The sequence below is a fragment of the Eleutherodactylus coqui genome, chromosome 10 (assembly GCF_035609145.1).
Source record: "Eleutherodactylus coqui strain aEleCoq1 chromosome 10, aEleCoq1.hap1, whole genome shotgun sequence".
Lineage (NCBI taxonomy): Eukaryota > Metazoa > Chordata > Amphibia > Anura > Eleutherodactylidae > Eleutherodactylus > Eleutherodactylus coqui.
Window position 1 is genome coordinate 49737537 of NC_089846.1, and position 72089 is coordinate 49809625.

A 72089-nucleotide genomic window follows, 5' to 3' on the forward strand; every position below is an offset into this window, starting at 1 on the left:
AAGCAAATTGGCTTGTGACTTAAATAGAATTATAAATAAGGAGCATTGTCATCCTCAATATCACTGTGATTATATGTGAGAGTTGGTTGCCTTTTTAAACTAGATCATTTTTATTGGTCATATTTTTTCATGCAATTACCCCTTAATTTCTACATGCATAAGCATAATATAAATAAAACATATAATTACCCCACCCAAACAATGCAATTAAACAGAACTATATTTAAACAAATCATTATCTTCCCCATCCCTAACAAAAACTATTTAAACAAATATCGCTTCTCTACTTTCTCCCCATTCTCCCTCACCCTCTCTAAATCAACTTTTCTGCAATACCTCAATGCCAATAGGACTCAATATGAACTATGCATTATATATATATATATATATATATATATATATATATATATATATATATATATATATATATATATATATATATATATATATATCAAACCATATTGCCCAAATTAGCTCAAACTTAATCTAATAGGCTCTGTTTGATTTATTCCCCTTTCTAAGGATATAACCTCTCTTATCTTTGTGACAAAGTCTCCTACTGTTGGTGGAGCAAGCTGCATCCAATGGCAGTAATCATCTACCACTCCTGATACACTGCTCTCTATATTCCCCCAAAAATATGCCCATTAAGCCCATCATACCTAATATACAAATACGAAGATTAGGACTAATATCAACACAATATATATATTTTTTTAATTACCTCTAGTACCCCATTACAAGGTGTATGCAAATTTAACGCAACCCCAGACGATATGAACAACTTAAATGGTGTAAATAAACTTTATGCACTAAATAAAATTGTGATACTTGTTGACTTTCAGATAGAGATATCATTTAAATCATACACAACACTGTGCCCCATTTATCTCGGCTAATATAGTCTCTAAGCCTTTTTCCTATTTTCCCTTTCCCTTAATTAGAAATTGTTGCAAATAGTAAGAAAAGATCTGTATATAAATAAGATAGCTACCTTCGTAGCTCCAAAGCAGCCAAGAAAATTAACCAAAGGGTGTGGAACCATAAACAGATACCGACCAGGCCTGAGAAGTAAACACATGTCGTAGTGGAAGGAACTGGAAAATATAACTATGGGGAGCATCATAAAGTTTTCTAGATTGCTCAAAACGTAAAAAAAAGACACCCATAATCTACCTGTTCCAAAAAGATTACCCCTCTTTTCCCCCGTCGTGAAAATCCCTTCAACCAACAAAACTTTGGCAATTTAGGGTTCCTCCAGAGGGGAACGGGGTATATAGTAAATCCATCTAGTTGCAAAATCTGCTTAAATTTATTCCATAATACTTATCGTATATAGGCCCATTTTTCCTCTTTTCATCCCTCTCTCACATATCGTTACAGGGGAACTACAACCTGTCGTTTTAAAAACTAATCTGCCATTAAACCCCACCCAATTTCTTTCTTCTCACCCATTCAATTGAGACACCAAAAAAAATATCAAAGCAGTTGACAACCCTCCAGACCATTTATCCCTTTGAAGGGTCTTCAATTTAATTCTAACAAATTTCTTATAATCAATTCCTAAATATCATATGAAGTCTAAAAAAATTGTGATGAAACTGGAATTTTGAAGAATATTGAAGTTGTGGCATCAAAACCATTTCAATAAGATTTCCCCAGCCAATTAGACCAGGCTCACACGACCATATGCCAAAACGCTACCAGCGTGTGGAGCTGCGTATCACCGTGATTGTGATCGCGTATGCCTGTGTATGACAGCATATCTCATACACTGGCTTCCTGTTTTTTTTTTTTTTTACTTCCCTTGTATTGTTTACTAGCTATATATGTATAGAATGTCACACATATGAAATGCAATTGTGTATGTATGGCTTTTTCATATGCACCCATAGAGAACAATAGAACTCTATCGCACTTGAAACAAGGTAAAATCGAATATACTGCGTTGTTTTTACGTGTGTATTATATGCAATAGATATATGCAAGTGCAAATGGATCAATGAAAATCAATGTACTAGGTGTGCATATATTGCATGTGTAATATACAATAAAATTATGCTCATGTGAGGCCATCCTCATTGACAAAAGGAGACAATTCCAGACCTTGACCTTATCTTTAAACTTTCAGACTAAAGGAAAAATTTTACAGAAATATAGTCTAGAGGATTAGAAGATACCATAACTCCCAAATATTTGAATTCCTTCCCTTTTTATAATTTCATATGTTCCAATGAATAGTCTACCATCAAGGAATAGTAAGACCCGTCATTTTACAAAATATATCAAAAATGGACATGATAGGACTCATTGATCTACTCACATCCCCTGTATACAACAGACCATCTGCATATAGTGAAATACGTTCCTGAATTTCTCCATAACGCAATCAAACTATATCAGGTTATTGTCTTATCAAACCAGTCTGGGGCTCGATTGCCAAGGCAACGAGAAGAGGGGACACCCCTGCCTTGTTCCACTCTCTAACAGCATCCGTTTTGGAATACAACCTTTCACCCTCACTCTTGCCCCCAGCATTGAATAGAGCATTTTAACCCATGCCAGAAGAGGGATCTTCCTGCATTAAAATGACATTCTAATGAGGGCCAGCCCGAAATTGTATAGTGTGAGCCCCTTCCTAAGAGCGTTGTTGGTTTAACCACTTAGTGACGGCGCTATCGTAAAACTACGTCCTGCTGTTGCAGGACGTGTATGGAGGGAGGTAGCGCCGCTATCTCCCTCCATACAGCGCGGGCGTCAGCTGTTTATTACAGCTGACACCTGCGGGCAATAGCCGCGCTCGGCCGATTGCGGCTATTAACCCTTTAAATGCCGCTGTCAATTCTGACAACGATATTTAAATCCTCCGAACGCTGTTTGGGGGTCCCGCACGGTCCCCCCGCGGTGAAATTGGGGGAGCCGTGCAGGTGTCATGGCAGCCGGGGGCCTAATGAAAGGCCCCAGGGCTGCCTTAGCAGACTGCCTATCAAGCCATCCACACAGGGTGGCTTGATAGACTGCCTGTCAAAAAGCAGTATGACGTAATGCTATAGCAGGAGCGATCAAAGCATCACATGTTAAAGTCCCCCAGGGGGACTTCAAAGTAAAGTAAGAAAAAAGATCAATAAACTTTTTTAAATTGTAAAAAAAAAAGTTATAAAAGTTTAAATCACCCCCCTTTTGCCATATCAATTATTAAAAAATCTAAATCATAAAATAAAAATATGTAGTTGGTATCGCCGCATCCATAAAAGTCCGATCTATCAAAGTAGTGCATTATTTTTCCTGCACGGTGAACGTCGTCCGAAAAAAAAAATAAAGAACGCCAGAAATACACTTTTTTAGTTACCCTGTCTTCCAGAAAAAATGCAATAAAAAGCGATCAAAAAGTTGTATGTATTCCAAATTGATACTATCGGAAACTACAGGACATCCCACAAAAATTGAGCCCTTGCTCAACTACGTCGACAGAAAAATAAAAAAGTTATTGTGCGCACAAAATGACCGCAGAAAATAATTGAAAAAAAATAAATATCTTTAAAAAGAAAAGTACTACAGCAAAAAAAAAACAATATAAGTTTGGTATCGTAGTAATCATACTGACGCATAGAATAAAACTATCAGGTCGTTTTTGTTGCAGTTTGTGCGCCATAGAAATAGGACGCACCGAAAGATGGTGGAATGTCGTTTTTTTTCCCATTTCTCTCCTCTAAGAATTTTAAAAAAGTTTTTCAGTAAATTATATGGTACAATAAATAGTGCCATTGAAAAATACAACTCGTCACGCAAAAAACAAGCCCTCATACAGCGACGTCGATGGATAAATAAAGGAGCTACGATTTTTTAAAAGGGAGTAGGAAAAAACAAAAATGGAAAAAAGCAAAAAAGCTCCGTCACTAAGGGGTTACAATTGTAGAACTGTAGTGTTGAAATTAATTGGGCACCACCAGGCCTGCATATTTTGATGAAGATGCATAATTCAGGCAGCAGCACAGGTTTTTGTTTTTTTTTGTTCCAGATAAAATCTAGAATCTGTTTCTGAAATGTAACCAATAATGTTGGAGGGATAGAAGCTATTAAAGTGCAGAAATAGTAAAGAATCTTTGGTGAGATTACCATTTTGTATAAAGCTATGCATCCCACCCAAGAAAGTTCAGTTTTAGACAATCGATGAAGTTAATCTTGAAAAGATGAGAGAAGATGGATATAAATATCCTCTGCTAATTTACATAAAGGAAAACATAGCTTGATTCCAAGATAACGGATAGCCTTTCTATACCACTGAAATGGGAATTCTCATTCAATGGACGCCTTTAGTGTAGGAGGGATGCGAATTTCCCAATTTGGGATTTAGTAATATTAAGTATGTAACAAGAGACCTGGCTAAAATAAGAAAAAATGTCATATTGTAGAGAAAGATGGTAAAGGATCTGCCAGTGTCAAAATCACGTTGTGTGCAAAAGTTTGATCTTGAGTTGTCTGTGACCTGCTGAAATTCTTTTGGCGTTGATATTGGTTCTAATCATTTCTGCAAAAGGCTCCATTTCTACAGAGAAGCCAAACTTAAATAAGGTGGCAAAAGCAAAGTCGTAGTGCAATCTATCAAATGCCTTTTCTGCATCCAAAGCAAGGCACAAAGAAGGTACTTGACAGATCCCTGCCCCAGCAATAAAGTCTATTACTCTCCTAGTTCCATCTGACACTTGTCTACCCCTTGTGAATCCCTCCTGATCATTGTGGATAATCGTATTAAGAACTTTAAGTAAAATGTGTGCTAAGGATTTGGAAAAAAAAATGGTGTCACAGTTGAGTAAAGATATTGGCCTAAAATGCGCAGGTGAATCAGGAGGCTGGAATAGAAGGAACTGAATTGATCTGCAATAGCTTGGAGTATTTTAGCATTAAAACCATCTGGTATCAACAGATAAGGACCCTTGCTTTAGTTTGCTTCAGCTTGGTTTTGCTGGCCATTAATCTGGTGGGTTTGTTGTGGGAGATATAGTTGGACACGCTGAAGTAATTCAACTGCTTATCATAATCCTCCATTAATTCAGATCGCAAATTATACCTTAACTCAATGAGGTCAGTGTGTAAATTGTCCGTTGGGGAGCGCTGAAGCTTTTCTTCTAAGGCTGTGATTTGAGTTAAAATATCATTAACACAAGATTGCATAAGTTTTTTTTATGTTGAGAGTTTAATTTAGTCATAATGCCTCTTATGAAAGCTTTGTGCGCATTCCAGATAGAGAAGAGATCCGTGTCAGGTGTGTCATTGTGTTGAAAATACTCAGTTAATGAGTCAGTGATTCTTCCTCTGTAAAAAAGGGCAGCTTCATGAGAAATATTTTAATGAGCCAAAATGTTATATTGGGGACAGAGTTGTCTATTGTTACATGTAAGAAAAATGGAGAATGATCCAACCATGTAGCTGTTCCTACGTCAGAAGTTATAACTGAAGAAATGGACTTTTGGTCAACCAAGAACAAATCTGAGAGAAAGATTTATGGGGCAAAATGTAAATTCCCTAGAAGTTGACTTAAGATATCTAAGCATGTCATAGAGATCCTCTTTGTGGATCAAAGGAGTAAGCATAGGAGAGCTTCGCCCTGTTGCTTTGCCCTGCATAGTCATACTATCTATCTGGAATTATGTTAAAGTCACAACAGATTATAAATTTTCTTTTTTAAAAATTTTGAGAATTCTTTTGAGAGCTTTGTTTAAAAAAACTAATTTGAGCAAAGTGGGTGAGTAAGTATTCACCAAAGTTATGGGAGAATTATTAAGTAATCCCAATAGGACGAGGAACCTCCCACCTTGGTCTACTATGGAGTCGTTGAGGCTTAAATCAATATTGCTAAATAGAAAAGAACAAAGTTTTAACAAGTAAACAATTAACTCTAAACACAGGAATAGAGGAATTCCTATGAGGACTGTAAAGCCTGCAATGTATGGGGGGAGCAAAGTTTACCTGAAAGGGAAAAAGCCCTTAACAAACTGAGACATAGAAAGTAAGTACCTCAGAGGGAGGGTGTTTTCACTGACCAATCCTGTCAAGGCTTGGTGGGCGTTCCTGATGATGCAAATTGCTTGGTTCCATTATCAGCTTTAGAAGGGACATGGGTAAAACTGTCCTTGCATATTAGTTATTTGGTAGGAAAACCCCATTTATAAAGGTTCATGGATTCCCACAAGACAGAGGTGATGAAGGCAAAAGATCTTCTTGCTAGGATTGTCACTTTTGAGAGGTCTGCAAAGAGACGGTTTTTCTCATAGGGTTCTGGTAGGTTAACCACTTTGTGTGAATCAAACATGGAAAATATGTATTCTAACTATGATTTCTTATGAAGTATTTTCTGGGAGAGACCTGGGCGTTAGCAGTCTGTGCGCCCTGTCGATGGTTAATTCCTGAGTGAAAACAGAGGGCAGAAGTAGCTTCTTAAGTTGCGATAAGCATGATTCAAGGTTTGGGTACACGTCTAAATTTCACATCCTCCAGATCTGCCATCTTACTTTTAAGGAAGTCTGCATCCTTCGCTAATGAATAATGGGCGTCCTTTGTAGAACTGAATCATTTCACTGATTTTTTTCTCCGGGTAATTAACCTTTTTTAGCTTGATCATCAATAGTAGTGCTAAAACTGGAAGTGAGAGGAGCTAATGCCCCATTTACACGGGATAACTGTCGGCCAAACGATCTGTATGAGCAGATGATGTCACCGCTAGTTGTTAGCCCTTGTGCAGAGTGTTTAGGCACCGCTGAGTATCGCTTACGTCCCGCTCGGCACTTCACATTTTATGTGTAGCGTTGAGCGGGAGCAATTACATGCAGCAAGAAGTCAGCAGTCCAGCAATGATTTTTATGGTGGTCTAAAGTGAGCGATAAACGTTGAGTAAACGAATAGTAAATGATGGCTTTGCATTTAGACATAATAATTATTATGCATTTTTGTTCGTTTGACCGAATTTTGTGCCATAATTGTCCCGTGTAAATGACTCTTAATTCGCTTTGAATAGAGCCCCTCAGTACCCCAATTATCTCTTTAATTAGTGTTTTTGATTCTGTTTGATTAGAAGAAGGGATGGTGAACAAGGGATCCAAGCTTTCTAGTTGTAGCTGTTGTGAAGGACAATATTCTAGTCTGGGATATGAATCTGCCGCACATACATGGATTGGATGTAGAACTACCATTTTAAATATAGGAGCAGCGCCAGAGGCGTAACGTGAAGCTTCTGGGCCCCAATGCAAAACCTGTAACAGGGCCCCCAAATATAATGCTTTATTCATAGTACTGGGCTCCCTATATGGGGAAGAGAGGCCTTATGGGCCCCCTAAGGCTCCTGGGCCCGGGTGCAACTGCATTCCCTGCATCCTCTATAGTTACGCCAATGAGCAGCTCCCGTGATGGAGCCAGCAAGCTCCAAGTTACTAACCAGTTGTGAAGAAGAACAGGTCTCTTGCAATGCGGGAGGCTCTGGAGAGGCTGCTGAGGAGTTTGCAGGAGAGGGACCCGCATTGCCTTTGCTACTAAAGGAGTTTCGGGAAAGCCATGCGTAGAGAAGCAGTCTGTGGGGCTCTTGGGTTCTCTTTCGAAACATGCCAGACGGTCATACTAATAATCCAGCAATCACAGAAGGCGGGAGTCAAGCTAAGTTTCCTGCAGGAAGTATCCATCTTGGTCCGCCGTCAGGCCATGCCCCCCACTGCCTGATCCATTTGCCACCCCACTGATAAGAGTAATGGTATCATCTAGTTGTAAATATAGTCACGAATTTCCAAAAAGGAATTGCAGAGCAAAAATACAATGTAAAGTTCTAAGAAAAGTTCCAGTTCCCCAGCATTGTTATTTCATGGAAAAAAGTTTTTACTAAAAGAGACATGTAAGACAGATGACGGGTCCTGTTTAATGGTGGCTTATTGAGGATATGTAACAATGGAGCATTGTGAATGGCTTTTCTTGTCTCAAACTGTGCCAATTATTCCTGATTGCATAAATCCTCTAGGGTGTCGAAAAAGTATCCAGTGTATTGCTGAGCATTACAGCTCCTCCATTCCAGGTGTTGGAGAGGTCTTGGGTCACAAGCCCTGGCTGATAATGTCTCCCAACATATCTTTAGCATAGAGAGAAGGTAAAGGTGCCTCCTATGTCTTCCATTTCAACATATTCCAACTAATATGAGATATCAATGTTTCAGACAGTGGAATTGCTGTCCTTTTTTATGCAGTCATCACTAAGCCTCATTTCATTTCCTCCCACTTGTGGTTTGCATATCCAGCCCTGAAATGGATGTTAAATGTGAGGTTTGTTCCATAAAATTAATGTCCTCGGTGGTGACCCTCAGAGGGAGTTATATGTGATTGAATGCAGATGCTGCAGTGTACACAGTCAATAGGTTAATTATCTGTAAAGGAAATAATTATGCATCAATTAAAGAGTAATTCTCCTATAATGGGATCATGTCCTGTGTATAAAAAGTACTTTAGAGCCTGTCAGGCAGCCTACAAGTACGATCGGCTGCTTGTGTGAAGAGTCATATTTAGGGGACTTCATCCTCATCATTACGAATAGTTCATGTCATTTCCAGCACGTTTGCAAATGTCTGAATTCAACTCCAATGGCCAATTATATCCTGCTGCTAGGATGCACATATGGACAGTAGTCCTTAAGGCAATAATCCACAATTAAAAACAATGAAGGTAACGATTATGTAGTCGTGGTGTATGAGGTACAAATATATTTGAGGACTACTTTTGAGAACAGCATTTCTGAACTAACTGTAAATAGAAAGAGCTAGAATAACTTTTAAAAGAAGCAAATGCATGCTAGAACTAAGGCATGGTGGCCAGGCAGAGGCTTGAAGTTTTCTGTAATAAGCTGAAAGTACAGAGTTACTTCATATATAGACCAAATAATATGGAGCCAATTGTAGCATAGCCACCGTTCTAGTTGCAAAGTAAGGAGAGGCTCAAATGAATGGGTCGGATTCAATGAAGACAATGTCCATCTAATTCAGCCATGTTGATCCAGAGGAAGGCAAGGAAAACCCAATGAGGGAGAGCATGCGGATTTCCGGAGCAGAAGACCTGATCGTGGAAGATCCCAGAATTCAAGCGTTTTTTTCATGCAGATGTATGCTATGCACAGCATGTCGTATGCGTGGAAGAAAGCTCTCTCTCTCCTCTCCAGCCAACATTCTGACTTTCCTATTAAAGTTGCGAGCATTTCCGTCGCAGTGTTAATTGCGTATCAGTAGAGATGAGCGAGCATACTCGCTAAAGGCAATTACTTGAGCGAGCATTGTCCTTAGCGAGTATCTGCCCGCTTGGAAGAAAAGATTCGGGTGCCGTCGGGGAGCGGGGAGCGGCGGGGGAGAGCAGAGAGGGGGGGGGGGCGGGACGGAGGGGGGGGACAGAGGGGAGATTTCCCTCTCCTTCCTTCCCCCCCCCCCCGCTCCACCCTGCTCACTCCCGCAACTCACCGCTCACCCGCGCCGGCACCCGAATCTTTTCTCTCGAGCGGGCAGGTACTCGCTAAGGACAAGGCTCGCTCGAGTAATTGCCCTTAGCGAGTATGCTCGCTCATCTCTATGTACGAGCAACAGAACACTCACATCTATTGACTTTAATGAGGGCCGTCTGCACAGAATCCGCTCAAAAATAGAGCATGCTGTGATTTTTATTCCACTCACGTTAAACTGCAATTCTTATCTGCATGTCTAAGCAAAGTTGTGAAAGTTTGCCTTTCAATGGCCGCATATTACTGTGTATCGTCTGCGTGGGTGCTGATTGCGAAATACGCAAATCAGACCCGCCCGTGTGAGCCTGTCCTAAAGGGATAATCCCATCTAACACTGTTATGGTATACCACTATGATTCCATGAATGAAGGGATCAAGGTCCCTTCAGCTTTTCTTCGGTGCATCTGCTGTCTAAAGGTCTGCATTGCTGAGCAGGGAAACATTCAGCTAGTACTTAAAGGGGTTGGCCAGTTGTAAAGTATTGCTGGCCTATCTTTAAGGCAGTTTTACACTAAACGATTAGCGTTTCGTGTAAACGGGCCAGTAATCAAATGACAAATTGTTTGCTTTTCATTCAGCGTTAATTTTAATGCAGGCATAAAAATCATCATTGGCTTGTTCACTAATTGTTCAGTCTAAATACTGATTGGTCGGTCGTTCTCATTCATTTATACAGTGATCGTGAATGAATGAACAATTTCTCCTTTAACAAGCCAATAATGTATCTGCCTGTATAAACTGGCTACACAAAGAATGAGCAAACTCGGATATCGTTCGCTCATTCAAATGATATATCGTTTGGTGTAAACGAACCCTTAGGGTAAGCCCTCATTAGTAGATTAGAGAGGGTCTGCACCAAGACTGGCACTGATCCGCTGTTCGCCTGATCATTTTGCTTATGTACTGAACTAATTTTTGCAAGAAGCAGGTAGCTCCGTTCTATTAAAATGAATGGGAACTTTACTTGTAATACCAAACTGGGCCACTGCAGTGGGAACGGAGCTGTCTTCTTCCTGCAGAAATCATCAGTATGCAAGCACAATGATCCCTGCATCAGAGGAGGTCATGATGCAGACCCTCTCTGATCTACTAATGATGGTCTACCCTAATGATAGGCCATCAATAATTTACAACTTGACAATTGCTTTAACTAATGCAGTGACTTCTTCATTGTAGGAATCAAGAACATCCTTGCAGTCAGACCCCACAATCAGTGAGTAGTGCCAAGTTCCATTGATGTGCCATCACCTGCTGTGTTAGAAACCTCTACAGATATGTCCCCTCCCCTTCTAATAGTATATTGTATGTACTAACTCAGTAAATAATAATAATGCAAGCGTCATGTCATTCTCACTTTACAATGCCGTATAAGTATTTGAAGCTATAGGATTTCTTCCAAAGTCAAAGTACCAGATTTCCCCTTAGTCAGAGAAATGTGACACTTCAACTCTAACAGAAGGCCGAAAGCTAAGTTAAACATGATATGTCAACAAGCTCATTATTTATACAGTATATTAACCTTTAGAGAACCAGCAGCATACCGATACATGCAGAGGTGTAGATCAAAGCGTCTGGACCTCGAATCAGAAGTTGCACCAGCATCCCCAACTGTCAAGTGCCATATAGTGTTATTGACTTCTTATCGATGCTGTTGCACCCCCTCAAGCATCAGGCTCCAATGTACTGTAACTGCAAACTATGCGCCCCCTACAGCGACACCATTACACAAAGGATCTTTGTAGATGCCAGTTTCAAATACACTTTTTAAAATTAGAATAGATTCTTTAATGTATAGAATAAATTTGACATTAGAGCAGAGAAGGCAAGGGGGGAGGGGGGTGGGGTCACAATAACTTATGTATGATTCTTCATAATCAGAATACAAGCTGGTATAAATAGGAGCCTGCATGCTGCTGCTGATGTCATAAGACAACAAAAAAAGACCTGCTAATGCCCTATTGTGTCATGAGATGACTTATAATTAGAGATGAGCGAGTATACTCGCTAAAGGCAATTGCTCGAACGAGCATTTCCTTTAGCGAGTACCTGCCCGCTTGAGACTGAAGGTTCGGGCGCCAGCAGCGGGCAGGGAGCTGCGGGGGAGAGCGGGGAGGAACGGAGGGGAGATCTCTCTCTCCCTCTCCCCCCCCCCGCTCCCTCCTGCTGACAGCCGCTACTCACCGCTCCCCCGCGCCAGCACCCAAACCTTCAGTCTCGAGCGGGCAGGTAGTCGCTGAAGGCAATGCTCGCTCGAGCAATTGCCTTTAGCGAGTATACTCACTCATCTCTACTTATAATGCATTCATAGAGATAAAAACGCGTATAAACCAACAGAGAGCATATTTAAAGGGTCACTAACTTTCTCAGACAACTTACGCTTATCTACTAGCTTGTGTCAGTCTCATAGTTTCTGTAAGATACTTGCATTAAAAATTTTGTTGGTTTACCACTGTAAATCATGTTTGAAGTGGCTGCCACTAGGGGGTCTCCCTTCCTGTTCCATTATAATCCACTCTCTGTCATTATGGACAGAGTTTTGGTAATAACAAGGACACAGGGACATTTCCTTAACACTGGGAGGAGGAGTTATCTTCACAGGGGTGTTCCCATACAGTCAGTGGCTGCAGGCTTTCAGATCTGCAGATATAGTAATTAGGATTTCCATGATCTCTGCCTCTACTGGGTGTGTGTTTACTCACCATTTGGCCAGAATGCCTCAATCAGACTGGTAGAGCAGAGAAGTGAGCCTTCAGATACTGCCCGCTGCTGATTGGACCACAGATTGTGAAATGTAGCATGGGAAATCAGGACAAGGAAGTGCAGGACAGTGAACTACTGGCAGAATGCTAGGTTTGCTACCCACCCACTACCTGAAAGTGGATTGCAAACAACAGAACAACAGAAAGATGGGGAAGACCACTGGAAGACGAGAACTTACAGACATGAATCAGGATGTAAACAGCAGCACATGAGTGGCTAAGGAGAACTTGTCAAAAACTCAGGTCCGATTTAATGCACATTCATAATCTGCAGTTTCATCTACTCCGCCATTATAATGAAGTGTACTAACAACAAACAGTTATTTACATACCATCAAAAGTATTTAATAGAAGGTGATTGTCCACTCCTGGCAAGCTCCTCTCTCGAAACATTATGAATGAAGGCAAATGTGAAATATCTTAGTGCAAATGTAAGTGTTGAGGCTTATGCTGAATCAACAGGGAAGCAATCAGAATATACTGATTGGCCGTTCCCTAATACACAGCATATGACAAGTCTCCCCAAATCTCTAAGAAAAGGAACAACAAAAAAGAAAATCACTCATAAACGGTTTTGAAAACAGGATCCCTGAGCACGGAAACCGGCGTAATCAAAAACACGTCTTGAGTAGGAAAACAAAGCCCTCTACATAAAGAAAACATTCAGAGCCATTTCATTCATTGTAATTGTTTAATATAGAATTCTTCGCTTTCTCTCAGTGGAACCTGGGATAAGCGCCAGAATGAGTGTTTATATGGTTTTTATTCTGAAAGCTGATGCCTTGTATCCAATGCTTAAGGGTGTTCACTCCTCGCTTCTCACATTGAGAACAAATTATTTTCTTCTTCTTTTATGTACATGCAGGAATTATTGTTTGTAGTGTGTCATACATACTTTGCTATTTATATGTATTAAAAACTGTAAGAAAAGGTTTGCCCTACACAGACATTGGCGCAAGCTTATATGTCCAGCTCTAGTTCATAGGCTCGTAGGACACATCATAATGGGATTAGTCCCTTGAGGTCTAACCCAAATCGTTACATTGTGTCTTTAAAATGTAGCCAATTCATAACCGGATCCATTTTCTCTGAAGTTTTGGCTTAAAAAGTTAAAACTGTAAAATTCTCTAAAAGGGCTTAAAAGGTTTTCAACTACTTTATTTTGCGATGAACATCTATAACTCTGGAGGACCCATCACTACCGCACATTATATGGACAGCCCATTCATTTTGATGGGAATTGCGCAATATATCATTTCTCCTGTGCTCTCAATGTAAGGAAACTAAACACTATTCCTACAGTAACACAAATTACAGCCGATGGCTGGAGGTCCTAGCAGCTGGACACTCTGTGATCAGCTAATTACTGGGGGACCCATTTAAAGCTACAAGATAAATTCCTATTTAAACGGGGTTGACCAGTTGTAAACTATCGATGGCCTATCTTTAGGATAGGTCATCACTAGTAGATCAGCGGTTAGTCAAAGTCAGCAAGCTTGTGCACACTGAACTGATTTCTGCAGGAACCAGACAGCTCCGTTTTTACTATAGTGGCCAGGCTTGGTATTGCTAGCTAAGCTCTCGTTGAAATGAATGGAAACTTAAGGCTGATTGACACGCAACGATCATTACTCAAAATACATCCAAACGACGGCTTTTGAGCGTTAGCCATTGCATGTAAATGTGTGCTCATCGTGCACTTTCTGTGCACTGTTCGTCCATCAGTGAGTTCAGCTCAGCATAAAAGCCATTGTCCCTGATTAGAGGGTCGGCATGCTGTGCTCTCCGCGGGCAGCGCTGATAGCATTGTACGCAGCCTGCTGCCCGTGTCAGAACAAAAGTGATTTATTTAGAGAACAGAACACCTGCCGGTCTCTAAATTCATTCAAATAAAGCTAGTTAACTACTAATGGCCTAATTAGCCCATTAGTGCCTAATGCAAAATGATCGCTCAGAACTATCAGTTTCTGACAAATTTTGAGCGATCATCTTTGCGTGTAAATGGAACTTTAACCTGAAATACCAAATATGGCCACTGCAGTAAGAGCAAAGATGTCTGCTTCTTGCAGAAATAAGCTCATTGCATGAGTGCACTGGCCAGGCAAACAGCTAATCGGTGGGAGTTCCGAGTGATGGACCCTCGCCAATCTACAAGGATAGGCTATCAATAGTTTACAACTGGACAACCCTTTTAACCCTTTCCAATCCACTGTCTGATGTCTGAAGACATTCTGATTAAAGGTTGTATAGCTCTGATGTCGGAAGACGTTCGGCAGGGTATTCTTACTGTAGATTACTCTGTTGTTGGGGGCCTCTCGAGTATATCACGTACCGCAGTACTGGCTCTAGCCAGCAGATGGTGCCATTGTATAATGGCAGAAAGAGAAAGCCCCCTAGGAAACCCTGAATTCAAAATTGGATTGCAAAGGGTTAAAGGGGTTTTACCACTAATGACATTTATCCACAGAATAGGGAATGCATGTCTGATTGCCAAGACCTCTAGCAATCCTGACATCTGTATATCCGACATGCCAAAATGTGAATAGAGTGCTGGTACGTATGTGTGATCACTGTTCCATTCACTTCTATATGACAGATGGCATCACTATATCTAGTAATCTCCCTCTGTCTAATAAAAATTCATCACAATTACCAGGAAAGTTTAAAAAATAGGGTGTAAGACATGACCTTCAGACATAGATGATTACTTGAAGTATATTTTGCCAAACTTCTCTGTTTATTTATAAAACCAGCATCTATATGCGTCTCAGGGCCCTCAGACCTCTACCTCAGTAGTTGCTGGGGACACATGTCTGGATTTGGATGGGTGTCTTATAGAGAAGGTTCGGCATGGCCTTCTCTAAAAGACACCTGTCTAAATGTCTACCCAGTTGGGTATGACATTATTTGGGGTTGGCTTCACCGGCCATATATAGGAAATCTCTCCCCTTCATTCAAAGACTTTAATCCAAAATTCTCCAAAAAAAATAAGACGCAATCTTCAATTTTTTTTTTCTTTTTCCCTGGGGTTGCTCCACCATTCTTTTTCTATTCTGTTCACCAAGTAAAAGTGAATGGAATGGACCTCATGCTTGTGCACCACTAATCCATTCACATGAAGAATTTGGGGTTCCCCTATCGTATAAATGTCATTTGTGCAAAAAAAAAAACAAACGCCTTGTGTGACGCAGAGTGTTAAGGCAACAGAATGCAGTCCTAAGCTCTCACTCATGACCTGAAGGTTGCGGGTTCAATCCCCGCTTGGTTAAGATATCCGGCTCAAAGTTGACTCAGTGTTCGATCCTTCCGAGGTCGGTAAAATGAGTACCCAGCTTGCTGGAGGGTAATAAGCAAATTACCTGAAAGCGCAGTGGAATCAGTTGGCGCTATACAAATAAGTCCTATTTCAAGTAGAAGCTAGAAATAATAGAAGTGGTTCAATAGAATCAAGTTTTGCAGCAAATGGAGAAGATGTTATACTATTTGCTTATCCCAGATGAAACACATTTTCTATCCATAGGGGTCCATGATCTTCTCTGGGTTATTCTGTATAAATGAGCCTATCTAAAAAAAAAATCCCCATTGATTCTGTAAAATACAAAGCATTTGGATTTGCTGTGGCTCTTTAACCTGGCGAATCACATCCACCATCTGTAATGTAATGTTATGCATAGACAGTTTTTCCTCCTTCCTTCTGATGATAATAAAACAGTGACAGGAAAGCCCTTAAGGTAAAACATTTCTTCTGCCACTTTCCTTCTCTTTCTTTATAAATGATATTTGATGCCACACTGTCCACATGCCGTCTCCTTGCATCATGGCGCTCAGAATATATTATTTTGTTCATCAAGGACAAAGTGTTATCCAAGGTCACAATGAGTTGACTCAAAGATTTTAACGGATGCCTCCAGCTCATCTTTCAGCAGCATGACGTTTAAACAAAGATTTATAATGGTCTATTGAGTATTCATCATCTATAGAATACTAACGGAATTGAGTAAATTGTGTAAGAAAAGGCTGATGTTCTTTTTATTTATTAAACTTGATACAGAACGTAATATAAAATATCTCTATTAATCTACAGAATTGTTTCCACATTGCAAGAACCGCACATTATTATTTTTAGGAAGTCTCATTTCTTTCCATATGTACATCTGTATAGAAACCAAGGTACACAGAAAACCACAATTAAGAATTCAAATGACCACTACTAAGGCAGCCATACACATTGAATATATTTTGGTAGCTAGTACCCTGAAGGTCTGCACAGAGTTATATCAGAGATGTTGATATATAAATGTTTAAATTCTGATTATATAATGTTTATGATTGTATATTGTTTTTTTCAGGTCATGGATGATTCTCTAAACATTATGCAGCAGCTAGAGGGTTAACAGCTCTACAGTTAATTTGCAATGGGACAGTTTCCATCCTCAACACATCAAAAAGTCCATTGTCTACAGCCAGGCCATCAGATACAACCAAATCTGCTCCAACCCAACAGACAGAGAGGAACGTCTATACCATCTTAAAAGGACATTTTTGTATTAGGGCTACCATCCCACCTCAATTGATGACCAAATCACTAGAGCCACCAGGATACCCAGAAATCAACTACTCCAATACACAGAGAAGGAAGGAAACGATCATGTACCTCTAGTAGTGACCTACAATCCACAGCTGGAGGTACTAAGGAAGACTGCAAAGAAACTCCATCATGCTCTACACAAGGATGACCGTCTGAACACTATAATACCGGACCTCCACTTCTGTGTTACAGGCAACTTTGAAATTTAAGGAACTTTATAGTCAGGAGTGCATTGCCCTCTGACTCACAAAAAGGAACTTATCCCTGTAATGTAAAGAGCTGTAAGACCTGCTCACATGTACGGACCACGGACAGGATGCAAATCCCCAACACACTGCAGGACTATAAGATCCCTGGGACATTCACATGTTCCACTTCTAATGTTGTGAACCTGATCCTGTGCAGTAAATGTTCTGTTGGGGGGCTTTATTTTGGAGAAACAGGACAAGAACTTAAAGCAAGGATGAGGTCTCAAGAGAGAAAGATAGAATTACCTGTGGCCAAGCAATTTTCTAGTCACAGACTCAACATAGAACACATGAAAGTCACCATATTAAAAGGCAATTTCAAGTCACAAAGCCATAGAAGAATTTGGGAGTACAAACTTATAACAACTGTTGACACTTTCAACAGAGTGTTAAATTATTCAAGAGGATTCCTGTGTGACTGGAATTATGAGAAATCTATATCACAGATAGCACTGCTGGCCTGGTGACCCCCTAACACTAATTCAGACCATAAAACCTTCACATCTTTATCAGTGGACTATTTAACTTTGTATTTATTTCTCTTCTCATCCTGTTGTAGTATTCTTTTAAGTGAAAATTAATCACATCTATGTCTGTGCAGTGTCATATGTATGTGTGTATATATTTGCATGCCTCTTTGGATCTATTTCAATATGCCTGAGGAAGAATCCTGAGAGGTTCAAAAGCTTACTGTAACATTATGTATTTTTGTTATCCATTAAAATGTATTATATCTATAAGATTACTTGGTTTCTCTTGCTGGGAACAATCATATTTTGCCAGTAAAATGTCACAACATACATGTTATGCATATCCATAGGGCTTCATTCACCCCCCAGAGGCCAAAAGAGTGTCCTTTTGACCTCACTTGGACCAATATGATTTATGCCAGCACACAGCAACAAAAAAACAAGAATGAAAAAGAATAATAGAATACAGCACAAGAACCAAGCTCATAACATAAATACAGCACCATTTTTGAGCTCATAACAGAAATATTCCGTGCTTTGGCCAAATTACTAATATCTTAAATTTATTAGTTATTCCATCTACTGATGCGAGTTGGTATTTTTGGTTATTGTTTTAGCGATTGTTGTTGCTGGCCATTTCCTCGCACGTCTGGTTTATCTGTTTTAGCATTTTAGTACAGCTCTGTTGTTATCTTGTGTTTGTGTTGTTGTTTATGCACGTTCTCTCTCCCTGTGTGAACACAACCTTTCTTTGTCCTGGACGTGGTGTTGGCATGGTGCGTCTTGCGCTCAAGGTGAATATAACGGTATGTCAAGCCCATGGCTGGGTTGCGTCCGTGTAGGTTGTTATCCCCATGGCCTGCACGGATGTACATAATGACCAGCCTTTTATTTGCATTCACTCTGCACATAGGGCATCTTATACTCAGGGCAAACGTGACACAGAAGGCTGGTCATTACATGCACAACACCACAAACAGCAGATAACAACAGAACTGTACTGAAATGCTACAAGGGTCCTCGTTGTCTTGTGAGTCCCTACTCTAAGAAAACAACTTAACCCCAGGAATCTTCTCTACAAGTCGGGCGATTGTCACAATAGGGAATGCCCTATGCTGCACTTAGAGGCCTGGTGTCCACTTTACAAGGTTTCCATTTGTTTCCACTTTATTTGGAGTATAGAATCATAGAATAGTAGAGTTGGAAGGAACCTCCAGGGTCAGCAGGTCCAACCTCCTGCTCAGTGCAGGATTCACTAAATCATCCCAGACAGATGTCTGTCCAGCCTTTGTTTGAAGACTTCCGTTGAAGGAGAACTCCCCACCTCCCATGGTAACCTGTTCCACTCATTGATCACCCTCACTGTCAGAAAGTTTTTTCTAATATCTAATATGTGTCTCCTCTAGGGATGAGCGAGTATACTCGCTAAGGCACTACTCGCTTGAGTAATGTGCCTTAGCCGAGTATCTCCCTGCTCGTCCCCAAAGATTCGGGGGCCGCCGCAGCTGACAGGTGAGTTGCGGCGGGGAGCAGGGCAGAGCGGGCGGGAGAGAGGGAGAGAGAGATCTCCCCTCCATTCCTCCCTGCTCTCCCCCGCAGCTCCCCGCCCCGTGGCGGCACCCGAATCTTTCGGGACGAGCGGGGAGATACTCGGCTAAGGCACATTACTCGAGCGAGTAGTGCCTTAGCGAGTATACTCGCTCATCCCTAGTCTCCTCCCTTTCAGTTTCATCCTAATGTATGCAATAACGTAGTTGACGATGCTATTTTATACTCCAAATAAAGCAGAAACAAACTGCTGCAAGGGTCAGGAAAGTTAATGACTCTCCTTCGGGAAAGCACTTAGAAGGTATAAGGAGATGTATAATGCCATGCATGCTTCTTTGGAAATTTATGCAAATGAAGGATGAAACAACATCTCTACAGCTCCACCTATCGGAAGGCAGCATTTCTGCAAGTCAATGTCCGATGCTTTAACCAGCCTTATAACAATAACTCGGAATATAAGCCATAGCCACAGGGGAAAATATATGGCTAACTGCAACTCTTGATCATACACAAGGTGCTACCATAAAACCACCAAACCACCCTGTTTTAGAACCATCTAATGTTGAAGTTGGGTACTGGATGCAAGAGCATGCTTCCCCTGTTAATATGCTATGATACTAGATAGATTTTAATCGCTATACTACAAACCACAACCTGCTTGCCGTATTAAATTATCAGCTACGGTTGACTTAAAACTGCCAAATTTGCTGACCTACGAAGTTTTTTTTTTCTGTACACAACAATATGTAGCTTTGTAAGATTTAGAAAGTTTTCTTTTACAGTAATTATTCTATTTCCAATCAATTAAATTTTTATGAAGAAGAAATGTGACGCTCTATCACAAGGGTGGGGCAACTCAAGGACTGGGGAAGCCTTGTTGGGCTGTAGGGCCGTTTTATCCATGTACTTATGAAATGAGCTGTACTAATATTAGTAGCAGTTATAGAAGGCCTATGAACATTTACAGTGGCACTAGAAAGAAAATCAAGAAATTCCTAAATGACCGTAAATGGGCCTTATCCGGATACCCCTACTGTACATAAGACGAGAATGTCTACAGTGAAATAACACTAATGGCCTTTAAAGCAATAACATACATATTAGATAACTCGGTAATGCCAATAGTATCAAATTACCGCTGAGCTAGAATAAACAATTTCTACATTTGATTTTGTTGTTATAGCTGAGTAAACCCAGTTGGATGCCAGTTACTCACATACACCACTCAAACACTCCAAAATCTGTCACTCAATTTGCTTACCTTCTATATTAAGTAAGCTGGCATTTTAAGGAATTAGGCATTGACCGATGACTCTCTGAAGGCAATTAGCTCACACTTGGCCCTTCATATCTACTAAAGACCGTAGGTACTGAGAAACAGGGCTTTGTGTTTCTGAACCAAAATAAATATGTTTCTGTGAAATGGTTCTGTCTTCAATTACATAGATTTAATTTAATGTTATAAGACCTTATTGATGCTGGAAGTAAACCAGCAAGTCCAAGTTCAATGACTAAAAATGCAATGTAATGAGCCACAGAATAATCCAGTCTCCAATTCGTTTATATCAAGAGTGTAATTAGCGTCTTGAAATGCATAAGGGAACATGTAAAGCAGCCATTCTGCGTGGCAACACCCTACAACAAAGACATTGGGCCTAGATTAATGAGAGCAATATAACGTCATTTCCATATGTCACAATTTCACAAGAAATGAAAATAGTGTCACTTGACTTTTCTGTCTCTGAGAAAATAAAATTATGGACAATCAGTTCTGTTCGCTGTTTGTCCTATAGAAGAATTTCTCAGAAATGTTACTTATGAAGATCACCATTATAATGAGTAGGCTAAGTTAGGCAATATTGTATTTTCATGTGTTCTCTTTATTTGCGGTCAAGAACTATAATATAAAACAGTGTCTCGCCTGGTTTTAGTACTTCAGTTTGCAAATGGGGAAGGCACTGTGGTATGTACACTGACAGACCACTTCTTTAGAGATACCCAGCTAATAGTTGGTTGACCCTTTTTTGGCCTTCGGAAATGCAGCAATTTGTTGTGGTGCCCATCCACATATATGAAAGAATTAAGGGTCTGCCAAGAAGACATTTCCCATGACATTACTCCATCAGCATGAAATGTTGACACCAGACAGGAAGGGTTCAGAGATTTAGGCTTTTGACCCTCACATTTGCATGATACAACAGAAATCTAGATTCATCTGACCAGAAAATGTTTTTTTCCACTGCTCAGTGATCCAATTTTTGTGCTCTTTTACTCATTAGAGTCTTGCCTTCTTGTTTCTCTTGGACGGTAAAGGGCTCAAACTGGTCTTCTTCTGTTGTAGCTCATCTGTGTTAAAGAATGATGAGTTTTGCATTCAAACACATTGTGATTGTTCCCAGCAAGAGAAACCACATAATCTTGGACATATGATACCTTTTAATGGCTAACAAAAATACATCATGTAATAGTGAGCTTGCGAACCTCTTGGACTCTTCGTCAGGCTAAAATTTTAGCCTGACGAAGAGCCCAAGAGGTTCGCGAGCTTGCTATACATCATGTATTTTTGTTAGCCATTAAAAGCTATCATATCTACATGATTACGTGGTTTCTCTTGCTGGGAACAATCATGTTTTGCTCTACTGGCTAACATGGTACCAAACCTTTGCTTTCAGACGCATTTGGAGCTCCAGCATTGTACTCTGCTGCAATTTGCTTGCCTGTACTGCCTGTTCATCGGAATTTTTTTTTACATCCTCCTCTGGTCATCTTATCAACAAATTATTTATGTCTGCAGGATCTCCTTTTGCTAAATGTTTTTCCTCAGTCATACTATTTTTAGTATACCGTATATACCGGCGTATAAGACGACTTTTGAACCCCGAAAAATCTGCTCTGCAGTCGGGGGTCGTCTTATGCGCCGGTAATACAAAAAAAAAAAAAGTGTAAAAAAAAAAAATTTATTACTCACCTCCCACGGCGTTCTGTCGCGCTCCGGCAGGCTGTCGCTCGCTCCTCGTCCCCGCCGCAGCATAGCTTTCTGAATGCGGGGCTTGAAATCCCCGCTTCCAGAAAGCTAATACACACGCCGGCAGCCATGACAGCATTGAATGGCTGTGATTGGCTAAAGCACACGTGGCTTCAGCCAATCACACTATTCAATGACATCATTGAATGGCTGTGATTGGCTGAAGGCGCACGTGTTAGCAATCACACCCATTCAATGATGTCATTGAATAGTGTGATTGGCTGAAGCCACGTGTGCTTTAGCCAATCACAGCCATTCAATGATGTCATGGCTGCCGGCGTGTGTATTAGCTTTCTGGAAGCAGGGATTTCAAGCCCCACATTCAGAAAGCTATGCTGCGCCAGGGACGAGGAGCGAGCGACAGCCTGCCGGAGCGAGCGACATCCTGCCGGAGCGCGACAGAACGCCGTGGGAGGTGAGTAATACATTTTTTTTTTTTTTCTCCACTGAATACCGGCGTATAAGGTGACAGTTGGGGGGTCGTCTTATACGCCCCGTCGCCTTATACGCCGGTATATACGGTACTCGTGACATCATTGATCAAGAGAACCCAACAAGACTGTCCGTTTTTGAAATCCTGGTCCCGACTATGCAAGCTCTGATGGCCATGACTTGTTGAAAGTCACTCAGATCACTCAATTTTCTAATTCTATTGTGGATTCACACTAAAACTGGTCCAAGGAAACTTGCTCACTTCATTTTATAATGCACTCCGAGGTCACGTGTCTAATACTCACAGAGGGGAGCTCTAATCACTAATAAAATGGCTATTCAGCGTATCCTATTAAATGTTTACAATTTTACATCTAAGGGGAATAAGTCTGTTTCAGCCTTTGGTTATAAGAAAAAATATTATTTGTATTGTTGTCCTGCTCCAAACCCTTTCCTATATACATTTCGGGAATTGCAATGGATCCATACTTGGCAATTACAGAGTGGTGGTATTATATCTTCATCACAGGTTTTAAATGATTTATTAGCTTCTACAGCTGTTTGCCATTGAGTGCTGCTGCTTTGCATACTGGTAACTAGCATAACCTCTTGCTGTGCTATAGTAACCCCAAGTTACGATTAGAGATGAGCGAACGTACTCGTCCGAGCTTGATGCTCGTTCGAGTATTAGAGTGTTCGAGATGCTCGTTACTCGTGACGAGTACCACGCGATGTTCGAGTTACTTTCACTTTCATCTCTGAGACGTTAGCGCGCTTTTCTGGCCAATAGAAAGACAGGGAAGGCATTACAACTTCCTCCTGTGATGTTCCAGCCCTATACCACCCCCCTGCAGTGAGTGGCTGGCGAGATCAGGTGTCACCCGAGTATATAAATCGGCCCCTCCAGCGGCTTGCCACAGATGCATTCTGACATAGCTCAGGGAAAGTGCTGCTGATGCTGGAGCTGCTATAGGGAGAGTGTTAGGAGTGATTTTAAGCTTCAAGAACCCCAACGGTCCTTCTTAGGGCCACATCTGACCGTGTGCAATACTGTTGAGGCTGCTTTTTGCAGTGTTGCACATTTTTTATTTTTTTTTGTATATCGGCCGTGCAGAGCATTGCGTCCTCAGTCTGAAGTAATTTTACATAGTATAGGGCCAGTAGTGCTGAGGCAGGGACAGTGAAAAAGGTGAAAGACATATACTGTCTATATAGGCAGTGGGCTTTTCCAAAAAAATTTGGGACAAAAAAATCTATTTGGGCTGCCTGTGACCGTCCTGAGTGTACTGCGTCTCTGCTGGGGGTAGTAGTCCTAATTAATACGCAGCCAGCTAAGTGTTACAGCAGGCTTGCGCAAAATTCTTTCCTGGCTCTGCGTTGCCCGTTACATCACCGCTGTCATCCTGTCCAGAGGGAAACAGTCTGCAGTAATTTTACATAGTATAGGGCCAGTAGTGCTGAGGCAGGGGCAGTGAAAAACGTGAAAGACATATACTGTCTGTATAGGCAGTGGGCTTTTCCAAAAAAATTTGGGACAAAAAAATCTATTGGGGCTGCCTGTGACCGTCCTGAGTGTACTGCGTCTCTGCTGGGGGTAGTTGTCCTAATTAATACGTAGCCAGCTAAGTGTTACAGCAGGCTTGCGCAAAATTCTTTCCTGGCTCTGCTGTGCGTTCCGTAAGCGAAGTCAGCCTCCAACCACAGGCCAATAAGCGGCACATTTAATTACAGCGTTCTGTTTCTGTACTACTGGTAATACACCATGCTGAGGGGTAGGGGTAAGCCTAGAGGACGTGGACGCGGGCGAGCACGCGGAGGCCCAAGTCAGGGTGTGGGCACAAGCCGAGCTCCTGATCCAGGTGTATCGCAGCTGACTGCTGCGGGATTAGGAGAAAGGCACGTTTCTGGCGTCCCCACATTCATCTCACAATTAATGGGTCCACGTGGTAGACCTTTATTAGAAAATGAGCAGCGTGAGCAGGTCCTGTCATGGATGGCAGAAAGTGCATCAAGCAATCTATCGACCACCCAGAGTTCTGCGCCGTCCACTGCTACAACTTTGAATCCTCTGGCTGCTGCTCCTCCTTCCTCCCAGCCTCCTCACTCCATTACAATGACACATTCTGAGGAGCAGGCAGACTCCCAGGAACTGTTCTCGGGCCCCTGCCCAGAATGGGCAGCAATAGTTCCTCTCCCACCGGAGGAGTTTGTCGTGACCGATGCCCAACCTTTGGAAAGTTCCCGAGGTCCGGGGGATGAGGCTGGGGACTTCCGGCAACTGTTGCAAGAGCTTTCAGTGGGTGAGGAGGACGATGACGATGAGACACAGTTGTCTATCACTCAGATAGTAGTAATGGGAGTAAGTCCGAGGGAGGAGTGCACAGAGGATTTGGAGGAAGAGCAGCAGGACGATGAGGGGACTGACCCCACCTGGTTTGCTAAGCCTACTGAGGACAGGTATTCAGAGGGGGAGGCAAGTGCAGATGCAGGGCAGGTTGGAAGAGGCAGTGCGGTGGCCAGGGGTAGAGGCAGGGCCAGACCGAATAATCCACCAACTGTTTCCCAAAGCGCCCCATCACGCCATGCCACCCTGCAGAGGCCGAGGTGCTCAAAGGTCTGGCAGTTTTTCACTGAGAGTGCAGACGACCGACGAACAGTGGTGTGCAACCTTTGTCGCGCCAAGATCAGCCGGGGAGCCGCCACCACCAACCTCACCACCACCAGCATGCGCAGACATATGATGGCCAAGCACCCCACAAGGTAGGACGAAGGCCGTTCACCGCCTCCGGTTTGCACCGCTGCCTCTCCCCCTGTGCCCCAACCTGCCACTGAGATCCAACCCCCCTCTGAGGACACAGGCACTACCGTCTCCTGGCCTGCACCCACACCCTCACCTCCGCTGTCCTCGGCCCCATCCACCAATGTCTCTCAGCGCACCGTCCAGCCGTCGCTAGCGCAAGTGTTGGAGCGCAAGCGCAAGTACGCCGCCACGCACCCGCACGCTCAAGCGTTAAACGTGCACATAGCCAAATTGATCAGCCTGGAGATGCTGCCGTATGGGCTTGCGGAAACGGAGGCTTTCAAAAGCATGATGGCGGCGGCGGCCCCGCGCTACTCGGTTCCCAGTCGCCACTACTTTTCCCGATGTGCCGTCTCAGCCCTGCACGACTACGTCTCCCGCAACATTGTACGCGCCCTCACCAACGCGGTTACTGCCAAGGTCCACTTAACAACGGACACGTGGACAAGCACAGGCGGGCAGGGCCACTATATCTCCCTGACGGCACATTGGGTGAATTTAGTGGAGGCTGGGACAGAGTCAGAGCCTGGGACCGCTCACGTCCTACCCACCCCCAGAATTGCGGGTCCCAGCTCGGTGGTGGTATCTGCGGTGGTGTATGCTTCCTCCACTAAACCACCCTCCTCCTCCTACGCAACCTCTGTCTCGCAATCAAGATGTGTCAGCAGCAGCACGTCGCCAGCAGTCGGTGTCGTGCGGCGTGGCAGCACAGCGGTGGGCAAGCGTCAGCAGGCCGTGCTGAAACTACTCAGCTTAGGAGAGAAGAGGCACGCGGCCCACGAACTGCTGCAGGGTCTGACAGAGCAGACCGACCGCTGGCTTGCGCCGCTGAGCCTCCAACCGGGCATGGTCGTGTGTGACAACGGCCGTAACCTGGTGGCGGCTCTGCAGCTCGGCAGCCTCACGCATGTGCCATGCCTGGCCCACGTCTTTAATTTGGTGGTTCAGCGCTTTCTGAAAAGCTACCCACGCTTGTCAGACCTGCTCGGAAAGGTGCGCCGGCTCTGCGCACATTTCCGCAAGTCCCACACGGACGCTGCCACCCTGCGCACCCTGCAACATCGGTTTAATCTGCCAGTGCACCGACTGCTGTGCGACGTGCCCACACGGTGGAACTCTACGCTCCACATGTTGGCCAGGCTCTATGAGCAGCGTAGAGCTATAGTGGAATACCAACTCCAACATGGGCGGCGCAGTGGGAGTCAGCCTCCCCAATTCTTTACAGAAGAGTGGGCCTGGTTGGCAGACATCTGCCAGATACTTGGAAACTTTGAGGAGTCTACCCAGATGGTGAGCGGCGATCCTGCAATCATTAGCGTCACCATTCCTCTGCTATGCCTCTTGAGAAGTTCCCTGCAAAGCATAAAGGCAGACGCTTTGCGCTCGAAAACGGAGGCGGGGGAAGACAGTATGTCGCTGGATAGTCAGAGCACCCTCCTGTCTATATCTCAGCGCGTTGAGGAGGAGGAGGAGGGGGAGGTGGAGTAGCATGAGGAGGAGGGGGAAGAGACAGCTTGGCCCACTGCTGAGGGTACCCATGCTGCTTGCCTGTCATCCTTTCAGCGTGTATGGCCTGAGGAGGAGGAGGATCCTGAAAGTGATCTTTCTAGTGAGGACAGCCATGTGTTGTGTACAGGTACCCTGGCACACATGGCTGACTTCATGTTAGGATGCCTTTCTCGTGACCCTCACGTTACACGCATTCTGGCCACTACAGATTACTGGGTGTACACACTGCTCGACCCACGGTATAAGGAGAACCTTTCCACTCTCATACCCGAATAGGAAAGGGGTTCGAGAGTGATGCTATACCACAGGACCCTGGCGGACAAGCTGATGGTAAAATTCCCATCTGACAGCGCTAGAGGCAACAGGCACAGTTCCGAGGGCCAGGTAGCAGGGGAGGCGCGGAGATCAGGCAGCATGTACAGCACAGGCAGGGGAACACTCTCTAAGGTCTTTGACAGCTTTCTGGCTCCCCAGCAAGACTGTATCACCGCTCCCCAGTCAAGGCTGAGTCGGCGAGAGCACTGTAAAAGCTTGGTGAGGGTGTATGTAGCCGATCGCACGACCGTCCTCCGTGACGCCTCTGCCCCCTACAACTACTGGGTGCCGAAGCTGGACACGTGGCCTGAACTCGCGCTGTATGCCCTGGAGGTGCTTGCTTGTCCTGCGGCTAGCGTCTTGTCAGAGAGGGTGTTTAGTGCAGCTGGGGGAATCATCACGGATAAGCGTACCCGCCTGTCAACCGACAGTGCCGACAGGCTTACACTCATAAAGATGAACAAAGCCTGGATTTCCTCAGACTTTTCTTCTCCACCAGCGGACAGCAGCGATACCTAAACAATACGTAGGCTGCACCCGCGGATGGAAGCATCGTTCTCTATCACCATCAAAAACGGGGACCTTTTAGCTTCATCAATCTGTCTATTATATTCATCCTCCTCCTCCTGCTCCTCCTCTTGAAACCTTACGTAATCACGCCGAACGGGCAATTTTTCTTAGGCCCACAAGGCTCAGTCATATAATTTTTGTAAACAATTTTTATACGTTTCAATGCTCATTAAAGCGTTGAAACTTGCACCTGAACCAATTTTTATTTTAACTGGGTTGCCTCCAGGCCTAGTTACAAATTAAGCCACATTAACAAAAGCGATTAATGGGTTTCACCTGCCCTCTTGGTTGAGCATGGGCAATTTTTCTGAGGTACATTAGTACTGTTGGTACACCAATTTTTTTGGGCCCTCGCCTACAGGGTAATCAACCGACAGCGCCGACAGGCTTACACTCATAAAGATGAACAAAGCCTGGATTTCCCCAGACTTTTCTTCTCCACCAGCGGACAGCAGCGATACCTACACAATACGTAGGCTGCACCCGCGGATGGAAGCATCGTTCTCTATCACCATCAAAAACGGGGACCTTTTAGCTTCATCAATCTGTCTATTATATTCATCATCCTCCTCCTCCTGAAACCTCACGTAATCACGCAGAACGGGCAATTTTTCTTAGGCCCACAAGGCTCAGTCATATAATTTTTGTAAACAATTTTTATACGTTTCAATGCTCATTAAAGCGTTGAAACATGCACCTGAACCAATTTTTATTTTAACTGGGCTGCCTCCAGGCCTAGTTACAAATTAAGCCACATTAACAAAAGCGATTAATGGGTTTCACCTGCCCTCTTGGTTGAGCATGGGCAATTTTTCTGAGGTACATTAGTACTGTTGGTACACCAATTTTGTGGGGCCCTCGCCTACAGTGTAATCCAATTAATTTTTTGCCCACCTGCATTAAAGCTGACGTTACCTCAGCTGTGCTGGGCACTGCAATGGGATATATTTATGTACCGCCGGTGGGTTCCAGGGAGCCACCCATGCTGTCGGTCCACACGGAGTTGTAACTCCATGTGTCCACTTCTAAAGAACCCCAGTCTGACTGGGGCATGCAGTGTGGGTCGAAGCCCACTTGCATTAAACATGACATTACCTCAGCTGTGCTGGGCACTGCAATGGGATATATTAATGTACCGCCGGTGGCTTCCTGGCACCCACCCATGCTGTTGGTCCACACGGAGTTGTAACTGCATGTGCCCACTTCTAAAGAACCCCAGTCTGACTGGGGCATGCAGTGTGGGCCGAAGCCCACCTGCATTTAACATGACATTACCTCAGCTGTGATGGGCACTGCAATGGGATATATTTATGTACCGCCGGTGGGTTCCAGGGAGCCACCCATGCTGTGGGTCCACAGGGACTTCACAATAGGGAGTTGTACCTGCCTGTGTCTATGAATTAAAAACCCCGGTCAGGTTGGGGCATGCAGTGTGGGCAGAAGCCCACCTGCATTTAATCTGTCGTTAGCTCTGCTTTCCAGGGCACTGCAATGGGATACATTTATGTACAGCCGGTGGGTTCCAGGGAGCCACCGATGCTGTGGGTGCACACGGAATTCCCATTGCGGAGTTGTACCTGCCTGTGACTATTTATAAAAAAACGCAGTCTGACTGGGGCATGCAGACACCTTGACAGAATAAATAGTGTGTGGCACATGGGTACCCCATTGCTATGCCCACGTGTGCAGCTCCAGATGGAGGTGGCACAGGATTGGATTTCTCATTGCTTCTGTACAGCATTGTGGGCTATCGCCCCGCCCCTTTTAAAGAGGGTCGCTGCCTAGCCGTGCCATCCCTCTGCAGTGTGTGCCTGCGGTTCCTCCTCATGGTAGACGCACTTATAAATAGACATGAGGGTGGTGTGGCATGAGGGCAGCTGAAGGCTGCGCAGGGACAATTTGGTGTGCGCTGTGGACACTGGGTCGTGCAGGGGGGGGGGCAGCATGTAACCCAGGAGAAGTGGCAGCGGAGTGTCATGCAGGCAGTGATTGTGCTTTGTTGGAGGTAGTGTTGTGCTTAGCTAAGGTATGCCTTGCTAATGAGGGCTTTTCAGAAGTAAAAATTGTTGGGAGGGGGGGGCCCACTCTTGCCGCTATTGTGGCTTAATAGTGGGACCTGGGAACTTGAGATGCAGCCCAACATGTAGCCCCTCGCCTGCCCTATCCGTTTCTGTGTCGTTCCCATCACTTTCTTGAATTGCCCAGATTTTCACAAATGGAAACCTTAGCGAACATCGGCGATATACAAAAATGCTCGGGTCGCCCATTGACTTCAATGGGGTTCGTCATTCGAAACGAACCCTCGAGCATCGTGAAAATTTCGTCCCGAGTAACGAGCACCCGAGCATTTTGGTGCTCGCTCATCTCTAGTTGCGATACATTTAATTTTCCCAACAAACTTGTACATGCAGTCGGGTCCAGAAGTATTTGGAAAGTGACACAGTTTTCATAATTTTGCCTGTTTATCACGATAAAGGATTTGAAACAAAGCCATCAATATGTAATTTAAGTGTAGAATTTCAGTTTCAATTCAAAGGGTTTATCAAACATATTACTTTAACCATTTAGGAATCAAAGCCCTTTTTTAATAGTTCATCTACTTTCACAGCAAACCAAGGCCTTTACTGTAGCTACATTCAGTTTTCTGCTTTTGGTGGGTCTTTCTCCTTTCAGTTTCGTCTTCAGTAAGTGAAAATCATACTCAGTCAGGTTGAGGTCATATGACTACCTCTGGCATTGAAAAATATTCCATTTATTTGCCTTAAGAAGCTCTTGAGTTGCTTTTGTGGAAAGTTTCGAGGGATTATCCAGCTATACTGTGAAGTGCTGTCCTGTCATTTTTGCAGTATTTGACAGAATATGAGCAAAAAGTGTCACTCTATACACTTCAGAATTCATCATTCCTACATCAATCCTTAGTCACATGATCAATAAACACAGTGAGCCAGTTCTGTTGGCACCAAACGTGGTCATACCGTAACACTGTCTCCACCATGTGTAACAGATGATAGCTGCAGATGTCATCCAATAGATGATACCCCCGTTCCGGGCCATGGGGGTCCAGTGTCCCCCCGTAGAAGGGGGGGTACTGTAAGGATTGGTGGTTCACGGGTACCTCGTGACCTCACCGCCGGTCCTGTCACACGGGCTGCTGCTGTGCAGCGCAGGGGAGCCCCAGTCCTTGTCACCTCCTCTGGCCGCCGAGCTCCTCCTCGCCACCGGGTTGCTAGGGACGCGGTGGGTGTTGCCCCGCGTCGCGTCCTCGGTATCATAGCAACCAGGCATGTGTCTCCCCAGCCACGTTCGCCCAGTGGAGGAGGGGGGAGTTCAACTACCTGACTACCTCTTCGAGTTTTCGGCTGTCTTTTCTGAACAGCTGTCAGAAGCCTTGCCTCCCCATAGAGAATAGGATTGTTAGATAGAGTTGATTCTGGGGGCCAAACTTCCTAAACGCCGCATCTATAATTTTACGGTTCCGGAGAGGGAGTCTATGAAGGATTATATCCAGGATAGTTTGGCCCGGGGGCACATCCGGCCCTCCGAGTCTCCAGTAGGGCCTGGATTCTTCTTTGTGGAGAAGAAGGACGGGGGACTCAGACCTAAGGGGAGCTTACAACCTCATTCGTATTCGGGAGGGGGATGAGTGGAAGACGGCATTCAATACACCCCTTGGTCACTTCGAGTACCTGGTCATGCGTTTTTGGGTTGTGTAACGCCCCTGCTATTTTTTAAGGTTTCATGAACTTTTTCAGGATATCATGGGGGTGTGCGTCGTAGTGTATCTAGACTATATTCTGATTTTTTCCCCCGACTAGGAGACACACCAGGTACATGTTCAAACGGTCCTAACTCGACTCAGGGCTAACCAGCTGTTTGCTAAGATTGAAAAATGTGTTTTTGGGGTGCAGAAGATAACCTTTTTAGGGTATGTCATTACTCCATGGGATATCCAGATGGATCAGGGAAAGGTGAAAGCCATCACAGAGTAGGCCCGACCAGTCACTCTAAAGGCCCTCCAGCGCTTCTTGGGGTTCGCTAATTATTATCGTAAGTTCAGTAAGAATTTCTCTGTGGTGGCTAAGCCTTTAACGGATCTCACCAGCAAAGGGGCGGATGTGAGTACCTGGTCTCCAGATGCACTGACAGCCTTTGCTACCCTAAAGGCTGCCTTTTCCTCCCTGCCCGTTCTTGTTCAACCAGACCTGTCTTGCCCGTTTGTGGTGAAGGTGGATGCCTCCGAGATTGGAGTAGGGGCGGTACTTTCTCAGGGGCCGTCTACACTCACAAATCTTAGACCGTATGCTTACTTTTCTAGAAAATTTTCCTCTACAGAACGAAATTACGATATAGGTAATCGTGAGTTACTTGCTATAAAATGGGCGTTTGAGGAGTGGAGGCATTTTTTGGAGGGGGCACGCCATCAGATCATGGTACTCACAGACCATAAGAACCTTATATATTTAGATTCTGCTAAGAGGTTGAATGCTCGACAAGCTCATTGGGCTCTTTTCTTTTCTCGTTTTAACTTTCTGGTTACCTACCGACCCAGTTCAAAAAATGTTAAGGCGGATGCCTTATCTAGGAGTTTTGGTACTCCGGAACCTCCTGAGTCGGAGCCTGAGACTATCCTTTCCCCTGGGATGGTTCTCACAGCTGTCTCCTTTCACCTCTCACCGCTAATTCAGGCTGTGCAGCAATCAGCCCCTGAAGCCCTTCCGGAAGGCAAACTGTTCCCTTACCATTAAGGTTGAAGGTGTTAGAGGAGACGCATGCCTCAGTCCTTGCTGGTCACCTCAGTATCCAGGGAACTAAGGAATTACTTTCCAGAACTTATTGGTGGCCTCATATGATTAGGGATGTTCGGGCATTTGTCACCGCTTGTCCGGTGTGCGTCAGGGGGAAGAGTGTCAGGAGACATCCTGAGGGGCCTCTTCCACCCTTGCCCATTCCGTCCAGGCCCTGGGCATATCTGTCCATGGACTTCATCACAGATTTGCCGCTGTCACAGGGAAATACGGTCATTTGGGTCATTGTAGATCGGTTCTCCAAGATGGTACATTTCGTTCCTATGAGCAAGTTACCCAATGCTAAACTGTTATCTGACATGTATATTAAGGAGGTAGTGCGGTTGCATGGGGTTCCTGATGACGTGGTCTCAAATAGAGGTGTACAGTTTGTCACTCGCTCCTGGCGAGCTTTCTGCAGGAAACTGAATATTGGTTTGTCCTTTTCGTCGGCTTTGCATCCCAAGTCGAAAGGGCAAACTGAGAGGATGAATCAAGAATTAATTCAATACCTGAGACTGTTCGCTACAGACAATCAACATCTGTGGGTTAACTTTCTACCTCTCGCCGAGTTTGCCATTAACAACCATGTTAATTCGTCTTCTCAAGTGTCGCGTTTTTTTTGTAATTATGGTTTCCATCCTCGATTTTCTTTTTCTGCGCCCTCCGTTTCTGACACACCATCTGAGGACTCTGCCATTAATGAACTGTGCACAGTTTGGGCCCAGGTTCATAAGAACCTTCAGGGTTCCCAGGATAAACTTCTTGATCAGGCTAATAAAAGACACACCATCTCTGCACCATTCATGGTTGGGGAGCAGGTGTTACTGGCCTCAAAAAATTTGAGACTTAAGGTTCCATCCCTAAAGCTGGCTCCCCGCTTTGTTGGTCCGTTCACCATTTCCCAGGTGGTGAATCCTGTTGCGTACAGACTATCTCTTCCGCAGTCGTGGAAGATTCATGACGTCCTCCACAAGGGACTGCTGGAGAAATATGTAACCCCAGTTCTGCCCGCTCAGAGCCCGCCCTCTGCTACTCTTGTACAGGGGGAACTGGAGTACGAGGTAGAGCGTTTGATTGATGCTCGGCGTGTGAGAGTTATTTTACAATATCTGGTACATTGGAAGGGTTTTGGCCCTGAGGACGTACATGGATTCCTGCCCGGGACGTACATGCACCACTGTTCGTTCGACGGTTCCACAGGGCCTTTCCCCTCAAGCCCGCTCCGGGCCGTGGGGGTCCAGTGTTCCCCCATAGAGGGGGGGGGGGGGTACTGTAAGGATTGGTGGTTCACGGGTGCCTCGTGCCCTCACCGCCGGTCCTGTAACACGGGCTGCTACTGTGCGGCGCAGGGGAGCCCCGGTCCTTGTCACCTCCCCTGGCCGCTGAGCTCCTCCTCACCGCGGGGTTGCTAGGGGCGCAGTGGGTGTTGCCCAGTGTTGCGTCCTCAGTATCATAGCAATCAGGCATGTGTCTCCTTCTCTGCCTCCTACAAGGCTGGGGGCAGGTTCCCCAGTGCTGCTGGGTGCACTCAGCTGCTGTCAGACTTCCCGCCCCAATCAGCTGCTGGGGCGGGAGCTCTGACGGCATTTAAACCTGCTTGTGTCTGCATTCCAGTGCCAGTGTTAGTTTAGTCTTCCTGCTACACCATCGTACTTCTTGTTGTGACTCCTGACTTTTGACTCCCTGTTTTTGAACCTGACGTTGCCTTTGCCTGACCCTTTTGTACCGCGTACCCTCTTGTTGCCGACCCGGATAGTCTGACTCTCATTGCTGTTGTTTGTTCCAATATCTGTCCATTTGTTAGTCCCAGTGTTCCCCTTCCTTAGTAAGTGTAGGGACCATCACCGAGTTGTTGCCCTGGGGCTTAGCCCAGGGGGGCAAGTAGGTTGGGTCAGGGATTGCGGGTATTTTCAGGGACTTCCAGTTTCCCGGACCCCGAGTCCTGACAATGCCGCTGCAAAGGTATTGTCCCAGCTTCCTTATTTGAATATATTCCCCAGAGGAGCATCCATGGCCTTATAAGTCTCCTGACTCACCTTCTAGGTGTTCTCCTTAAGGAGTGATGATACCCCTCCTAACCCACGTCATAGGCCTGCCACTAGCCAAGCCAAGATTCTACTGCACACTGATGAGGGGCAAACACCCCGAAACAGCTGTATGTATATGGGTTCAGGCTTGGTTTTCAATTTCTAATCATTGTTGTGAAGACCTGTATAAAGGGTCACACATTGATCTGAAGGAATGCTGCCATCCAATAGGTCTCGCTGCAGAGGTATTGTTCCATCTTCCTTATTTGCATGACAGATGATATAGTATACTTTGGATCATGAGCCCTTCCCTTCCTTCTACATTCTGTTCTCTTCCCATCATTCTGGTACAAGATAATCTTGGTTTCATCTGTCCAAATAATCTTGTTTCAGAACCGGCCAGCAGTTTTTGATGTTTTCTGGTAAGGTTTTATCCCATCTTTCTGCTCGAGTGCTACCAATGGCTTACATATTGAGATAAATCCTCTGTAGTTACATTCATGAAGACATCTCTTGACTGTAGACTTTGACAATGATATGCCAATCTCCTTGAGACTATTCTTTGCTATATGTTGTGTTTTTTTCTACCCATCTTTCTGCTTGAGTGCTACCAATGGCTTACATATTGAGATAAATCCTCTGTAGTTACATTCATGAAGACATCTCTTGACTGTAGACTTTGACAATGATATGCCGATCTCCTTGAGACTATTCTTTGCTATATGTTGTGTTTTTTTCTATAATTTAAAAAATAATTCAACGATCATCCGCTATAGTTTTTTTGTGCTCTTCCAGGCCTTTTGGTGTTGCTGAGCACACCAGTGTTTTCCTTATTTTAAGTATGTACCGAACTGTTAGTTTGGCTGCTTCTTAAGTTTCTGCTAAATAGATAGATTTCTTTGATAGTTTTTTTTCCAATTTTTTCAGTCTAATGATGACCTTCTTCACTTGCAGTAACATCATTTTGTACGGTACCAAGAAACAGATCATTGGTACCCCAAGGTCATGCACATCTGATTATACGAATTATGTTTTATAATATTCCAATATTGTTCTATCAGATGGTATACTACCTAATGGTATATTACGGGTGGTGGCTGGTTCTCCTCCGATAAACTACAGGAGTAAAGGTGCTTTTACATGGAATGACTACTATTCAAAATTATTGCTTGATTGTTAGAATTTGAACGAATCGCTTAGTGTAAACATAAACAATGACTGAACGATGAAAGATAATTTCTTCGCTTATCGTTCATTTTATGCAAGCATGAAAATCATTGTTGGCTCGTTTGCTAATTATTTGGTAGCGACACATACAGGACAGTTGGAGTAGCAATTATCTCACAAGAAGAAGCAGTTCCCTTAAAGAGAGTTTTCAGGAGTTATCTCACAAAGAGCATATGCAGAAGCTAAGGCTATTCCTCAGAGGCTAATTGCAGATGCTGTATCAGCAACCACTATTTGGATCAGGTAGGGAAGAAATCCCTAAGTCCAGAGAAGGTGTAGAAAGGTAGAGAAGTAGGTACAGTATTATGCAGTGTGAGCCTAAAGAAAGAGCAATGGTTAATCAGTGATTACTAATCACACCAACCTAAAAAGGTACAGTCCACAGAAACAGTCTCACGGAGAGAAGGGAAAGTAGCAGCTTAGGGAGGAAATACAGCCATCACCAGTTAAAAAATTGGTTTAAACTATTTATGTTCAAAGACCATGCTTTCGTCTTCGGATGCTTATTCTAGAAGAAAATTGTGAGTTAACCTGCCTCTCCTGCTTCCATCTACACCAGAGAACAATAACCAGTTTAATACTTAAAGGAGATGTCTCGAGGAAGCAGTGATTTTTTTTTTTTGCCCAGTCCCCCTAATTAAACATACATTACTAATTACCCCTGTAAATTACTTTCCTAGCTGGTTTCTACTTACCGTTCCAGCGTTTCAGCAACTTATAAAAGTTTCCCCAAGATGGCCGCCGGCTCTATCCCCGTCGCTCGCTGCAGCCCGACGTGCGCGCTCCCGAGACGCTGCCAGCTGTGTCTCCATGGCAACCGGACACCAAGCAGCCACCGACCGGACGCCCCGCAGCCGCCGACCAGTCACCCACTGCCAGGCAGAAGGTAACCGGCGCAGCCCCCCCCCCCCCCCAGCGACAGCCCCCCCCGGCCTAGCGCTAGTTCCCCCATCACATCGGCAGCCCCCCCGGCGCAGCGACAGCCCCCCCCGGCCTAGCGCTAGTTCCCCCATCACATCGGCAGCCCCCCCCGGCGCAGCGACAGCCCCCCCCGGCCTAGCGCTAGTTCCCCCATCACATCGGCAGCCCCCCCCGGCGCAGCGACAGCCCCCCCCGGCCTAGCGCTAGTTCCCCCATCACATCGGCAGCCCCCCCGGCGCAGCGACAGCCCCCCCCCCGGCGCAGCGCTAGTTCCCCCGGCGCAGCGGCAGCCCCCCCCCCCCCCGACCCATCACTTACCTGGGACGCTTCTCGGGGCTGCTGGGCTGGGCTGGGCTTCTCCGCTGGGCAGCTCCAGTTTCTGCACCTTCCTCTAACAGAGGAAGGTACAGAATGGCCGCTCCAGCGCGCTCCCGAGCAGTGACAGCTCGTCTGCGCATGCGCAGAAGAGCTGTAGCGGGGAGCACACTGAAGCGGCTCGTGCTGAATGGAGAAGACCGGACTGCGCAAGCGCGTCTAAAAAAGCAAGCTGCCGGCGAATTTAGACGGAACCATGGAGACGAGGACGCTAGCAACGGAGCAGGTAAGTGGAATAACTTCTGTATGGCTCATATTTAATGCACGATGTACATTACAAAGTGCATTAATATGGCCATACAGAAGTGTATAACCCCACTTGGTTTCGCGAGACCACCCCTTTAACATTACCCATCTTTTCATTGTGTGACTACTTGGTATGGGGTGTGACAAATTTGTATTCGACCACCATGGACTAGAACATCAGTCTGCACCATGACACGGCCTCAGTTGCACAAGCCCCATCCTCAACATATCACATTTGGACCACCTCTTGAGAGTTCCAATGAACAAACACCAAATGCAAATTCATCAACTCCATATCTTTTATTTCCTTAATTTACCATGAAATAATGAGGTAATGAAGCTCCTTCTTTGGCTCAGCCCTGTTGCCTTGCAGTGCAGGGTTCCTAGGTTTCAAACTGACAACATCACTATGGAGTTTGCATGTTCTCCCAATATTTCATCATAATCACCTTTATTTACATTGACATGCAAATTATGTAGCTCTTTACATCACTTGATATTTTTTGTCTCCATTGGGGCTCACAATCTATTTTCCCTTATTAGTATGTTTTCGGTGAATGATAGTGCAACATCCCATAGGGAGACCCTGGACACCTGACATACGTGGGGAGCTGGGAGGGTATAGTACTGGCTTGTCATGGCGGCACTTACCAAACTCTTTCCCAGAGGGAACACACGCAGCCAAGGCCAGGGTGTTACTGCAGGCCACCATAGACACCCTTATGATAAGGAATGCCAAAAACAGGAAAATGGGAGTTGTAGTTGTCATGGGTGACGCCACTGTTCCTACACACACCAGAATGACCTTTGGCGGGGAATGAATGTAGACAGAGACAGTCTTTGAGTACCTTGGGTCCCTAGGAATGGTTAGGGCCCAGCATAAACTTTTATTTGAACAGAGTACACAAGGCTGTTCACTTTAAAACTTTACAGTGCAGGCAAATGACTTTTAAAAGTAATTAAGATTATTTCTCACAGTACCTCCACCCTAACTCAGAGACGTGTGGGTGTGACAATTAAATGGTGTACCTCTATGCAGTGATCCTGGCTCTGGGTGGCCGTGTAGGAAAATTAGACAGTCAAAGAAATGATTAGTACCTCTGTACTAGCCTTGTCTGAAGAAATACTTACAAATGCTCTCTCAGTAATGGGGGCTCACTCCACTCACATTCAGAACTCAGACATCATGGGATACCTCTCCTCCTCTTCCATCTTCACCACAAGGAAGCTAAAGGTGCTTCCATGTGGCTCTGTGTTTGGTGGTAGTCTAGATGGAACATAAGTTGAAGATGAAGAATCACTTCCCACTCTCAGTCACTCCTATTTATACCTTTTCTCATGCCACGTGACATGACAAACGTGATACACACATGCAGACTTGGATTTTATTAAAGTTAACCTCCCAAGCACAGCATCTGTGCAACACACATACTGGAATTGACAAGACAGGCTTGCACAGTGCATCCTCATAGGACAAACACATATGACATTTATGGAGGGGACCATGATGATGTGCTGGGCCACTACTGTAGGAAACTCACATAAACACAAGCAGAACATACAGCATACAAACTCAATCCAGATGTTGCCCTTGGTCAAATTTGAACATAGTGCTGCAAGGCAACAGCACTAACCACTGAGCCACCATGCTGCTTTTTCTCAATAAATGTATGCACTCTATAAATAATTATTACAAAGAAGAAGCCCATACAAACAGAGGGAGAACATACAAACCATGTAGCTGTTGTTCTTGGTCAGATTTTAACCTAGGACTCCAACACTGTAAGGCAACTTCTCTGACTTGGACAAACTGCCTGAAGTTCGGGTTCGCTGTGAACTGAACTTTTAGCACGTTTGACCCAAAACAGGGTCAATTTGCTCAACGTTACTGTTTATCAGTCAATTGTCCAATTTTCCAGGGACTATTTAAATAATAGCTGTAATTCCTAACATTCAATACAATCTTTCGGTTAAACCCCTTATAGATGTATTTGTAGTGGCCCAGAGTTAATAAAGCCCCTCCATAATGTTATATGTCTGTCTCATGTCAACGTCTTGTTAGTGTCTTGTCTGTGGCATGCATTTGATTTATATGTATTGAATGTTTGCAGGACTGAGAGGGTTAATGTCTGGTATGTTCTGTCCTGTTTGGAAAATGTAACGTTTTGTGTGTATCGTTTGTGGTGATGTGATCATGCCATATGTATATGTTTTGCAAGGACGAAATGAGGGAGAAGTGGGGAGAGTCTGAGAACAGTCAGTCCATCAGACACAGGGCTGAAGAGTCTGACGCCCACATACAGGACAATTCGGTCTGTGTGTGGAGCATGGAGGAGGCCGAGCGATGGCCTGGTGCTCAGCCTGGGCCTAACCAACCCCAGAATCTTCAGTGCTTCTGGTGAGCGCTGGGAGTAAAACAAACTGTTCCATAGCGAGAAGACAAAGAAACAGCAGAGTGAGTCTTGACTGGTAGAGAGAGAGAGAGAGAGTTTGCTGGGAATGGTAATCACTCAGATAACTTGGACTGTGGAATGTCCAAATACCCCGAGAATCCTCCCTGTTGCACCACTTTGGCTTGTTATATCTGTACCAGGACTATTTGTTGGAATTTAATTTCAAGAGTTTGCAGTAAACGGACAGAACTGACCATTCCCAGTTCTTGTTCAGAAAGTTATCCTGCGTGTGGACTATTTTATTACATCTGGGAGATCCGCCGCAGAAGACGGAACGGTGGCATCACGAGTGACAACTGGATTTAAGGTAACCCCTGGTTACAACCCCCTTAATCTCCCCCAGCAGTAATGTGCTTGGGTCCCGAGCTACCTCCAGGGGAGGAGATGGCAGAGCCCTGTGACAAGGCCTTTCTATACCCTGCTGTCTCCTCGGCTGTGGGCCAATGCTGCATATTATTCGCCGAACAAACATTTGGCCCAACATACTGCTTGACTTCATGGAATTTTTGGCTGGATCTGTGCCGGAGACCCCAAACAAAGCCTCTGGTGAGGATGTGAACATGCTTTAAAATATAAAATGCATTCACAAAGTCCACACACACATCAATAGAATTAGCAACATCTGGGTTTATACATGCTTTCTCAAAAAACAAATATGTTAGTTAAGCATGACCTGTTTTTCATGAATCCGTGTTATATCAATTTAAGATTAGATTTTTATGTGATTTTGCGCTTCATCCAATAAAGTATCTTCAGTTTTTTAGAGAAGCGGTTAAAAGTTACTTGACTGGTACAGTACTTCTTTAGTAGTGATACAATATCTGCCTAAGGGTGCCTTTCCACTAGCCTTTTTTATCGCTACGTTTTTTTTAACGCGATTGTCAATGGGACTTTCTAATGTTAAAAACGCATCGCAGCACAACTTGCATTTTTGGTGCATTGCGTTGCGTTTTTAACATTAGAAAGTCCCATTGACAATCGCGTTAACAAAAAATGCAATCGCAAGTGTGTGAAAGCTCTTACTCCAATGCTCCAATGCTGCAGCACTGACCCTGTTAAAAAAAGAATCTAAGAAAATGAGATATAATGGTCTATTTGTAACGGAGCGCAATTCCTCCATTATATGTGGTTGAAAGACACCTGATCTATTAGTATTTAATCTGCACAGGTGCAACTGAGCACGTACTCTTGTGTTAATTAATAGTAATAGTGCCTCTCTCAAAAGATGTGATGTTTAGGACTCACTTAAAACTGGAGGCATTGGGAATTAACCTTATTGTCTTGTGCAGCTCGGGAAAATCCTTGAAGATGGACTTTGCAGGTTTGGATTAAAGAGGAATTTAAGGTGCATTTAGACACAAAGATGATCACTCAAAAGAGGGCTTTTGAGCAATCATTTTGCATAATCTACTAATTGGTACTAATGCCAATTAGTACCAATTAGTAGCTTGTGAGCCACCTGGAGCTGAATTTATTCAGAAGACCACCCACTGTTCTCACAATGTAATCAGCTGGTATCAGCGCTCCCCGGGCAGAGCACAGTATGTGGTCCGTCTTATCAGCTGTTCTGCTGAACTATAGATTTCAAGCCGAACTGACATCCATCGTTCAGCAAAAAACTGAAAGATGGGCACATTTACACACAATGATTATCACTCAAAATATGGCTTTTGAGCAAATGTTGAGCGACAATCATGGCTAAATGGGCCTTTTGTCTAAGGTCATTAACAAACTGAGCAGAATGCATGTGTAGGAGGACGGTAGACAGAGATAAGGGAGGATATATAGAATGGTACAGCATTATCATAATGCATTAAATATCAAATTAACATTTGTTACATATGTTCAGGACATCAGATCTTAGTTCGATCATTCATAATTCAATAATTTATGGCCATGTCTGACCAAACACATTACAAAACATTTCATAATGAAAAAGTTGGTTTCCAAAGGGATTTCAGATGAAGCCATTGGCAAATTGTGTGTTGGTTGTAGTGGGTGAACCATGTGTGTTAGCATGCTGGACTGGCATTTTCTTTCACATATAATGACAAAAACAATACTCAAATGTTAGTGCAGCATGGTAACACATATGGTTCACTCACTACACTCAAACTGTGTTATGTCTGAAAGCTTGCACAAAGCTGATTCTTTCATTATCAAATGACTTTTCTATGCATGTGGTCTGATAGGTCCATGAATTATTTATAGTGTGTATATATAAATAAAAAATAAACCTTGTTATTTGTATAGCGCCAACTTATTCTGCAGCGCATTCAAATAATTTATTACCCCCCACCAAGCTAGGTAATAATTTTACTAACCTCAGAAGGATGGAAGGCTGAGTCAACCTTGAGCTGGCTACCTGAACCAAGCGGAAATTGAACTTGCAACCTTCAGGCTGGGTTCACACAGGCCGGATTTGCCGCGCGGAATTTCACCGCGACAAATCCGCCCGTGGCCGCTAATTTGGGGATTAGCCAGCCATGTGGACGAGATTTCTAAGAAATCTCGTCCACACAGGACGGCCAGTCCGCTGCGGTAAGTCCGGCTGGAACCGCGGCTGTGGCCGCCGCAGCCGCGGTTTCAGAATATGCAGCATGTCCATTCTTTTTTTCATTTCGCTGCGGCCGCGCTCTCCTCTATGGGAGCGCCGGACGCAGCGAAAGAGCGAGCGGCCGGGCCGCTTCAAAGCCGTCGCGGCTTTTCCGGCGGCGGTTCTCCTGGTGGAAATCTCGCGGTTTTTGCTGCAGCCAAACCGCGACATTTCCGACGGGAATCCGCCCCGTGTGAACCCAGGCTCAAGGCGTGAGCAAGAGCTTAGAACTGCATTTCTGCTGTTTTAGCACTGTGTGCCATGAGGGACTCCATATATATACTAATTGTCTAATATCTGGGATATTGTATTTAATTATAAGAGATTCTTTCTTTAATAGAGATGAGCGAACGTGTTCTTCCGAGCTTGATATTCGTGCGAAAATTAGGGTGTTCGGGATGTTCGTTATTCGTAACGAACACCATGCGGTGTTCTGGTTATTTTCACTTCCTTCCCTGAGACGTTAGCGCGCTTTTCTGGCCAATTGAAAGACAGGGAAGGCATTACAACTTCCCCCTGCAACGTTTAAGCCCTATACCACCCCCCTGCTGTGAGTGGCTGGGAAGATCAGGTGTCACCCGAACATAAAAGTCGGCCCCTCCCGCGGTTCGCCTCAGATGCGGTGTGAGTTAGATGAGGGACAGTGCTGTTTGTACCGGAGCTGCTGTAGGGAAAGAATTGGTAGTTAGTGTAGGCTTCAAGACCCCCCAAAGGTCCTTATTAGGGCCACTGATAGCTGTGTGTTGGCTGCTGTTAGCAGTGGCAATTTTTTTTCTCTCAAAATCGCCTCTGCAGACCGTTGCACCCGGCATTAGGGACAGAAGTGCTGCATAGGCAGGGAGAGTGTTAGGAGTGAGTGTAGCCTTCAAGAACCTCAACGGTCCTTTCTAGGGCCATATTTATCCGTGTGCAGTACTGTCCAGGCTGCTGTTAGCTGTGCTGCATTTTTTTTTTGCTTCTCAAAATCGCTTCTGCAGAGCATTGCACCCTCCATTGATACTGCAGGGAAAGAATTGTATAGGCAGGGCCACAACACAGTTATTATTCATTGAATATACGCAGTGCTGCCTTTTGCTTGTAAAACAAGTGAAAATAATTCTATTTGTCCTGCCTCTGTCCGTCCTAAGGGCGGTGGACACGTGTCGGCTGCGTGTGACATCTTTAAAAATCATACGCACCCAGCTACGTTTTACTCCTGGCTTCGCCATTTGCTTTCCTTAATTGGGAAAAAAAATACCTGCTCTGCCACAGTTAATAACTCTGCTACCCTCACGTTCTGTGACACATTAGCAGGGACACAGCACAGTTATTAAACTTCTCATGTTCATAGAATATACGCAGTGCTGCCTTTTGGTGCCAAAAAACGGAAAATAATTCTATTTGTCCGGCCTCTGTCCGTCCTAAGGGCGGTGGACACGTGTCGGCTGCGTGTGACACCTTTAAAAATCATACGCACCCAGCTACGTTTTACTCCTGGCTTCGCCATTTGCTTTCCTTAATTGGGAAAAAAAATACCTGCTCTGCCACAGTTAATAACTCTGCTACCCTCACGTTCTGTGACACATTAGCAGGGACACAGCACAGTTATTAAACTTCTCATGTTCATAGAATATACGCAGTGCTGCCTTTTGGTGCCAAAAAACGGAAAATAATTCTATTTGTCCGGCCTCTGTCCGTCCTAAGGGCGGTGGACACGTGTCGGCTGCGTGTGACACCTTTAAAAATCATACGCACCCAGCTACGTTTTACTCCTGGCTTCGCCATTTGCTTTCCTTAATTGGGAAAAAAAATACCTGCTCTGCCACAGTTAATAACTCTGCTACCCTCACGTTCTGTGACACATTAGCAGGGACACAGCACAGTTATTAAACTTCTCATGTTCATAGAATATACGCAGTGCTGCCTTTTGGTGCCAAAAAACGGAAAATAATTCTATTTGTCCGGCCTCTGTCCGTCCTAAGGGCGGTGGACACGTGTCGGCTGCGTGTGACACCTTTAAAAATCATACGCACCCAGCTACGTTTTACTCCTGGCTTCGCCATTTGCTTTCCTTAATTGGGAAAAAAAATACCTGCTCTGCCACAGTTAATAACTCTGCTACCCTCACGTTCTGTGACACATTAGCAGGAAAACAGCACAGTTATTAAACTTAGATTATTCATTCACTAGAGGCAGTGGGGCCTTTCGTTTTCAAAAAAGGGAAAAAATTATATTTGGCCTGCAGTCTTGCGCCAATTTATTTCCTGCCTGTGAAATCAAATCACTGGTAATACAGCATGCTGAGGGGTAGGGGTAGGCCTAGAGGACGTGGACGCGGCCGAGGACGCGGAGGGCCAAGTCAGGGTGTGGGCACAGGCCAAGCTCCTGATCCAGGTGTGTCGCAGCCGACTGCTGCGCGATTAGGAGAGAGGCACGTTTCTGGCGTCCCCACATTCATCGCCCAATTAATGGGTCCACGCGGGAGACGGTTATTAGAAAATGAGCAGTGTGAGCAGGTCCTGTCCTGGATGGCAGAAAGTGCTTCGAGCAACCTATCGTCTACCCGCAGTTCTGCGCCGTCCACTGCTGCCAATCCGAATCCTCTGTCTGCTGCTCCTCCTTCCTCCCAGCCTCCTCACTCCACTACAATAACACCTGCTCAGGAGCGGGAGCACTCCCAGGAACTGTTCTTGGGCCCCTGCTTAGATTGGGCAGCAGCGGTTCCTCTCCCACCAGAGGAGTTTATCGTCACTGATGCCCAACCATTCGAAAGTTCCCGGGGTCCGGGGGAAGAGGCTGGGGACTTCCGCCAACTGTCTCAACAACTTTCTGTGGGTGAGGAGGACGATGACGATCAGACACAGTTGTCTTGCAGTGAGATAGTAGTAAGGGCAGTAAGTCCGAGGGAGCAGCGCACAGAGGATTCGGAGGAAGAGCAGCAGGACGATGAGGTGACTGACCCCACCTGGTGTGCAACGCTTACTCAGGAGGACAGGTCTTCAGAGGGGGAGTCAAGGGCATCAGCAGGGCAGGTTGCAAGAGGCAGTGCGGTGGCCAGGGGTAGAGGCAGGGCCAGACCGAATAATCCACCAACTGTTTCCCAAAGGGCCCCCTCGCGCCATGCCACCCTGCAGAGGCCGAGGTGCTCTAAGGTCTGGCAGTTTTTCACAGAGACGCCTGACGACCGACGAACAGTGGTGTGCAACCTTTGTCGCGCAAAGCTTAGCCGGGGAGCCAACACCAACAGCCTCACCACCATCACCATGCGCAGACATATGATGGCCAAGCACCCCGCAAGGTGGGACGAAGGCCGTTCACCGCCTCCGGTTTGCACCCCTGCCTCTCCCCCTGTGCCCCAACCTGCCACTGAGATGCAACCCCCCTCTCAGGACACAGGCACTACCGTCTCCTGGCCTGCACCCACACCCTCACCTCCGCTGTCCTCGGCCCCATCCAGCAGTGCAGTTCAGCGCACCGTCCAGCCGTCGCTTGCGCAACTGTTGGAGCGCAAGCGCAAGTACGCCGCCACGCACCCGCACGCTCAAACGTTAACCGTCCGCATAGCAAAATTCATCAGCCTTGAGATGCTGCCGTATAGGGTTGTGGAAACGGAGTCCTTCAAAAGTATCATGGAGGCGGTGGCCCTGCGCTACTCAGTTCCCAGTCGCCACTACTTTTCCCGATGTGCCGTCCCAGCCCTGCACGACCACGTCTCCCGCAACATTGTACGCGCCCTCACCAACGCGGTTACTGCCACGGTCCACTTAACTACGGACACGTGGACAAGCACAGGCGGGCAGGGCCACTACATCTCCCTGACGGCACATTGGGTGAATTTAGTGGAGGCTGGGACAGAGTCAGAGCCCGGGACCGCTCACGTCCTACCCACCCCCAGAATTGCGGGCCCCAGCTCGGTGGTGGTATCTGCGGAGGTGTATGCTTCCTCCACTAAAGCACCCTCCTCCTCCTCCTCCTCCTCTGTCTCGCAATCAAGATGTGTTAGCAGCAGCATGTCGCCAGCAGTCGGTGTCGCGCGGTGTGGCAGCACAGCGGTGGGCAAGCGTCAGCAGGCCGTGCTGAAACTACTCAGCTTAGGCGATAAGAGGCACACGGCCCACGAACTGCTGCAGGGTCTGACACAGCAGACCGACCGCTGGCTTGCGCCGCTGAGCCTCCAACCGGGCATGGTCATGTGTGACAACGGCCGTAACCTGGTGGCGGCTCTGCAGCTCGGCAGCCTCACGCACGTGCCATGCCTGGCCCACGTCTTTAATTTGGTGGTTCAGCGCTTTCTGAAAAGCTACCCACGCTTGTCAGACCTGCTCGTAAAGGCGCGCCGGCTCTGTGCACATTTTCGCAAGTCCCACACGGACGCTGCCACCCTGCGCACCCTGCAACATCACTTTAAGCTGCCAGTGCACCGACTGCTGTGCGACGTGCCCACACGGTGGAACTCTACGCTCCACATGTTGGCCAGGCTCTATGAACAGCATAGAGCTATAGTCGAATACCAACTCCAACATGGACGGCGCAGTGGGAGTCAGCCTCCTCAATTCCTTTCAGAAGAGTGGGCCTGGTTGGCAGACATCTGCCATGTCCTTGGTAATTTTGAGGAGTCTACCCAGGTGGTGAGCGGCGATGCTACAATCATTAGCGTCACCATTCCTCTGCTATGCATCTTGAGAAATTCCCTGCAAACCATAAAGGCAGCTGCTTTGCGCTCGGAAACGGGGGCGGGGGAAGACAGTATGCCGCTGGATAGTCAGGGCACCCTCCTGTCTATTTCTCAGCGCGTACAGGAGGAGGAGGAGCATGAGGAGGATGAGGAGGAGGGGGAAGAGACAGCTTGGGCCGCTGCTGACGGTACACCGGCTGATTGCCTGTCATCCTTTCAGCGTGTATGGCCTGAGGAGGAGGAGGAGGAGGAGGATCCTGAAAGTGATCTTCCTAGTGACGACAGCCATGTGTTGCGTACAGGTACCCTGGCACACATGGCTGACTTCATGTTAGGATGCCTTTCTCGTGACCCTCGCGTTGCACGCATTCTGGCCACGACGGATTACTGGGTGTACACACTGCTCGATCCACGGTATAAGGAGAACCTGCCCACTCTGATTCCCGAAGAGGAAAGGGGTTCGAGAGTGTTGCTATACCACAGGACCCTTGCGGACAAGCTGATGGTAAAATTCCCGGCCGACAGCGCTAGTGGCAGAAGGCGCAGTACCGAGGGCAAGGTAGCAGGGGATGTGCGTAGATCGAGCAGCATGTACATCCCACGCAGTGCAACAGTCTTTAAGGGCCTGGCCAGCTTTATGGCTCCCCACCAAGACTGTGTCACCGCTCCCCAGTCACGGCTGAGTCGGCGGGAGCACTGTAAAAGGATGGTGAGGGAGTACGTAGCGGATCGCACGACCATCCTTGGTGACGCCTCTGCCCCCTACAACTACTGGGTGTCGAAGCTGGACACGTGGCCTGAACTAGCGCTGTATGCCCTGGAGGTGCTTGCTTGTCCTGCGGCTAGCGTCTTGTCGGAGAGGGTGTTTAGTGCGGCTGGGGGAATCATCACAGATAAGCGTAGCCGCTTGTCAACCGACAGTGCCGACAGGCTAACACTCATCAAGATGAACAAAGGCTGGATTTCCCCAGACTTCTGTTCTCCACCAGCGGACAGCAGCAATACGTAAGCAATACGTAGGCTGCACCCGCGGATGGAAGCTACGTTCTCTCTCACCATCCAAAACGGGGACATTTCTGCTTCATCAATCTGTGTCTAATATTCCTCCTCCTCCTGCTCCTCCTCCTGAAACCTCACGTAATCACGCTGAACGGGCAATTTTTCTTAGGGCCACAAGGCTCACTCAAATAATTTTTCTGAACAATTTTTATAAGTTTCAATGCGCTTAAAAGCGTTGGAACTTTAACTTGAACCAATTTTTCGTTACACTGGGCTGCCTCCAGGCCTAGTTACCACTTAAGCCACATTAACCAAAGCGATTCACCTGCCATCTTGGTTGGGCATGGCCAATTTTTACTGAGGTACATTAGTACTGTTGGTACACCAAATTTTTGGGGCCCTCACCTACAGTGTAATCATAGCAATTTGTATGTTCTTCGCCTGCACTCATGGTACAGAAAGGTGTGTGGGGTTGGCCTACACTTTAGCTACATAAATGTAACTTGGGCCTTGGCTATACTAAGGCTACTGACATGGAACGAAGACTGCGCTCTCGCTATACTGCTTCGGAATTGTTACTGGGGCCTGTCTTGAGTGCTACTATTGCTGACATGGAACGAAGACTGCGCTCCCGCTATACTGCTTCGGAATTGTTACTGGGGCCTGTCTTGAGTGCTACTATTGCTGACATGGAACAAAGACTGCGCTCCCGCTATACTGCTTCGGAATTGTTACTGGGGCCTGTCTTGAGTGCTACTATTGCTGACATGGAACGAAGACTGCGCTCCCGCTATACTGCTTCGGAATTGTTACTGGGGCCTGCCTTGAGTGCTACTATTGCTGACATGGAACGAAGACTGCGCTCCCGCTATACTGCTTCGGAATTGTTACTGGGGCCTGTCTTGAGTGCTACTATTGCTGACATGGAACGAAGACTGCGCTCCCGCTATACTGCTTCGGAATTGTTACTGGGGCCTGTCTTGAGTGCTACTATTGCTGACATGGAACGAAGACTGCGCTCCTCCTATAATGCTGCTAGTGATATGTTAGTGGGGCCTGTCCTAATGCTACGACTGAAATGTTACGAATTCTGGCCTCTGCCTATACCGCTGCTAATGGTATGTCTCTGGGGTGTGGAAACAGAGGCTTCCCAAAGACATGATAGCGGCGAGGCCATTTCCCACCAACGCGGTTACTGTGAAGGTGCATATAACCACGGACACGTGGAGAGGACACGTAGTGCCTCAAAAACATCCCCCTCCTCCTCCAACAGGGAAAACATTCTTGGCAAATGCCTTTACATTGGTTCGTCTGGTGGCAGTCCAAGAATTTCACCTTTACCGACACAACGAGAGCCCCCACACCATCCCCCCGCCACGGCCCACTTAATCCTGGCCGCATTCCGAAAACCAACAAAATACAACCGTGCTACTAGGTCCTCAGTCACCACCACATTACCACCAACGCGGTTACTGTTAAGGTACATATTACCAGTCTGACTGGGGCATACAGACACCTTGACAGAATGAATAGTGTGTGGCACATAGGTTCCCCATTGCTATGCCCACGTGTGCAGCTCCTGATGGCGGTGGCACAGAATTCTATTTCTCATTGCTTCTGTACAGCATTGTGGGCTATCGCCCCGCCCCTTTTAAAGAGGGCCGCTGCCTAGCCATGCCAACCCTCTGCAGTGTGTGCCTGCGGTTCCTCCTCATGGCAGACGCACTTCTAAATAGACATGAGTGTGGCGTGGCATGAGGGCAGCTGAAGGCTGCGCAGGGACACTTTGGTGTGCGCTGTGGGGGGGAGGGGGGGGCGGTTGGTCAGCATGTAACCCAGGAGAAGTGGCAGCGAAGTGTCATCCAGGCAGTGATTGTGCTTTGTTGTAGCTAGTGTGGTGCTTAGCAAAGGTATGCCATGCTAATGAGGGCTTTTCAGAAGTAAAAGTTGTTGGGAGGGGGGGGGGGGCCCACTCTTGCCGGTATTGTGGCTTAATAGTGGGACCTGTGAACTTGAGATGCAGCCCAACATGTAGCCCCTCGCCTGCCCTATCCGTTTCTGTGTCATTCCCATCACTTTCTTGAATTGCCCAGATTTTCACACATGAAAACTTTAGCGAGCATCGGCGAAATACAAAAATGCTCTGGTCGCCCATTGACTTCAATGGGGTTCGTTGTTCGAAACGAACCCTCGAGCATCGCGGGAAGTTCGTTCCGAATAACGAACACCCGAACATTTTGGTGTTCGCTCATCTCTATTCTTTAACTCTACCACTTTAAGTCATACACGCACCTCCTTCCTGTTCCTGATATTAACAGTGTTTTTCGCGGCTTTTTGGGCAAAACATGCATGTCCAGATGTAAGCTCTAGGTCATTAGGGAGTTATAAAACACACTACAAACAGTGTGTTTTTTTTAAGTGTGATTTATTTCTCCTCACTCTTGGTGCATTTTGGGGGGTACATGAGTTTTTTATTTGAAAGCAGAATGCTCTAGGGTTCATTTGTTGTGTTTCAGGCTTTTCCCCATAGACTTGGTTGTAAGAAACATAAAGATTAAAGACTAGAGATGAGCGAGCACCCAAATGCTCGGGTCCGCGTTATTTGAGTCGAGCTTTTCATAAAATTCGAGAGCTCGACTCGAGTAATGAACCCCATTGACTACAATGGGGACTCGAGCATTATTGTATGTGGGACGCCGGGTGCCGAGCTTTTTTTTTTTTCTTTCTAGGTTTGTTCCTCTCTCTCTCTCGCTCAAAAAAAAAAAAAAATTGCCAATGACGCGCGCTGCAGGGAGGGGCCAAAACAGGCACGTCACAGTAAGGAGGAGCCAAAAACTGGGGCGGGTTGAACACGGCTTGATGCTCGTTCGAGTAACGAGCACCATTGAGTACGCTAATACTCGAACGAGCATCAAGCTTGACAGAGTATGTTTGCTCAACTCTATTAAAGACCTAAAAACAATGCATTTGTGTAGATTAAAAAAAAACATCAACCACAAAAAAATATAAAAAAAATAATGTCTGAATGAACCCTTTTGGGTTGTTTTTTCTTTGATGTACTACTAAAGATGAATTGATACTTTTATAATTACTATATCTAACACATCTTTTCTTTTAGTGTTATGATGTGTCAAAATGTGTTACTGGACAGTTACTATAGTTACTTGGGTCTCCCTTTATAGTATTGTAATAAAAGGGGTGTTCCACAAAAAAAAGTCCATAGTTAAATCCACCTCATAATCCCCAGATCTATCCCCAGATATCCCAAAACTAATGTTAGAATAGCAACAATGTTGCTTCTCTCCACTGCATACAAGTATGCCTGAGTAAGTGTGTCCGCCTTGGAGCATTCAGGGACCTTTCACATGGGACAGAGTTACACAGCAGAATGCGGAATTTCACACCAAAATCCGAAGGTCTATCTGTGAATTTTGATGCGGATTTGCAGGCAGGTTTTAAAACATTATCAATTCTACATCAACAACCGCAGGTAGCCCGCGGATTTTGGTGGAGAATATACCACAGTTTGTCGTGTATCCTGTGGCGTAGTTCTGTCCTGCGTGAAAGGTCCCTTTCTTAGATGGCCTGGACACAGTAAAGCTGTTTGATAGAAACAGCAGGTGGCGCTAAGACTCCCATCTATATCACAGTAATAGCTTGGTTGTTTTTAGGATGTCAATTACTTTGATTTCTGCTATTCTTCTATTTCCATTACTAATGACTTCAAATGCCTGTTTACACAAATGGATGTGCTGATATGCTATAAATACTCATTATATTACTGATACTAAAAACCACAAGGTCTAGTCAAAATATTGGAGAGAATCAATTTCATTTTCCTGTACAGCTATACAGTTACATATATCAGTCTCTGACATTTTCGTACTGATAAGTGTAGCCAATTAAATTTTTTGGTGCAGTTAAGGCAAAGATGCAATGTTGCGGCCTAGTGCAAATTAAAAAAAAAATGTTGTTTCTCCTCATTCGGAATTTGATCCCCCATAATGAAAGGAATGTTAGAAATCTTTGTAAAATTTTTAAAATTGGAAAAACTAACATTTTGTACTGACATAAGTATTCAGACCCTAAGGTATGACACTTAACATTTAGCTCTGGGGGCCTCCCATTTCTCTTAATCATCTTTGAAATGTTTCTCACCTTGATTGGAGTCACCTGTGGTAAATTCAGTTGAAAGGACATCATTTTAAAAGAAAAAACCCTGCCCATATAAGGTCTTATTGCTTCCAATGCATAGTAGAGCCAAAACCAAGCCATGAGGATGAAAGAACTTCCTGTAGAGGTCAGAGACAGGATTGTGTGGAGTCACAGATCTGGAGAAGTCTACAAAAAATGTCTGCTACAATGAAAATTCCCCAAGAGCACAGTTGCCTACATCGCTCTTAAAAGGAAGAAGTTTAGAACAACCAGGACTCTTTCTAGAGCTGGCTGACCCACCAAGCTAAGAAATTTGGGAAGGAAGACCTTGGTAAGAGATGTGTCTATGAACCCAATGGTCACTCCATAGATCTTGTGTGCAGATGGGAGAAACTTCCAGAAGGTCAACCATCACTGTAGCACTCCACGAATCTGGGTTTTATGGCAGAATGACCAGAAAGAAGCCTCTACTCAGTAAGACACATGAAAGGCTGTCTGGAGTTTTCCAAAAAGCACGTAAAGGACTCTCAGACTGTGAGAAACAAGATTCTCTGGTCTGATGAAACCAAGATTGAACCTTTTGGTCTCAATTATAAGTTTTGTGTTTGGAGGAAACCAGGCACTGCTCATCACCTCCACAATACCATCCCTACAGTGATGCATGGTGGTGGCAGCATCATGCTGTGGAGAGTATTTTTCAGTGGCTGGGACAGGGAGACTGGTCAGGGTTGATGGACAGTTGAATGGAACAATGTACAGAGATATTCTTAATGAAAACCTCATCCAAGGCGCAAATGAACTAAGTATAGGCAGAAGGTTTACCTTCCAGCTAGAAAATGATCCTAATACATAGCCAAGCCAACACAAGAGATGCTTAGGAACAACTCAATGAGTGTCCTTGAGTGGGCGAGCCAAAGCCCTGGCTTGAACCCAATCAAACCTCAGGGTGAGAAAATGGTGATGGCAAAATCGATAGAGGAGTTTAAGAGGGGGCTAGACATTTTCTTAGAGCACTACGACATTACAGGATCTAGACATTAAATATTCAGAATGGGTTGTTGATAGGGGTACCTTTCAACTGCCGAATTTGGGTCATGGAAGGAACCTTCTCTGAAGTGTGTTGATCCAGGGATTATTCTGACTGCCATTATAGAGTTGGAAAGGAATTTTTTTGCCCAGGATGGTTCTGCCTTATTGAGGAAGGGGGGGGGGGGGTTGCCTTTCTCTGGATCAACATGGGAGGTGGAAACAGACTATGTTACTATGGAACATCTCTGAAGAGGCCTGAAAATGGCTGTCCACAGACAGTCCCCATCCAACCTAACCTGATTTGAAAGCATCTACAGAGAAGAATGGCAGAAAATCCCCAAATACAGGTATGCAAAACTTGTAGCATCATACCCAAGGAGACTAATGGCTGTAATCACTGCCAAAGGTGCTTCAACTAAGTGCAGGGGCTGTATACTCGAGTCAATGCAAAAATCTTAGTTTTTCATTTTAAAAGGTTTACAAAGATTTCTAACATTCGGTAGTCACTTTGTCATTATAGGGTATTGAGTGCAGAATGATAGGGGAAAACTTGACATTTTTTTATTTGCACAAGGCAATAATATAACAAAATTGAAAAAGTGAAAGGGTCTGAATAATTTCCATATGCTTTGTATATCAACTTGTATCTGCCAAACATATGCCAAAAGTCGCTAGTATGCCTTTCTAACAATTTATTGGCTTATGGGCATATTAGTCATTTGCAGTATAGGATGATATTTAGAACATTAGACAGAATGTGAAATGAGCAAATGTCTTTTTTTTTTCTTAATATCTATTGATTAAACCCTATAATACAGTGTATCAACTAGACGAAAAAGACCAGATAGAAAATATGGGCTCCACATTATCCTGTATGAGCAAAGCAATTCTTTGGGGTAACCAAATCTGCATCGGAGCTTGCATTTTAAAGGAGAATAAAATAAATGACTAGAACAAATATATTTTCCTGCCCCAGGCTGCAGAATCTCCTGCATTTCATTCTTGCTGATGGGGTCAGTAAAGTCTCTACATTTCCTTGAGGAAACTGCCAGCTTTTATCATTCTTTCTGAGGTGTGAAGACATGTCAGAGATGCTAATCATGCAAATAAGACAGGGAAGATGATAAAATTAGAAGCATCCTATTAACATCTCCGGAGCTGATGGCTTTGATATTGTATGTATGCTAATAAAACCATGTTAACTTGGCAGGGGTTAGAAAGTGTTAAAGGCACATGCCCTTCTTCAGTGATAGGTAGCTTTTTTAATTGATATCACTTCATCTTATTGTGGGGTAAAATAACAGTAAAGCAAAACATCATCATCGGAAATATGCAAGAAGAGAAATTAAAGAGGTTTACCCACCGCAAGCATTTAGCACCCATCCACTAGATGCTTTCTTGAAGTAGATGTTGATATGGTAAACTTCTACTTTCCTGGTGACAAAATCACATAGACATGTGAACATAGCAATTTTAAAGGTAGGTCTATTCTGTATTGTAAATTGTATATGAAATATGTGTTTTATTACATGAGACAAAGTATCTAAAATATGAAGAATGAATATGGTAGCAATTGCCATAAAAGCCAATAACTTAAAGTCTAATTATACCACTAAAACTTCCCTTTATTAAGCTAACAGAACCCCAGCTCCTATGTACATCGCTGCCAAGTATATGTCCTTCCAGGACTTGAAGCCATCTTCATACCTACTCGTGGCTTCACCATTGGAGCTTCTCAAGCCTTGTTCTCTCCTAGATTCCGATTTCAATTATTGTGTGTGATTACAGCATGTTTGTTAAGAGTCTAGACTTGGTGGTTAACTAGACAATAAGTGATACACGGGCATACAGTTCTGCTACAGTGAATGGGTGAATTCCACTGAAAGTCTAGGAGAGTGGAGGATCTTCAAATGACAAGACTAAAGTTGGCCCTACTGTACACCGTAGAAAGCTGTTGACCAACAGCTATTGCTCCTGACCCTCCCATGCATGTGCACGCTCAGCTCCTCTGGGAGTGGATGTGTTCCTTATAGGGAGTAGGGAATAAGCCACTTCCGGCAACAACTTGTAAAAACATAGGATTGGACATGATGAAATCCAACATGACCATCATTCTTTTCTTAAAGCATCTGCAATTTCCAGTGTAAGGCTTCGTGGAAGATCTTCAAGTCAGAAGATTAATAGTGGCCATAGACCCTAGACAGACTTCAGCAAACAGCAGACCCACCCATACATTTTCATACTTGCCTAAGTTTGCATGTGTTCTCTATAGGGAGAGGGAAGTAAGTTACTTCTGACAGTGACTTATATCCTGTTCAAACAAAGAATCAGGAATGTTAAAATCCATCATGCCCCATTTTTCTTTTCCTCAATATGTTCAATTGAGGGAGCACCACAACACCCCATACACATTAAATGGTTGGCTCAACCAACTGAATCAGTGGGCGCGGCTGAAGTTGATCTAATATGTATGGGCACCTTAAGGTCCCCAATAATATTTTTTATATGTCTGTAATGCCTAAAGTTTAACCTTCCCTTTAAACAATTTAAACTTAGAATACAAACGTGAAAAAAAAAATCCATTAAGGTAATATACTATTTCGCACTAATGACCAAACCAGGTTCAGATCTCAACACTCTCAATATTTCAACTGATCTTGCAGTCCATTTTACTGCTCGCATTTGGTAATGTACTTTAATCTAAGGATAAACAGAAGACAGGTAACTTTTTGAATGCAAAGGGTAAAACCATACCGTATGTATAATGGGTTACTAAGGATATTATAAGATGTAAAAATCTGTGGTTTGGCCGCTTGTCAGTCCAGGTAACGTCAACCAGATCCTAGAAACAAACATGCATCCAGTTTTGATGGACAAAGCCTGATGTAGAGCTGCAGATGTTCTTGGCTATCTAAACCTATGTATGCCTCTTCTAATATGGCATCAAAATTCCATACATTGACATATTGGAGCTTTATACGAAACATGCCTTTCTCATAAAGAGGACCCGTGTTGTATTACACATGCTTTCTGGCTTTCTTCCCTTGATTTCTGATGATCCATAATTCTTTAGACATATTTTTGGAAGGCTGTCTCCTCCCACTCTCCCATTCTTCATATACCTAACTGCCTTGGTTTAAGTTCTAAGACATTGGGAGCGGCACAACAATCCAGTGTTAGGAAGTAAATTTTACACTGATGACTTCAAGATTGAAGGCCTAGAGTCTTACGTAGAGTCGTATAAGTTGGACTATAACACTTGTTTCTTCAAGTCCAAAGGATTGTGCACCATCATCACTCACAGGTGCTCTACTTCCACTGACAGCCTAATGCTGTTTACATGTGTTATCTACCATCACTTTTCAAAGAACTCTCTATCTATCGATTCCCGTGCTACAAAGCCCACTCGAATAATAATTTCATTGCTGTCTTAGGGTGCATGCCTGTTGGGTGATTTATAAGGATAGATTAAAATTACACAGAGTCTTTAATGTTTTTAGAAGTACTTTGCGTTCCTGCGGTTATCTTGAATACATTTTTAGAGGGTTTGTGGCAGGCGTTCCAGGTGCCGTATGCCAGATAGAAGATCCTCTGTCTTTCTAGACTCTGATATCGAGTGAGGTTTATCCAAGAAAATGTTTTACTGCACATTCAGCTGTTTATTACTTGGACTCGAAGGTTTTCTCCAGAGAGTAGATTCCCACATGCTAGGCCAAAAACATCTTCTGTCTTACACATCTTGTAGTTGGAGAGTGGAATACAGTACGCTACGATGCGGTCTTCATGCATGTGCATATTAACGCAATGCAAAATATAATCCAACACATTGCAAATTTATTTTTGTGTTTGCCTACTCTAAGAATCCCTTTCCCGTTGCAAAATCTCGTATCTGTTTATGTGATCTACAATTTACGACGGCACTTTTTTTCTTATGTCCCAATAGTATTTTTTTTATTGTCATTTTCTGTTTAGATCAAACTCAAAGTAAAAAGCTTTCTAATGTTTCTGTGGTATGGCATGTGTAATCACAAAGTCTACATGGCACTAAAAGGGTCTACTTTGGCATATAAATCCCCGAACCGAAGAGCTCAGCTTGCTTGCATATGTACATGCTTTTCAGAGCTGTGCTTGAGTGCAGATCTAAGTTATAAAGAAGTGTGATTCCTGGCGTTGGACATGTAGGATTTGGTGGTCACATGATCTCATTCACAGAGACTGCAGCTTATTTATCTGGTCTTTGTAGTAGAGAGTAATAGAGATCCAAGTTACGGTTATGGCAGTAGTCAGGGGACTATCAATCTCTAGGACAGCCAGGTGTCCGATACAATCTGGAATGATGCTTCTAGCAGGACTTCATTCATTTCCTTTTTGTGGGTTAACCTGGCTCTCATAGCTGAGGAAATAACGTGCTCAAATGTTTCCCACAGTCGAGGTCTTTATACCTGTGTCCTATACAGAAATGTGTCAGAGATGCATGTGTCATCATTACAACATTGAATTTGGCAGCAGTCTTTCACTTTCATTATTTAGGTCTAGACATTGAAGTGCACAGCCTAACAAACTGGCTGTGCACTTAAAGGGGTTGTTCAGTTGTAAACTATGACAGGTCATCAATAGTAAATTGGTGGGGAATATGCCATCCGGGATCCCCTCTGATTACCTGTTCACTGGACTGGTATGCTTGTGTAGTGAGCTGATTTCTGAAGGAAGCAGACAGCTCCGTTCCCACTGTAGTGGCCAAGCTTGGTATTGCTGTACATGTACGGCTCCCATTCACTTCAATGGGAATGTTACCTGTAATAACAAGTCTGGCCAGTGCAGCAGGAATGGAGCTATCTGCCTAATGCAGAAATCAGCTTAGTATAGCAGCGCTCTGACCTAACAAACATCTGATTGGCCAGGATCCTGGACAACAGACTCCCGCTTATCTACTATTGATAGCCTATTCTATGGATAGGCTATCAATAGCTTACAAGTGGAAAACCAATTTAAAAGAACTGTCGGCCAAATGCCTGTTTGACTAACAGTTACTGCATTTCTCCTGTATCTGCTGAGCAAGTATGTTTTTTTATTATACGGAGAGGAGAAAATGCTCCTACCAGACAGTCTAGTCAGTTAGTTATCTCACTTGGATGACGAGGGTCCGTAGCGCCGATCAAGAATGACCACGACAGAGAGCATTGTTCCATTCAGTGTAGATGTCGGAGGAGATACTGTTGCCTATCTGTTGCACCCACGAGCACCGCGGATAACTAATCTAGCAGTACCGTATCTGCACAGGAGGAAAGGATGGGGCATGTTGGAATTCATCAAGTCAGCTCCTTCTTTCTTCTGACACCTTCCATCAAGGGAGAGTAAGGAGACCACCATAAACACCAGATAGTCAGCTAATCTTCCTGACATTTATCTCAAGTTTATGGTCAACTAAAGAAAAGAAAAGGTCGGTCAGATAAAGATGAGAAATTTCCATAGATGATATATTGTCATTGAAAGAACAACTCCCGATACCAAGTCCCTTTACTTTTTAGCCCTTTCAGTTTTTCCTCCCAGAAACCTACTCCAGACGTGCATAATTGCTCTTTCTTGCAATTATTATAAAGTGTACAAGATGAGGTGTGATATGGTATGTAGTAGAGCAGGAGTGTAACTTGTGGCTATTGGCCCCAATGCAAAATTTGTAAAAAGGCCAGAACTATAGTGCTTCATAAATAGTATTAGTCCCCTGATATGGGGAAAATATACATTATGGGCCCTCTAAGGCTTCAGGACCTTTGTATTCTTTGTCCTTTTAGATTTACTGTCCTTTTATGTGGGACTAGCTTTTGGGCAAATGATGCCCAATACTCGTCCCAGTGATGTTCGTTCCTGTGCTGTTACACAGGAGTCAGTATCGCTGGAATTGCTCACAGCGCTGCTAGGATAGAAGTTCTTCCCCTGCCCGCCTCCATTCACAGTATGCAGACAGTCATTCAGAAGTTTTCTGACTGGTATATTGTTCGACTTTCTGCCCGTAGAAACTGAATGACTGAACAATTCTCAGGATGACTATCGTGCAAATTTCCAATGGGAGTGCAAAAATCTTAACAATAACCGTCCCATGTAAAAGGGCCATTTATCTGTCTAAATGTAATCTGTCACCATATTTATGCTGCCCTATGTGAGGACAGTATAAACTGCTGATGGGGTCTCTGAGTGTAGCACTATACATGGTATAGAAATAAAGCTGTCAAACATTGGCAGGGGCAGCCAGAGCTCTTGGATATCCCAAACTACACAGCCTGAACACAGTACTGGGAGGTCTACTGACTGTGCTAAGGCTGCAGTAGATACACAATGACACTATGAAAAGTTCCTCACCGAAAAACACTAGTGGCCCCATGCTGCCCTCAGGGGCATGGAAACTAATTTATACAACCCTCAGATAGCACAGCATATATAGAACAATGCAGCTGTTTGCACAGCTGGGTGTGTGTTTAAACAGACACTGGGCTCTGCAAACAACTCCTAGAGGTCCTTTTACATGCAAATGAAGATGATCAAGTGTAAATGGCTAATAACCCTTTCCAATCCACTGTCTGACCCATGAAGACATTATGATTTAAGGCTGTACAGCTTTGATGTTGGAAGACATCCCTTGGGGTTCTCTTACTGTATATTGCCAGCCTCTCTGCTGTTGGAGCCTATCCAACGTGTCACCTCATGCAGTACTGGTTTTAGCCAGCATATAGCGCTGTTGTATAACGGCAGAAAAAGAGTAAGCCCCCTAGGAAAACCAATGTAGAAATTGGATTGGAAAGGGTTAACACTTTATGCAAATAGATCGCTAAATCTTTCAATCTTTCAGTCATTTGAAAGATTGTCTTTGCATGTAAAAGGACCTTTACAATGAAGTGGGGGATATATACTACTACGGGGGAAGCAGTGTGCACTTCCCTTGCAGTTATAAATATGACTCATTCATGTAGTTGCATAGAGCCCACCAAAGCACTAACTACTGTTTAAAGTGGTTCTCTGCTTTGCTTCATAAGGGTAGGGTGGATCCCCTTTATGTAATGCATCCCAGTATGGCATATGGAAACTGATTGACCAAAAAAGATCCCACTTTAAAAAAAAAGTATATCTTCCTATAACAATGGATATCAGATTATATAAACTTTATACAATGTTGTACATGGTACTTAATGGTAAAAAATGGCATACTTTGTGAAAATACTGGATGTGTTCACAATTCACTGTCTTTCTTACCATAGATGTCAACCTTTAAATATGTAGAAACATATGTAAATGGGTTGTATACAGCAATAAGAGATTTCCAAGGTGGGTAAAAGGGGTAAAAGGGGTTGTCCAGTTGTAAATTACTGATGACCTATATTGAAAAAATAGGTCATCAGTAATCTGTAGGGGTCCACTACCCAGAATTCCTACCGATCAACCATTTTCGGGGCTGGATTGCTCATGCATTTAGCTGATTTTTGCAGGAAGTGGACAGCTCCTTTCCCACAGTAGTGGCCAGGTTTGGTATTACAGGCAAAGTTCCCACTGAAGTGGTTGGCCTGTAATACCAATCCTGGCCAATGCAGTGGAAATGAAGCTATCTGCTTTGTGCAAAAATCAGCTCAGTGCAAGAACACATCGGCAGACCTCTACTGATCTACTACCGATGGCCTACCGTGAGGATAGGCCATCAATAATTTACAACTGGACAACCCCTTTAACCACCTTGGAAAACATTTATCTTATTGCTGTATATAACTGACCTTTATGAAAGAAACAAAATAACATATTACAAAAAATGTAGATAAACATCCATCTGAATGAACATATGAACCCCGTCCAAATCCATTTCCACTAAACCCGAAACTTAATTACTACAAGTATCTGAAGTCTTTCTTCTTCATTTAACTCTTTCTGTTCTATGAACAGTAAACTGGCAACCACAACATAATGGCTATAGCATGAGCTTGCTTTTTATTGTTCTGCAGTCTTTACATAATGTATTATAAGTATACCGCATAAATCATCTCTTTGTATGACTGCCAAGCGTGTTGGAGAACTAAAGGATGTCTTGTAATATATAAAGCTATATCTTTGAGTTGTATCATACCACTTCCTCTCTTTTATTCTCTTACCATGTGGGTTTTCTGTGCATGGTGTTTGAATATTCACAATCATTGCACATTTGTATGGTATCATTGTGTGCTTGTTAACGCCGCTCTTGGTGACAGGGATGTGTAAAGCTCCGATAATAGTAATAGAAGTAGAAGTGAAACTTTAAATTTGCTGTATGTTCATATTTAATTCTTTCATAGGTGGAGAGAAAACAAATCCATCACTCGGTTGTTCTTGTATCAAATACAAACCAGAACAAGCTGCTTTGCCCATCTCTTGTGTAACTCGCTTCCCACGTGGACTCACTTTGCAAGTCAGTAGGGCCATCACTCCATTTAGACAGCTCTTTCCTCTGGGCCTTTGGTTCCTTGCTGTATCATGTGCACTTTTTCTTATAACACATTTACACAGAGGCTAGATGAAAATGGACATTTCTGATGATTTAAAACTATGAGAGAGAAAACTGGCTGACCCACAGCTGTCTACTCTCATTCTGTTAGTCGTGCCAATACTCTTTGGGCCTGGATTGGGTAAGGATAAAATGTGCAAAAGTGTAGAGAATCTCTCAGATCTAAAATCTATGCTAGGATTGAACAGCTTAATTAAAATTTAAAGATAATACTGCAGGAGTAGAGGTCAGATGTATCTCTGTCTAACGTTACGTTTATCATGAGCATCATGGAGTTTGATCAATACTTTATGAATTAATTAAAAGGGCGCATTCTATATTGTCAAGGCATGAAGAAGCGTGAAAATGCATATGATGAATTTTTTATTTGGGACTTTTATTTCATGTTCGTTTCATTCCAGGTTCGTGAGGAGGTGTCTGTAACTATAGGAGCCCACTTGGGACACCGTTCACACTGTAGCCACACACAGGTATCTTTTCCAGGTACTCCTTTATAGTGACTAATGTGGACTATTTTTTCTTTAATTTTCCCCTGATGAGACTGATCATTTCCTAAATGCAGGGATAATAAATTAACTTTTGAATAAACTCAACTAGAACATCTTTACGTTTTTCCTATTAGTAGAGATAGGCTCTGGCCAGGGTTGCCCTTGTCTGGCTGGTTACCCTGTGTTTTTGCAGGCTCCCAGGGGGCAGATTAGCTTCTTTTTTTTCTCTTTATTTATTTGTCTTTCAAGGATATAATTAAAATTTAACATTGTCACATACAATGGTTATATACAGGTTTACATATTTTTAAAAGCTTGTCCCTATAAACAACAACAGGCAGGGACAGGATAGAGATTATGTCATTGTAGAGCAGGGGTGTCAAACTCATTTTCACCGGGGGCCACATCAGGTTTTTGGTGAACTTCAAAGGGCCGATTGTAAGACAGTACAGTAAGGGCTCGTTCACACCAGCGTATTTGCGTACATAATATGCAGAGAACAGAAGCCATTGATGTCAATGATTTCATTCACATGATGTATATTCTCACACAGCATGACCTATATTGTTTCAAACTACGCACCCCGATAGGCTATTGAAGTGAATGGGCCGCGCAAATACGTGGTGAATGCGCAGGAAGCCTATGTATTCAATGCATATTTGCGCACCATCTCAGGGGCCCATCTGCGTTCTTTTCTGCGTGCCCAAATACGCAGGCATAAGCGATTTTCGATTGCGCAAATACGTAGCGTATTTGTGCGACCGAAATGCAATTACGCCCGTGTGAACGAGCCCTAATAGTGACCCCATAGTGGTCGCAGTAGTAATAGTGACTCTGATAGTGGCCTCAGTAAAAATAGTGACCCCTATAGTGGTCGCAGTAATAATAGTGACTCTCATAGTTGCTCTAGTAAAAATATTGACCCCCACAGTAGACCAGTTAGTAATAGCGATCCCCACAGTGGCCCCAGTAGTAATAGCGACCCCTACAGTAATATTACCCCCTCCCAGCAGCAATATTACCCACTCCCAGCAACAGTATTAACCCCCACCCACCCAGCAGCAATATTAACACCCCCCCCCTACTCCCCTTCCCAACCCGGCAGCAATATTAACCCCCTGCCAGCAAAAATATTAACCCCCTCCCAGCAGCAATATTAACCCCCACCAGCAATATTACCACCCCACCCGACCCCCGCAGCAATATTAACCCCCTGCCAGCAACAATTTAACCCCCCCCCCCAACACACCAGCAATATTAACTCCCTCAGCCCCGGCAGCAATCAGCATTATTAACCTTCTCCCAGCAACAACAATATTAACCCTCACCCCCCAGCAGCAATATTAACTTCCCCCTTCCCCAGCCATATGCTTACCTCCTCCTTGCTGTCAGCACCGTTCCTCCTCGGATCGTGCTGAGCCCGGGTGGCATATGACCTTTTCCCACAAGACTTCTGCACTATTGAGCAATTCCAGCAACCTGATTGGTTGTTTGGTTCTCTGGGTTGGCTGTTTCCCCAATCAGATTGCTGGAATTGCTGACAAGTGCAGAAGTCTTGTGGAAAAAGTTCATATGCGTCCGGGTGTGCACTGACATCAGTGAGCAGCACGGCACGCTTCCTCCCTGAGTCCTCTCCTGCGGAACTGAAGAGCAAGGGACTCAGGGGAGAAGGGATCAGCGCTGTTAGTGTGATTACCAGCGGGGAGCTGCGGCACCCCAGCTGGTAATCACTACAGTGGTGAGCGGCCGTCGGCACGCCGCGGGCCACATAACACAAGGCAGCGGGCCGGATTCGGCCCGCGGGCCTTGTGTTTGACACATGTGTTGTAGAGGGTGAACGAGTTTGGAACCCATGCACCAACAAAATTTATATTGGAAATTGACTGTTCCACATGAACCAAACAAAAGATGGGTAAGCGAAAGAGGATGAGAGGTGGTAATGAGGATGGATGAGGAGGATAGGGAGATGGCGGAGACACAAAGGTAGAGGGGGGAAAGAAAAGAAAGGAGAAAAAAAGCAACCCCACACACATAACCCCTTTTTTGCCTTATTGGGGGGAGAGGGGTGTGGGAGCAAAGGATTTAGTCAACCTGTGCATGGACCCCGAGTAGTGGGTCAGGGAAGTCATTGACCATATAGATTTTTATATTCCTGTGAGTTCAGGAACTCAATCCAGTTTCAGGTCCTATTTTCACTCATACATAGTAACATAGTATGTAAGGCTGAATGAAGACAATGTCCATCTAGTCCAGCCTGTCTATCCTCCTTTGTTGATCCAGTGGAAGGCAAAAAACCCCAAGGCCAGAAGCCAATTAGCCCTTGTGGGGAAAAAATTCCTTCCCGACTCCCTAATGGCAATCAGACTGTTTCCTGGATCAACCCCTAATAGTTCCTACCTGCCTGTATACCCGGATTGACAATTAACCTAAGATTTATATCCTATAATGTCCTTCTTCTCCAGAAAGACATCAAGTCCCCTTTTAAACCCCTCTATGGATTTTGCCATCACCACTTCCTCAGGCAGAGAGTTCCACAGTCTAACTGCTCTTACAGTAAAGAATCCCCTTCTATGTTGGTGATGAAACCTACTTTCCTCTAATCGTAGCGGATGTCCTCTTGTTACCGTCGTGGTCCTGGGTGTAAACAGATCTTGGGAGAGATCCTTGTATTGTCCCCTCATGTACTTATACATGGTTATTTGGTCGCCTCTTAACCTTCTTTTTTCTAGAGTAAATAGTCCCAATTTGGATAGCCTCTCTGGGTATTCCAGTCCCGTCATTCCATGTATTAGTTTAGTTGCCCTTCTTTGAATCCCCTCAAGCACTGTGACATCTTTCCTGAGCACCGGTGACCAGAATTGTACGCAGTATTCTATGTGAGGCCTGACAAGTGCCTTATATAATGGAAGGATAATGTTCTCATCCTTCGCCCTTATACCTCTTTTAATGCACCCCAAGACTTTATTTGCCTTTGCAGCAGCTGACTGGCATTGGTTACTCCAGTTTAGTCTATTATCCACTAATACCCCCAGATCCTTTTCCATATCACTTTTCCCTAGTGGTACCCCATTAAGTGAATATTGGTGACATCCGTTTTTCCTGCCCATGTGCATAGTCTTACATTTTTCAACATTGAACTTCATTTGCCATTTTTCTGCCCAAGCCCCCAGCTTATCTAGGTCCGTTTGTAGCCGCACATTGTCCTCCGTTGCATTAATTATATTGTATAATTTTGTGTCATCTGCAAATATTGATATTTTGCTGTGCAGCCCCTCTATCAGGTCATTGATAAATATGTTGAACAGAGTGGGGCCCAATACTGAACCCTGTGGCACCCCGCTAGCGACTGTGGTCCAATCAGAGTATGAACCATTTATTACAACCCCCTGCTTTCTATCATTGAGCCAATTTTTTACCCACTTACACACGTTTTCGCCCAGTCCGAGCTGCCTCATTTTGTATATTAGCCTATTATGTGGCACGGTGTCAAAGGCTTTAGAGAAGTCCAGATATATAAGATCAATAGACTCTCCCAGGTCCAGCTTAGAGCTTACTTCATCGTAGAAACTGATCAGATTTGTCTGACATGAGCGACCCTTCATGCATCCATGCTGGTGAGGAGTTATTCCCTTGTTCTCATTGAGGTGCTCATCGATGGCGTCTCCCCTTGAAATCCCCTCGAAAATTTTTCCCGTTACTGAAGTGAGACTTACTGGCCTGTAGTTACCAGGCTCACTTTTGCTCCCTTTTTTGTAAATTGGAACCACATTGGCAATGCGCCAATCCAATGATACTACACCGGTCTTGATAGTGTCTAGAAATATTAGGTATAGCGGCCTAGCTATCTCGTCACTTAGTTCCCTTAGTATCCTTGGGTGTAATTCATCTGGGCCCGGCGATTTATCAATTTTAGTTTTCTTTAGTCGCTTCCGCACCTCCTCCTGCGTTAGGTATGAGATATTTTGTGAGGGGTTCATTTTATTCCCCTGCATCTCGTGTGGCATTTCCTTTTCGTTTGTGAATACACTTGAGAAGAAACTGTTTAGTAGATTTGCTTTCCCTTCGTCATCATCAATGATTTCTCCTGGATTATTTTTTAAAGGGCCAGCGCTCTCCCTGTAAATCCTTTTGCTATTAATATAGTTGAAAAATAGCTTCGGGTTGTTTTTGCTCTCTTTGGCGATCCGTCTTTCTGCTTCCTCCTTGGCAGTTTTGATCTTATCTTTGCATATTTTGCTTTTTTCCCTGTATGATTTTAGCGCTTCTTCGCTGCCTTCTTGCTTTAGTAGTTTGAACGCTTTCTTTTTTTTGTTTATTGTCCCTCTTACCATCTTGTCGAGCCACATTGGTTTCCTTTTAGTTGAGTTTCTTTTATTTTTAAAGGGAATGAACTGCTCACGAGGTGATTATGATCCTTTTAAACTTTTCCCATTTGTCCTCTGTACTGATATTTTTGAGGATGGTGTCCCAATTAATGTTACTGATAGTAGTTCTAAGCTCATCAAATTTTGCTTTACTAAAGTTTAGTTTCTTTGTTGCTCCCTGATAAGGCTTCCTATTGAATGACAGCTGGAAGTTGATTATATTGTGGTCACTGTTACCCAAGTGCCCCTCAACGTGCACCCCCTTTATCCGTTCCAGTTTGTTGGTTAGTACTAGGTTCAGAATGGCCCTCCCTCTTGTTGGTTCCTGCACAAGTTGGTTCAGGTAATTGTCTTTAATTACTCTCAAGAACTTATCACCCCTGTGAGATTTGCAGGTTTCCTTCTCCCATGTTATATCTGGATAATTAAAGTCCCCCATGATAATTACTTCGTTGCGCTTTGACACCTCTTCTATCTGCCTTAGTAGTAAGTTTTCAGTTTCTTCTGTTGCTTTTGGTGGCCTATAGAAGACCCCTATCAGGATTTTGTTATTGTTTCCTCCCTGTATTTCTACCCACAGAGGTTCCACCTGTTCGTCTCCTACCCCTATATCCTCCCGTAGCCTCGGCTTCAAGTTCGATTTGACGTACAGACATACCCCTCCCCCTTTCTGGTTCCTTCGATCCCTTCTGAAGAGATTGTACCCCTGCAAATTCACAGCCCAATCGCACTTATCATCAAGCCATGTTTCCGTAATGCTGACTATATCATAATTTTCATCAGTCATTCTCGCTTCAAGCTCACCCACCTTGCCAATCAGACTTCTTGCATTCGTGGTCATACAATTTATATCATTTTTTTTGTTTTTTTAATTTGTTTTGTTGCTATTTGTACTTATGTCTGATCTATCAGTTCTAACTGTACTAACCCCACCCCCTGCTCGACCCCCATTCCCTTTGCTTGGACCCGGATCGCTAGTTACACTGGCTACCCCACTATTTCTCATTTTACCCTCCCCCCCCCCAGTCCCTAGTTTAAACACTCCTCCAGCCTTCTAGCCATCTTATCCCCCAGCACAGCTGCATCCCCATTAAGATGCAGCCCGTCCCTACGGTAGAGCCTGTAGCCGACAGCAAAGTCAGCCCTGTTCTGCAGGAACCCAAATCCCTCCTTCTTACACCAACTCCGGAGCCACTTATTTACCTCCCTAAGATCCTGCTGCCTTTCTAGTGTGGCTTTAGGTACAGGTAGTATTTCCGAGAAAACTACCCTGGAGGTCCTCGCCCTGAGCTTGGACCCTAGGTCCCTGAAATCTTTTTTGAGGGCCCTCCATTGACCTCTAATTTGTTCATTGGTGCCAACGTGCACCATGACCGCTGGATCCTCACCAGCCCCTCCCAGTAATCTGTCAATCCGATCCGCGATGTGTCGAACTCGAGCGCCAGGAAGACAACACACCGTTCGATGATCCCGGTCTTTATGGCAGATTGCCCTCTCTGTCCCCCTAATAATTGAGTCCCCCACCACTAGAACCTGTCTAGCCTGCCCTGCGCTCCCCGTCCCCGTCTCACTGGAGCAGTCATCCCCCTGGCGTTCAGAGGGCCTGTTGTGCTGCAGCGGTGCTGGCTCTGTAATGGCATCGCCCTCATCTGCCAACGTTGCAGACATATTGGGTTGTGCCAGTTCAGGACCAGCCTCCCTGGATCTATTCCCTCTACGCCTCCTTCTATCTGACACCCAGCTGACTGCCTGCCCCCCCTGCACTTCTGTACTACCAACCGCCCCCGCCTCTACCCCAGCGAGTGTCTGCTCAGTGAGCAGCAAACTCCTTTCCATGTTGTCAATGGCTCTCAGTGTTGCCAGTTGCTCATTTAGATCCAGAATTTGGGCTTCTAAATGTGCGACGTGCACGCATCTTGCGCAACAGTATGCACCCTCGATCGGCTGATCAAGGACCGCATACATTGCACAAGTAGCACACTGGATGGCATTGCCAGACATGAAGCTTATCCTAATGGGGATCTACAATTTACTTGTGGAAGTAGTGAAGATAGACTTGTTCACACTCCGCTCACACGCTGCCGCCTCCGCTCAACCGCTCACCCGCTGCTCCAACCGCTCACCCGCTCACCTGCTGCTGCAACCCCTCACCCGCTCACCCGCTGCTGCAACCGCTCACCCGCTGCTGCAACCGCTCACCCGCTGCTGCAACCGCTCACCCGTTGCTGCAACCGCTCAACCTCTCACACGCTGCTGCAACCGCTCACACGCTGCTGCCTCTGTACAACCACTCACACGCTGCCGCTCTCGCGCAACCACTCACCCGCTGACACTTATGCGCAACCGGCCACAAATTTTTAAATTTTTTTTCCCCCCTCACAAACACTTAGACCCCCCCCCACACACACACACACACACAGAAGACACAACTAGGGCACAACTAGGGCACACCAGATACACAGAAGACACACACTTAGCTCACAAACACACACAGAAGATACTTATCGGCTCCTCCACTCCTCCTGGTGACGTCACCCGCTCTCCCGGCGGCCGCTCACTCTGCACTCCTGTCTCAGCTGCTCCGTTCTGGTCCCCTCCGCTGCTGCTGGCGCTGGACTCCTCGTGGCCTCTTGGCGCCGGCTACTGCGCTCCGGCCCCACCTTACTGCCCCCGCACCTGCTTCGGCGCCGGTATCGGCTGCTGAGCTGCTCCGATGTCCCCTTCAGCCCCCCGCTCGTGCCTCTGTCTCGGCGCGCTGTTCCTAGCGTCTGACGTCACTGCATGGATGATGCAATCTTCAGACTACCTACCGGTAATCTTCAGTGCATTGATAGCGTTAGGACTGCAAATTGTACTATACTTGCTTTCAGATTGGTCAAACTGCTCATGTGATCAGCACTGGCCAATCAGAAAGCACGGCACAGCGTTCATTAGCTAGTTAGAAAATTGCTGCAATCCATCTTAGATAGCCGAAAGCAGGACCTAAAACTGGCAGATCGTAGGGGCAGTAGAAAAGAACAACTGCCGATAATATACCCCCCCTGCCACTTCGCTTCCAGGACAGAATTTTGTCAAAAATTTGGAGGGTCATTTTAAATGGGTTGAATTAATGTATTTATTGGAATTGGTGGCTGGAGGAATCAAAGAGTTCAGATCAGAGGGATAGAGTATCCCCCATAATTCAGTATTACTCAGTATCAGTCTAGTGTATTTATATAGCCTCTCAGAAAAACAGCTGTATGCTGCTGGATTGACCCAAAAATTTTAAAAAGTTACTGTTCAGTTCTATAAGCTTTAGCGAAGGGAGGTATAGCTAGAAATGCAGACAGCTGGTAAGGGGAATCAACATCACTCCTCATATAATCTTATTCTTGGGTCTGAGAAAGGAGCAAAGTGCCAGGTATAACAATGCAGGAGTTGTCCCAGGACCCAGTAAAAAAAAAAAACGATAAGCAGTATGGGACTCAGTTGTAGACAGCAGTACCTCTAATCACCATCTCTGGAACTCAATGTTGGGAAACAAATTGTTTTCGATATCACTCTGTATGACACCTGAAGCTACAATGAATGAGTTATTTTTCGGTTAACCCCTTCCTGACCCCTAGAGCTGCTTTCCACTGGGGAATCTGCACCATGCTGCACTATATCATCACTCCCAGGAGCGAAGACCAACTCTTACATTGAGTCACCATCATTTACTGTAGTGGAACCAGGTGGGAGTTAGAGACATTATCCAATGTTGACACTAGCCTACTACCCTGGCATGCTACACATATTTCTATCCTTCTTCCTGTTTTGATTTTGTGTTCTGGTAAAATATTGAGGAGTTTCTTTATTTAACATTGGAGAAGGGCAACCCAGTGGTTCAGTGATTACAGATTTAGTATCTACATAGTTACTTAGTTTAAAAAGACATGTCCATGAAGTTCAGCCTTTACCAAACTTAACTGTTTGATTTGGAGGAAAGCAAACTAAATCCTCAAGGGTGGTTGTAGTCAATTTTAGCCCTTTTTCAAACTACTAACTACCACTTGTCCGTTGTATACATGAGTGTGGGTGCTTCTCATGCTCTGCTCCGGTGACATTATCGCTCTGCCCCCCCAGTGACATCATCACATGTCCTACAATATATATAAAACACAGAGCCCGACAGGCAGAAGAACAACAAAGTTAGGGCTCTTGGAAGGTGAGGACAAAAATAACAAAATGAGAATACTACTAAGCTGTTATTATCTCAGACACAACTCAGCGGTCCTGACAGAAGACACAGACCTACCACCACCAAAGAGACCCGGTGGGCTGAAGGACCTGTGGTGATGTCACTGCTGTGGGAGGAGCCATTGTGCAGTTTGGTAAAAGAGATCTAGTAGGCTGAAGGACCTGTGGTGACATCACTGCTGTGGGAGGAGCCATTGTGCAGTTTGATAGAAAGTACTGTATACGGGATAAGCCGACAGCAGCCACCAGGACCTGTGATTATGTCACCATCATGTGATCACCGTGTGGGTAGAGTCAGGGATCACATGACCAGGGGCTGATCACTGTATCCTGCAGTCTGCTGAGCTGCTGATGTCTGTAAATCAGTATGGATGCACCACAGCTGTGTGTGTGATGTGTGTGAATCAGGATGGATGTAGTAGAGCTGTGTGTGTAATGTGTGTGAATCAGGATGCATGTAGTAGACCTGTGTGTGTAATGTGGGATGCAGCATGCATGTAGTAGAGCTTTGTGTATAATGTGCTGTGTGTGCCATGTGTGGGAATCAGGATCGATGTAGTAGAGCTGTGTGTGTAATGTGCTGTGTGTATAATATGTGGGGTCATGATGGATGTAGTAGAGGTATGTATAATATGCTGTGTGTGTAATGTGCTGTGTGTATGATGTGTCGGATCAGAATGGATGTAGTAGAGCTGTATGTGTAATGTGTGGGGTCAGCATGCATGTAGTAGGGCTGTATGTGTAATGTGTTGGAATCAGGATAGATGTAGTAGAGCTATGCATGTGATGTGTGGGGATCATAATAGATGTACTATGTAGCACAGCTGTGTGGCGTATTACGCCACCAGAAACACTGGTACTATAATTTCCTAACAATTACTAGTATTAGTTATAACACTCAACATACTAGTTGTAAGATAAAAGACTACACTTTATTTTTTTCTGTCATTATTTTCAACGTGACAACTATATTTGTTGTGGTAGAGCATTTCAAAGTTTTAGTTTTTTTTACTATAAAGAACTCTTTCTTATTTTGTCGATGGAATTGCCTCTCATCTCACACCTAAGCGATGTGATATCACTAGAGATGAGCGAGCACCAAAATGCTTGAGTGCTCGTTACTCGAGTCGAACTTTCAGTGGTGCTCGAGAGTTCGTTTCGAGTAACGAACCCCATTGAAGTCAATGGGCGACTCGAGCATTTTTGTATATGACTGGTGCTCCGCTAAGGTTTTCATTTGTGAAAATCTTAGCAA